This window comes from Nycticebus coucang, chromosome 6 (assembly GCF_027406575.1).
Source record: "Nycticebus coucang isolate mNycCou1 chromosome 6, mNycCou1.pri, whole genome shotgun sequence".
NCBI classification, from domain to species: Eukaryota; Metazoa; Chordata; class Mammalia; order Primates; family Lorisidae; genus Nycticebus; species Nycticebus coucang.
The window spans coordinates 29,764,514-29,824,311 of record NC_069785.1 but is presented as its reverse complement, the minus strand read 5'-3'; the positions used below and the strand labels follow the sequence as shown (position 1 = coordinate 29,824,311).

Below are 59,798 nucleotides of genomic sequence, written 5' to 3'. Positions count from 1 at the left end.
GAGTCTGCCTGCCAAGGAGCGAGGCTGTGTCTTCTGCCTACCCCCAACAGTGGGTCGCTCTCCTCCCGGGGTTTTGATGTATTTCTCCACCATGATCTCTATAAATTAAAGATACTCTTTGTTCAAAAAAATAATAATACTGTGAAAATGTTCACCTTATGTTATGGGGGGCAAAAGGCAGCCTGTGAAACATGTTAACAGTTATTTTCCTGACAGTGGTTCACTATCATTATTGTTTTCTTTACCATTTTTGTATTTTCCCAGTTTTCAACAGATCTATTTTATTTTGTAAAAATTCTTAGATGAGAATATTCTTAGACAAAATAAATAACGAAGGTGGGTTTTGCCACTCAGAGCATACTCCAGCCTAGTTCTACATTAGACACAGGCCTACAAAAGGGCACTGAGGTCCTTCTCTCCCATAGAGGGTGCTGTGCAGAGGGAACAGTCCTACCCCACCCCCGGGGGCTTTAAAATTGCTTTGATCAGCAGCAGTAGCCTGGGTGAGGGGCTGTCTGATTAGCCGCCCTCGCACTAAGGTGCTGAGTGGGCACAGACCTGCCAGTCGAGCTTCTCACAACCAGGGCAGCCACCAGAAATGCCATGTGCACCCCCAAGACAGACTGTGGCCCCACACTGCTTGGCATGGCATGGATTGACAGATGAACAGAACAGCATCTTCATTAAAAAACAGTTTATTAACACCTGTGTCCCCCAGCGCACGTGAAGACTGGCTATGTCCTCAGCAGTCCTGGCCTCCCATCTAGAGCTCTGTAGTTCTGCAGCTTTGCAGTGGCCTGTCTTGGGGCATTGTCCTTGCTCATCTGATTCCAGTCCCATTGCTCCTGGCCCAGAGTTAAGCTCCACCTCGAGATGCCATAGGGATGGCCTCCCCAGAGGGACTGCTTCCTCCTCCCGCATCTGAGAAGAAGCCTCCACCCCCACTGGCTGGGGCCACATCCACCTGGATGACACCGTGCACCTGGGAGAGCTGTGGGCTGTCCAAGCTGGCAATAAGCTGGCGGGGGCCTGGTCGCACAGGCACAAATGTCTGTCGCAGTGTCACTGTCTCGTTGCCCCCGATGTCCCTGTGGGCAGAGACAAGGTTATGGGTCCGGAGTAAGTGGTGGGGTTGTGGGGAGTAAGGACTGATCCAGGGCAGCCAGGAAGGAAGGAGCAGGAAGTGGAGCCATTCAGGCATTTCTAGGCTCACCCTGAATCTCCACATCCGAGGCCAGGGAAAGCCCAAGCCCGGGAGCCACCCGCCACCCACCCAGCTGCCTGAGCTAAAAACCTCATCGTCATGCGGACTCCTCCTGCCCCTCCCATCCCTCCCACATCCACCTGGAGGAAGACTGCTGCTATCACCCAAAGGCCTCTTACACAGACTCCCTTCTCTTCATCCCCACTTTTCCTGCCCTTACCAGGCATCTCCATCATACCTAGGGCTCTAACCCAAAAAAATGAATTGAGACTTTGGGACCCAACACAGTATTTCCAAATATTTTCAGTTCTGCCAAGAGCATAAGTTGACAAAAATTAATTATTCTTAGCCACAAGCATCATTCCGAAGGAGGAACATTTTAAAAAATGATAAGGATGTCACCTTGGGGATAAAAGGAAAGTCTTTCCCAAGAGCAGAGGCATTAAACTGACATACTCTTGTGTCCAAGTGTATGCGAGGGGTGGGCGGGGCGAAGCAGGGGCATAAACACACACACACATAATAGCGTCTTCCTTCCCTCCTTTCTTCACAGACGTCTCAAAACCAATTCGCAGACCTCCCTGACAATCATGATTTCACCAGTCTTTCAGCTTTCATCCTGTTCTGCTAACCACTCAGAGGTGAAGCAAATCTGGCTTCCCTGGAGCATGTGGGATGGATCCCAGCTTTCTCAGTTGACACACAGGCTCACTCTGACTCAGTCCCTGCATGGCCCCATCGCCCCCACCATTCCTTCTGCCAACCAGCCCCAGTGAGTGCTTTTCCCATCCCTAAACTCACCTCCATCCTCATGCTTTGCATTCTTTGCCTTGTGTAGAGTGAGCACCCAGCTCTGCCTCCCACTGTGATGGGCCCCGTGAAGCCTACTCTTCCTTCAAGGCCTGGTCACCCCAGCTCTTCAGTGAGAGCTCCCCTGAGTACCTCCTGCCCCTAGGAAAATGAATCTCACCCTTCTCTGAATTCTTCTAGCAACCTGCACCTTGCCTTTTACACAAAGAACATGACTGCATTTATATCATATCTGCTCATGCCTGCTAGAATCTGTCCTTCCAGCGTCTGCCTAAACCTTTACCTTCAGCCCCTATTAAGCCCAAGCCTAGCTTGAGGGCCCTCTCCAGAGCCAGATCCTGTAGAGTCACCACAGTCCTCCAAGGGAATGAGCCAGCATCTTTAAAGATGAATCCTCCTTAGAGAAAAGCATCTATCTTTTTTTTTGTAGAGACAGAGTTCCACTTTATTGCCCTCGGTAGAGTGCCATGACATCACACAGCTCACAGCAACCTCCAACTCTTGGGCTTGAGCCATTCTCTTGCCTCAGCCTCCCAAGTAGCTGGGACTACAGGTGCCTGCCACAATACCCGGCTATTTTTTTGTTGTTGTTGCAGTTTGGCCGGGGCCGGGTTTGAACCCGCCACCCTTGGTATATGGGGCCGGCACCCTACCGACTGAGCCACAGGTGCTGCCCAGAAAAGCATCTATCTTGTAGCCTGCTTCTGAGAGGCTTCCCTGGACCACTCTACTCCTTCTTCTATCATTTATTATCTGTGTGGTTTAGGACAAGGTACTTAAAATGGAAGTGACAGTAAAGGGGGTGGGGAGTGGGATCAGATGATCTTGAAAGTGTCTGTGAGCTCCATGAAGGAGGGAAGCAGGACATATAATACAGTATGAGAGAAAGTCCATAAATAAATTACGTTTATAACTTAACAGCTATGCTATATTCTGACTACTTACTATTTTCCATAGGTATGTGTAAGTTTAAAGCTTATTTGGCCTTGGAGTAGATTTCAAAAGTCTATTAACCCATATTATAATTAAACTGTAACATTTTATTTTATTATTATTATTATTTTTTTAAGACAGAGCCTCAAGCTGTCACCCTCGGAAGAGTGCCGTGGCATCACAGCTCACAGCAACCTCAAACTCCTGGGCTTAAGCAATTCTCCTGCCTCTGCCACCCAAGCAGCTGGGACCACAGGTGCCTGCCACAACGCCTAGCTCTTTTTTGGTTGCAGCCATTGTTGTTGTTTGGCGGGCCTGGGATTTGAACCCACCAGCTCAGGTATATGTAGCTGGTGCCTTAGCGGCTTGAGCCACAGGCACCAAGCCTTTATTTTATTTTATTTTATTTAGAGACAGAGTCTCACTTTATCGCCCTCGGTAGAGTGCCCTAGCATTACAGCTCATAGCAACCTCCAATTCCTGGGCTTAGGTGATTCTCTTGCCTCAGCCTCCCAAGTAGCTAGGACTACAGGCGCCTGCCACAACACTCAGCTACTTTTTTTGTTGCAGTTCGGCTGGGGCTGGGTTCAAACCCGCCATCGAACCCTTCACCCTGGGTATATGGGGCTGGTGCCCTACCTACTGAGTCACAGCCACAGCCTGAACTGTAACATTTTTTAAAGTAACCTTTATATTGCAACATCTAACACTATGTCCAAGAGAAACTGCTTTCCAGGTTCCATCTGGGAATGTCAAGATCTCTCCCTGCTCCAGTTTTAGTGTTAAGTGGGACCTTTGCCACACTCCTTTTGCAAGCTAGAGCTGAGTAGTAAACCTGGAATGTGCCTGTAACCAAGTGTAGATAATGAAGCCAACTTCGTGACCAGGACATCAGAACAGATGTGGAGATGGGCATTGTGCTTTAATTGTGCATTTGTTGCCAAGGCTTGAAACATTTTTAAAACCTCCTCTTGGACTCTGCTTAAGATCTGTTTAAACCATACACACACACATGCGCTCAGTCACATACACGCAGAAGTCAGCCTGTCCCTCCTTTACAGTGTGCCTCGTTTCTGATGGACTAGGCATTATTTCCCACCTTGTTCACTTATTAATTAGTCTTAGCTCTCAAGGACTTCAGGCTTTTTCCCAAAGTCAGGGACATGGGCCACTCTAAGGATATTCTAGATTAGAAAATATGATTCAGGATCTGGGGGAAGTTCCCAGGGAGGTTTGGAACAGACTTCCAGCCTCCCTGGTGACTACTTGGTGGTGACAGCAGTCCTCTGGAGGAGTAAGTTCTGGAATGTTTATGAAGTGGCCAGTCACCATGCCAGGTGGCACACCTTGTGGTATAATGGGGTTTCATACCACTGCCTTTGATGTGCAAATGAGTGGCAAAGTACACCCATCTTGGAATCTAATAAATCCGAGGCAATAGCCCAGAGACAACCCCCTCAGGCTCATAATTGTCCCAGTGGCCCTGGCCTGGGCTTGCACAGCCAAGGATCTACAGAATGTCCAAGAAGGAGCTGCCTTGAGAAACCACCATCCAGCCCTCTCATTTACTGTGGGAAGACTTGTGCAAGCCCACAGCTGAAGAGAGGGCCCAGGTCTCCCAACACTCGGGGCAGTAATCTTTTCCTTACTTTCAGGTATGGCTGATGAGGGGAGTCTAGCTCTGGGTGTCCTTCAGGACAGCAGGGACCTCCCTCCATCAGCACTTGGGTGTGGGGGAGAGATGCCTGTAGGACCAGACTAGCAGTGCATCTCAGCGCTACTCTCTGAGCCACCAGAGACCCCTGCAGTGTGACATGACAAAAGTGCTCCTTTGTGAAGTATCACTACATTCCCAGGGGCCCAGGAAAAGGAAAAGGCCTCTACTACGAGAGCTGCTGTAAGGAGGGGAAGGCAGGTGGGCAGGGGTTGTCTGCTTGGTGCCCCCACTGACCACTGTCTCTCTCCCTCAAGAGCCTCTGTCTAAAGAGGAATACATCAGCCCCACAGAGCTGGTATAAAAGGTCAGCCCCCAAGTACTGTCACTTCGTGCTTTTCCTGGGGAGGGATAAGGTAGCATGCGGGAGTCTGTGTCAGAGATGACAGCTACAGGCCTGTGAGTGCCCTCGCTGCGTTCAGAGCCTGACCCCACTCAGGATCAGCACTCTGTGGCTTTCTCCTCTACAATTGCTCTGGCCCTCATGGCACAAGGCAAGCAATAAGCTTGACAGCCTGTGTGTGGAGTGCGCCCCTTACAAGCTGTGACACCCTGTGAGACACAAGCACTAGCTTCCCCATCTGCAATGGGGGTGAAGATGGAAATAATAAAAATAACAACTACCGGGCGGCGCCTGTGGCTCAGCAGGTAGGGCGCCGGTCCCATATGCCAGAGGTGGCGGGTTCAAACCCAGCCCCGGCCAAAAAAAAAAAAAAAAACCACAAAAAAAAAAAAAAAAAGAAAAAAATAACAACTACCCACGGAGCACTGCACTAAACAACCCCAGGTCCAGTGCTACTGTTATCCTCACTTTACAGGTGAGAACCTGAGGCTTGGAGGAGGTAAGTCACTTGCCCAAGAGCACCTAGCCAGAAAATGGTCAAGCTAAGACTTGAACCCACATCTTTAGGGGTCTTAGATGTTTTGTTTTTAGCCACATGATAATCTCTAATGTACCTTGAAGGGTTTTGTGTTCTCCAAAAGAGATAACATTCCTCAAAGTTCCTGGTTAACTCTGCAGTGCTGAGCAGATGTTAGCAACGAGTTGCTAATGATTCCTATGTGGCACTCTAGCTCAGGGACACAGAGTGCAGCACTGGGCACCCAGCAAGTTCTTACATGCTGGTTGGGCTGAACTGAGTCAGGAGCTATACTGCTGGCTGGCTCCAAGGTGCTTTGTTGGGTCCTGATAGGACATACTTGTCCAGACAGCGTGAGGAAGCAAAGCTGGGGCCCAGAGGAAGGCTAGGACAGCAGGAAGGAGAGAAGAGGCCAGACTCACCCAACATTGAGGATCTTGGGTCTCTGTAACCCAGACCCCTCGAGCCGGAAGACGACATTGGTGAGGGTGACAGGCAGGGGGTTCTTGAAGACGATCTGTACTTCGCATTCCTGGCCAACCACGGCTGCTCCCAGTAACTGAGAGGAAAATAGGCCCATCCCCCTCGTCAGAGACCCTGGCAAACCTGTGGGAACTGTACACTGCACCAGAGAGGGAAAACTCCTTCATATCACCCCCCAAGTCCCACATTTGTGCTCCCAGGGCGGTGCCTGTGGCTCAAAGGAGTAGGGCACCGGCCCCATATACCAGAGGTGGAGGGTTCAAACCCAGCCCCAGCCAAAAAAAAAAAAAGAACAACATCACATTTGTGCTCCTGAAAAAAGGCCCCCTCCCCAAATTCAGAGAGGAAACCCCATTCTACTTCCCAATGAAGGACACCACAGAATCAGAGATATGAGATCCATTCTACAGACAAGGAAACTGAGGCCCCAGAGTCAGTCTTTGACTTTTTTCTCTGAGGCAGGCTCACCAGGCCAGCCTGCTCCTGGTATAGTGTCATCCTCTGATGGCCCTCAGCCATCGGCCACTGCTCCCTGGCCACCAGGGAGCCCCATGCCCAGTAAGATGTACTCACCGTGAGGGAGAGGTCAGGGGTGCGCAGACGGAAGGTATGCTGCTTGGCCAGCACCTGCCCGTTCTCCTTGACGTGGCCTGAGACATTGAGCAGCATGGCCCCCTGGTCCACCAGGTGGGGCCGGTATTCCTTGTAGGCCACGGGCATGGCCACGCGATCCGCTGGGGAGAAGAGGCACTGTGTCACTAAGGCCCGCTTCCCCTCACACACACCCCCAGGGTGCTCCTAGAGTTTCCAGGTCCGCAGCCCTGTGGTGCCTGGCTCTCCAGGTAGTGCTAGGTAAAAAGCACTTACAGGCTCCTGGTGCCAGCACCACTTCCTTCTTGGTCTCCTTGAAGATGGTCCCAGTGACTCCAGTGTAGAAGGTGACAGAGAGGTAGAGGTGCAGCTTCACAGTGCGGTGGCTGCTACTGTGATTGGTCAGTAGCACACAGACCGTCAGGTCCTGCCCCATCACAGCATCTGGTGCCTCCACCTGCATTGTCACATCCTCCGCCGAGTCCCGGTTGGCGTACAAGTTGGGTTTGCTGCCATGGGCAGCTGCAGTCTCTACTGCTTTCCTCTCTGCATCTGAGCCTGGGGGTTGAGGATCAAGGGTGAAGTTTCTGCTCCCATGGTGGTGGTGGTGGGGGAGTGCTTAGCAGATTAATGCTTGGCGTGGGGCCCCAAGCTGGAGAATGGTACCTTCTGGGTGCTTATAGATGTGGGTGACATCATCACGCATGTTGGAGCCAATGGCCTTCGTGACAATGAGTGTGCCTATGGCCTTCTCCTCCACGTATACAATCTTGAAGCTGCCATCGTCCTGCCGCTGCCAGTATACCTTGTCGCTATTCACCTGTTGGGGGAATGGAGGGTGAGCAGGAATGAGTAGACCAGGGAGGTTGAGGGTGGGCCTGACCCCAAGCTGCCTTCCCTGATCCCAAGAGCTGTGGAGCAGGGCTGGTTCCCAAGGGTGGGAACTTCCTAGCAGAGCCCAAATGGGAGACTTTCTAAGCTGAAACAGACAAGTCCAGAAAGCAGGGAAGAAGCTGATCTGGAGGCTCCTTGCGGCGCATTTGGGCATTAATAACAGTAATCCCTTCCACCTGTTCGCTGGCTTTATGACTTGTGAAGCAGTTTCATACCCATTATCTCTTTTGATCCTGAGTATAGGAAGCAAGGCAGGATCATTATCTCCTTTTTACAGCTGAAGAAACTAAGTCTTGCAGAATGAGTGACTTGCTCAAGGTCACAAAGCTGGCCAGTCAGCAGAGGACCCAGGACCCAAGCCAGTGCTCTGGTCACTCCAGACAGCCTAAGAAAGCACCTAGAGCGCATCCCTCACCTCGGCAAAAATGAAGGGTGTGTCGTACTTCATGTAGACCAGGCCATTCTTGATGGATTCCACAGAGCAGGGGCCACAGCAGAAGATGCCTGGGAATGATGCCAGAGGTAACATGAGCGATCTGGGCAGGCCCACAGTGACCCTCAGGCCGTAGGAGAGGCCCACACAGGGGCCATCCACTCCCAGTGCCCACTCAGAGTTGCCAACAGTCAGTCCAATCCATAGTGGATTTGGGGGACCTCTCACTGAATGTTTTTTTGTTGTTTGTTGTTTTTTTTTTTTTTTTTTTGAGACAGAGTCTTAGCATGTCACCCTCGGTAGAGCGCTGTGGCATCACAGCTCACAGCAACCTCAAACTCTTGGGTTCAAGCGATTCTCTTGCCTCAGCCTCCTGAGCAGCTGGGACTACCTGCCACAACGCCTGGCTATATTTTTTGTTTGTTTAGCAGGCCTGGGCTGGGGTCGAACCTATCAGCCCGGTGTATGTGGCAGGCACCCTAACCACTAAGCTATGGGTGTCAAGCTGAATACTCATAAATGTTTTGACTTTTGAACCTCTCGTGTATACTAACCATAATAAATAAATAAAATTTAGGCAAATAGATAGTTATGTAGAAAGGTGAAACTAAACTAACAGCTACATGGCAGTTCAGTTAATAAGTCTGTTTAAGAAGCTGAGGGATTATACTGTGGACTTAGTCACCCAGCTAGGGGAGACGGCAGGGGCCCTGGGTCCAGGGGCAAGGGGCCCATCTCACCGCTGCTGGTCTCTTGGGGTGTAGCGTCCACAACCTGCCACCCATCAAAGCCTGAGGGTAGGTCTGGCCTCTTCATCCAGCAATCATTCCAAACATGGAAGTTCCTAGGTGGGTACCAAGGAGGAGGGTTGGGCTGAGCCTCCTGTCCAGGGCCTCCCCAGCTCCCACCTGCCTATCCTCCACACCCAAGCCTTGAGCCACTATTGCTCTGCAGGGATGGGCAGTCCAGCCCAGCTCACCAAACAGAATCATGGTTCAAGTGCTCAAGTGGCTTCATGTTCTCATCAAAGTAGATGTCCATGGTGAGGGATGTGTCTGTGTCGTGTGCAGAGTTGAAGTTGGTGACAGTACGGGTGGCCAGGCCCAGGCAGCGTAGCACTGTGGAGGAGTCAGGGGTTGGGTTTCAGGGCAAGGGCCAGGGGCAGATGAGGCATCAGGTGAGGAATATCGGGGGGAAAAGGGCAAGTGGGACTGCTAAACTGGGTAGAGACTACCAGGGGACTTGGGGTTAAGGAATGCTAGGTCACCCACCTGGCTCGGTTCCTGCCTATCCCTTCTCCTTCCTCTCCTGGACTCCTCTCTCTGTTTTTTTTTTTTTTTTTTTTTTGTAGAGACACAGTCTCACTGTACCACCCTCGGGTAGAGTGCCGTGGCATCACACGGCTTGGCAACCTCTAACTCTTGGGCTTACGCGATTCTCTTGCCTCAGCTTCCTGAGCAGCTGGGACTACAGGCGCCCATCACAACACCCAGCTATTTTTTTGTTGCAGTTTGGCCGGGGCTGGGTTTGAACCCACCACCCTCGGCATATGGGGCTGGCGCCCTACTCACTGAGCCACAGGCACCTCCCATCCTCTCTCTGTTGTTAACACTGATTAATGATAATTAAGGCCAGCCTGTTGTCCACCACTGCCTGCACTCCGCACAGCTGGGCCAGGCTGGATGAGGGTGGAGCCTGACTTTCCTTCTCCCAGGGCCCAGACCACTCCAGTCCCAGGCTCTCCACTACCTGTGGTGGTCACACCAGCAAAGACCCAGCACTGGCCATAGGGCACAGAATAGCCAGTGCGTAGGTAGCTGAGCAGGATCTCCACGCTGCCCACCCATGCTGAAGGGTTGGTGCCTCGGGAGTAATCACCAGACCAGTTGCCAATCAGGACTCCATTGTCATCCAGGGAGTTCACCTGCCCAGGACAAGACGGGGTGAAGCCGAGCTGGGGGGTGAGCTCAGGAACTGCCATGTGGTCCTCAGTCCAGTCCCTGACCCAGCCCAGCCCTGCCCCCCATCACCCCTAAATGTCTCGGAAATCTAGACATCAGCCTGAGCCCCACCCACCTCTGCTGAGCCATCTGCCCTCCCACCCCAGGTCTGACACAGGAATGTGAATCCTGGGTGTGCCAAGTTTTGGGGTTGGCCCTACATTCCACAGGAGCTGCGATAGGAGCTAGGAAGGGTGGGGTGACATAGGGGGCAGGCGAGGGAAAGAAGAGAAGTGAGACCCCTTCCGGAAATACCCTTTTTGCAGGGCTAGAGCTTGCTTCAGGATCCTGGAATCCAGAAAGGGCAGGACGTGGGGCCAAGGGCAGGAGACACAGCAGGTAGACACGCATCAGGGTTGAGATATGAGGGTGCTCACCATGGCAGAGATGACCCGGGAGACACTGACTGGGTCCCCACGGCCTCCGTATGGCATCCCTCGCCGGTCCAGGATGTACAGGCAGGCATCCAGCACTCCATGGTCAAACTGGAAGCAGGGACAGAGGGCAGAGGTGACTGTGGGCTGCAGCCACTTCTGTCCTCTGCAGCTGAGCTCATACCCTTCAGAGTTCCTCAAACTTTTTAAACAGGGGGCCAGTTCACTGCCCCTCAGACCATTGGAGGGCCGGACTATAGTTTACAAAAAAACTATGAACAAATTCCTATGCACACTGCACATAAGTAAAAAAACAAAATGGGAACAAATACAATCACGCCACTGCATGTGGCCCACGGGCAGTAGTTTGAGGACCCCTGGCTAGACCATCACCTTGCCCTGCCCCCACCCCCTGCTCCCAAGTGCCTGCGACCCTGGCCAGCCTTACCTGGCCATAGTTCCAGGTCCGCTCGCCAATCTGTGCCTCAGTCCCGTAGTAAATTCTCCCTGACTCATTAAGCACATACTCCTGCCGCCAGTCCTCATGGTCCACAAACACGATGTCCTCTGTATCCCCAGAACACACACTGGGTTGCCTCCAGCTCTCTCCCTGGGCCCCACCTGTCCCTTGCCAGTTTGGCAGAGTTCATGTCCGCAGAGGAAAACTGACTTTAACCTGACCAGCCTGCTCTCAGGAAGGATGGAGGGAGCATGGCAGGGATGCTGGAAGAAGGGCCATAGCCAGGGATCGTCACCAGGAGAGGTGAGACTAGCTGTGTGACCTTGAGCTGGTCACCATTCTATACTGGGCCCAGGTCACTGTACCTGACCAAGGGGATGCTGGTTTCTCCTAGGGCCAGCCCCTGGGCACCAGCTGGGCCTTGGGGAAGGAAGCCCTGTCCTACCCTCCTGCCCACCCTCTGCTCCCGACTCTGCTTCTCACCTGGGCACCAGGGGTTGAAGAGGATGTAGATCTCATTGTGGGGGTCAAAGGGCAATTGGAACTCCCCAGCATCTGTGTGTGTGTGGACTGTGAACTGGAACTTGCCGATGATGGCGTTGGGGGAGGTGTGGACTCGCAGATTCAGGTTCTGCCCACTGGCCTTGATCACCTGGGCCTTCCAGCCCCCACTGCCCCCTTTGCCCACAGGGATGATCACACGAGTGCCCTTGCCCACCTCTGGGTTGTTTCCTAGAGTGGGGAAATAGGCAATAAGCTGGCAAGGCCTCCCTGAGGGGAGGAGATGAAGCTTTGGCTTTCTCCTAACCCCACCCAAAGTGTGTGTAAGCCCTGTGTGTGTGTCCCTGAGTTGGACTATTGCCTTATTCTGTGACAGTCTCCCTAAGAGCAGGTCTGACCCCACCCAAAGTTTGCCCACATGCCAGGGCAGGGCCCCAATCCAACATCCCAAACCTGTTCCCCTGATACTGAACACAGAAGGGAGGAAAGACCAGGGCTACTGTCACATGCAACCTGCCTGACTGTCCCAGTGTCTCACTGGAGGAGCAGAGCCATCTGCCCCATATGTAAGGGCAATCCAGATCCTGAAGGCCCACCCTGCCTTCTCCCTGCAGCTGCAGCTTCCAGAGCCCAGAGCATTTCTAGCGGAGGTGGTGGGGATACCAGGGAAATTAGAGGCTCAGGTGGGCAAGGTCAGGCCCTAATCAAAGGGTAAGAGGAGTCAGCCGCCCCCGGCAGCAGCATAATCACCAGCTTGGGAAGTCAGTGGCCACCAGACAACAAGGTGAGGGAGGCACCCGCCCTTGGCCACGGGGACAGAGATACACAGACAGAGAAAGACGGAGTTCATGCAGGGTGGGGTGGCGGGGAGAGAGTGGGAGAGAGGGAAGAAATCCAGTCATGTCTTAAGGAAAGAGAGCAGACTCAGAAAGGTCACACAGTGAAGCAGCAATGCTGAAGGGAACTTGGGCACAGGCCCCGAAGAGGAAGGGCTCTGAAACCAATGCCCCTGGAGGCTGGAGGAGGGTGAGGGTGGAAAAAACTGCAACACCAAGACTGAGATACACCCCTGGGCACATCACGCACTTGCACCTGCCTTATCTGGCAGAGGTGAGAAGTAGGGCAGGGGAGGAGCCCAAAGACCTCTCTGACCCTACTGCCAGCTTCTTCCCCCCAAACCTTTGTCCTTCCCAATACAGGTCCCACTGACCAATGAGCAGCTCAAGGGTGATGCGATCAGAGGACTCATAGGGCCGGGACAGGATGAGGACCATGCAGAAGGGCTGCCCTCGGCGCACAATCAGCTCTTCATACTCAAACTCGTCTGTGTGGTGCTCTCGGCGGTTCTGGCCTGATCGGGAGCTCAGCAAATCCACATCGGTCACCACCAGCATGCCCTCTGCAAGGCCACAGCTCTGGGTCAGAGAAGTCCCCGAGGGGAACCCCAGGCCTCATCATCAGCCTCCCAGCCCCCAGAGAGGCAGGATGAGTCTCAGGTCCTATTAAGGCCTTTCCTCTCTCAGTTGAGGTAGACAGGTTGCCCTCACCTCGAATGATGCCATCTCCTGCTGCATTTACAGCGCTGCCCCGGGAGCCAGGGCGGCGGGTGTCTGAGCCCCGGGAGTCAGATCTTCCACCCCTAGTGCTGGACCCTCGACCCCTGGAGCCAGAGGGTTCAGGCCCCCAGTCATCATCTGCCCCACTTCGGCATGAGCAGCAGCCACAGCAGCGAGCCCAGAAGGAACGGCCACTTCTGCGAGAACGTCTGTCTGGCTCTGGCTCTGGAGATGGCGTGGTAGGAGGCGGAAAGGGGCTCCCACCCCAGCGGCCCACATCTGAACGAAGCCCATCCATCATCCCTGTGGAGAAGAGGCAGGGAAGCTCTTTACCCAGACCCAGCCAGCCCCCTTAGAAACCCTAACCTAGAGGCTCTGTGCCTGTAACTCAGCAGCTAGGGCGCCAGCCACATATGCCGGAGCTGGTGGGTTCGAACCCAGCCCGGGCCTGCCAAACAACACTGACAACTACAGCCAAAAAAAAGCATTGTGGCAGGTGCCTGTAGTCCCAGCTACTTGGGAGGCTGAGGCAATAGAATTGCTTAAGCCCAAAAGTTTGAGGTTGCTGTGAGCTGTGACGCTATGGCACTCTACCGAGGGCAACATAGTAAGAGTCTGTCTCAAAAAAAGAAAGAAAGAAAGAAATCCTAACCTAGACAATCTGACCTTGACCCAGAAATTCTGTGCCCCCACCCCTGATCCAGAGACCCTTTCCAAAGAGTCCATTTGGATTCATTCCGGAGAAGCTTCCCACACTGTAAAGAAAAGCTTCCCCCTACTCCCATGTAGACAGCTTCCAATTCACATTAAAAAAACCCAGATGCCCAGTGGAGAACCCACTCACGGATCCTTTGCAGGAAATGCACATAGCAGGCGCAGACACTTGTCACAGGCTCAAGACCTATTGGCACAGATCAGTGTTCCAGCATCTCTCCACCTGCTAGCTCCTCAGTCTAGAGGTCCTCAATACTGACCAGCTCTAGCACTCACTTCCTAGCAGAGATCCCCCACTCAAGGCTCCCTAAAGGATGGGCAAGTGGTCCCTGGCATCCACACATGAGGCAAACCCCATGTGGGGCTGCTGGCAGGGGCGGGGTGCGGCAGGTGCCAGGAGCCCATGCTTGGCCAGGGAAAGCAGAGTCTCCGAGGAGGTGTCAGACCAGCAGCGACAGGTAGGCAGGCCCCAACTGCACCTTGCTGGGCCTGGACCTCAGTGCACGACCGCCCCGGGGGCTCGGTACCATGGTGCCTGTAGGAGCACCTCACCTGGCAGTAGTTGGCGACGGCAGCGCTGAGTCCCGGCCTAGGTGGAACAGGTCGGGACTGATGGGAAGGACAGACGGGCTGGACGCCGCCGCCCGAGTGGAAGGTGTGGGGCGGGCCGGCTAAGTGGTTTATGAGGGGAGAAGGGCGGGACCCAGTTTGTTCCATCCTCTCAGAAGTAGGGGCTGTCTCTGAAATGGGGCGGGATGGCACCAGCCCCACCCGCTTTCCCCTTTCTAGGAACTGAGCTGACGCTAGGGAGTCAGCAGAGATGGGATCTCCCAGAACTGAGGTTGGGAGAAAATGGAAGGCTTTGGTGTGATCCACCAGTGTGAAGGACCCCACACCAGGCTGATTCTAGCCAGACCTGGTGTGAGGAGACCCTTCTCCCAGATGAGGTAGCCCCCAAAACAGTGGAGAAGGGAGCCCCTTCCACACACAATCCTGTCTGGCCCACCTTCTGGTCCCAGGCTCAGGCTACCTACCTCCTCTGTAGCCCAGGCCAGGGTCGGTCTGGGCTTGGAACTTATCCTGCCAGAAGATCCCTGGATCCCAGATTACAGACTGGTGACATCAGCAGCCTGGCCCTCAGACTGGCTCCACCAGCCAGTCCCTGACCTGCTGGCTCTTCAAGTATCTTCTGACCCCCACCCCTTTCTATCCCTGCTTCCTTCAGCCGGGAAGGAAGTGAGTGAACTACTCACACCCCACCCCTGCCCCAGCTTCTGTGTCTCTGGAGTTTGGGATTAGAGGGAATCAGAGTGGAGCAATCTCCTGGGTGTGGGGACACCCCCAGTCTGGAGCTATGGGGGAGGCTTAGGCAAGAACTGATGCTCCCTCTTAGGGCTGCAGAGTATCTCCTCTCAATGATACTGGTCAGCTGGAGTCAAGGATCCCCCCCTCTTCTCCACCCTGAAATTCTTCCTGGGAATCCACATCAACCGGCTGGAGGCACCTGCTCAATGTGTCTCCTAACTCCACCCGACACTGGAAGAAATGCCAGAGGTGCCACCAAGACAACCCCAAAGCAGAGGAGGCTAGACATCTTCCTGGAGGTGCTTTGTGAGTCCTGTTCTTAGGCTCATCAGCAAGGGTGTTCCATCCCTTCCATCCCACTGTGTTCCAGCTCTGCCTACAGGCCACCAAACGGAAGAGAGTGAGAACAGTGTTAGCAAGGAAGGCACAAGGAAGCAGACGCCAGGAGAGGCTGTTTGGTGATGCAGACAGAGCAGTGCCTCCAAGAGTGAGGTCAAAGGCTCCAGGACCTGGCAGGGAACCCTCCACAGCCACATTTTCTTGTCTAGCTCCAAGCCTCAGAATCTCAGGAGGGGGTGTCCTGCCCCACCTCCAACACCTTCAGTAGATACCATGAGAAATCAAATTCCAGCAAGTATGAAGCAGGTCAGCCAAAGGGCTTCATTGAAGGGTTGGGTGTTTGTACATCACTTAGATACGAGCAGGGGCAGGGCCCTGACTGGATGTGTGTGAGCACAGGTGGGCCCAGGCAGATCCCAGGAAGGCAGAAAAATGCCTTTGTCACACTCTCTCCGTTTTAATCTTTCTCCCCACCCAGCCAGGTTTGACTCAGTGTCCTAACCCCTAAGCCACTCCCCTTTTCTCCCTCCAAGAGGCCCAGTGCCTCAGGACTTGCAGTTAGGACAAGGTGTGTTCCTGGGGGGTTGGGGTGGGAGTGCCATGGGAGTAGATGTCCAGCTAGGTACTTCAGGGAAACTAGGCCCCTATTGACAGGCCACCCTTTCCCTATGAATACAGAAGCAAGAACATGTCTTGAGTCCTAGACAAAGGCTAGATTTGGCTTTGGTTCCAGCACTTAAGAGCTCAGTAACCTTGGACAAGTCTTTTTTGGTTGCAGCCATCGTTGTTGTTTGGCAGGCCCGGGTTGTATTTGAACCCACCAGCTCAGGTGTATGTGGCTGGAGCCTTAGCCACTTGAGCCACAGGTGCAGAGCCTACCTTGGACAAGTCTTAAGGGCAGTTTCCTGATCAGTACAATGGGCCAAATCATCTCATGCCGGACAGCCTGTGAGGATCAAATGGGATCAACTAATTTCAAGGGCTCTTCAAGTGCAGAATGCTATTCAAGGGCTGTGGTTATAACAGGGTGGGGCAAGGGTGCCTTGGCCCAGTCTCCCTGGGAACACAGAGCACCTGAGCCTTCTCAGCAGTGGTGACTGAGGGCCAGGGCAGAGAGGACATCAGGGTCATGGGAAAAACTATTTTTTTTTTTTTGAGACAGAGTGTCACTTTGTTGCCCTTGGTAGAGTGCCGTGGCATCATGGCTCACAGCAACCTCAAACTCTTGGATTCAAGCAATTCTTGTGCTTCAACCTCCCTAGAAGGGAGAGACTGGGACTACAGCTGGGACTGTAGGCGCCCGCCACAGTGCCCGGCTATTTTTTTTTTTTTCCAGTTTCTGGCCAGTGCTGGGTTTGAACTCATCACCTCCAGCATATGGGGCCAGCACCCTACCCCTTTGAGCCACAGGCGCCGCCCATCACCTGGCTATTTTTTAGAGATGGGGTCTTACTCTTGCTCAAGCTGGTCTCAAACCTGTGAGCTCAGGCAATCCACCTGCCACAGCCTCCCAAAGTGCTAGGATTAAGGCATGAGCCACCGCGCCCTGGCTGGAAAAACTTTTATGATCCTTCCAGCTGGACAGACTTACAGCAGCTTTGTAGCTCAGCTTGTACCAGAACTTGATCCCAATCCCTACCCCAACTTGGAACATGAACCTAGCCCCAGTGCTAGCCCCAAACCAGAAGATAATCTCAAATCCAGCTCCTGCACTGATTTCTTCCCTGGATGCACAGGCTCTGCCTCTCCATGACAGGGAACAGCAGGATGGAGAGCATCAAAGGAAAGCAGAGAGGGTGAGATAGCACTCACCAAGTCTCTTCCCCTTCTTTCCCCAAAACACATGGCAGCAGTGATGGGTTTAGGGGATAGTAGTACAGTGGTAGCGGTGACAATAGCTTGGCCCTGGGGGCCCTCTCCATCCTTTATTCAGTCCCAATAAGTTAAAGGGTAAGGGTGGGGGCAGGGCCTCTTAGGTGAGGATGCTGCTAACTGAAGGTAGAAGTTCAGCCAGGTGCTCCATGATGTCCCCTGCCTGGCACAGTGGGTTGCCCTGCAGGTTGAGTAGGACCAGCCTGGAGCAGGAGGCAAGAGGCTGGAGTGCTGCAGGCTGCTGAAGGCCTTGGGGAATGTGTTAAGGAAAGCTTGTGGGCATCCCCCCACCTGTCTGTCTGCCCCTATGCATCCTCAGGAATGGGCACTGCTGCCTGAAAGTCTGTTTCATGGGCATGCTGTACACTTCCTTGAAGGGAGTAGAGCTCCAGGCAGCACCTGCAGGCATCTGCCCACAGGGGCCAAGCAGGAAGTACATGAACAGGTTGGGTGCGGTACAAGAGGAGTGGTGGAGACTGTGGCAAAGTGGAAACCTAGCTTGGTCCAAGGAGGCATTTAGCAGTGACCAAGGGCTGCCAGGTGGAAATCTTTTGCCAAGAGGCGAAAGATTGTTCTAACTTCCAATTTTTAAAAGAAGCATCAGAATTCTAGAATTTTTAAAAATATGAAACTTTCTGATTTTTAAAGTAGTACATGGGCCCCAAGAACATCTATAGGCTGCCCATTTACGAACTCTGGCTTGAGGAAGTCACATTCTGCAAGACTCCACCAGTGTAAGCCAATGACAGCCTTGTATAGCTCCCACTGCCAGAGCCCCTCTCTCCAGCCCAGCCTGCCTCAGGTGGTACCCACCAGGCTTACTGTCTTTCTCCAGGGTGGCCCCTCACCCTACCCGCTATCTGAAAGGCACCCCAAAGAAGGATACGGTTGTTGCACAGCAGCAGCTCCTGCAGCCGGGGCAGGTTGGTGACTCCATCCAGGGACTCTATGATATTATCATTGGCCTGCAGCACCTGGGGAGCAGGTGGCTTCAGCCTGGACTGGTATAGCAACTGAGGAGCCCAGGTTGATCAGCTTATGGTGCACAGAGGGGCTCATGGGTCAGGCTGGATGATGTTGGCGGGAAGTCAAGTGATCCTCCTGGACATCTCTGTGTAGGGTGGGCACACTTTGGAAGAAGGGGAAGAGGACCACCAAGGACAATAATGAAGGAATGAGTGCTTTACCTCAAGGCAGCGCAGGGCAGCCAGGGCAGGTGGCAGGGCTCGAAGACGATTATGTGACAAGTCAAGATGAGTGACCAAGAGCAGCTGTTCCAGGTGGCAGAGAACTGTCAGATCCTAAAAAACAGAAGGGTAATAGGCTGCCCAGTGAAACCTGGGAGAGGTTCCTCAGCACCATTTATTAAGTACCTGCTCTCTGTCCCTGCACAGGCCCTTGGGACCCCCAGCTGAGGACAGAACAGGCACAGTGGAAAGCTTACCTTATAGCCCATGGTGCTACCTGCTACATGTTACGGGAAAGTTAGCAAGTGGTGGAGGTGGGATGGGCAGTGGGGTGGTGTGAAGGGGTGGCCTGGAGTGTGGTAAGTGCAGCGGATATTGGAGAGCAAAGATACTAGTAGAAGCAGACCAGCTAAGTGTGTGGATGGGTTTGATGGGAGCAGAGGTGGGCTGTGGTGACGTCATAAAACTGGGAAGGACTAGAGACAGAAGAAAAGTGGAGCCTGGACTGCTTATCAGAAATCTCTACTCTATTTGGCCTTTAAGTGTTGGTGCCCACCCCAGGGTGAGAAGCATGGGAATGGGGGGTGAGGCAATGGGCGAGGGGTCACTTTGTAGGAAAAATTTATCTGTGACTGGTCTTGGGGAAGGGGCACCATCAGGGGCCCTAGTGATTGAGGATTTGACACTGAATGACAAGGAAAATGATGGGCCAAGTGACAGAAAGCAAGGCCAGGAAGAGGAGCAGGCTGCAAGGATGGAGTAGAATCCATCTGGATTATAAAGAAAGGTCTAGGAAGTCACCTGAGACTAAAGGCAAAGCCCAAAGCAGGAGAGGCTGGCAGTGAGCAGGCCCAGGGGACGGTGTGCCGCCCCTACCTTGTGAGCCAGGTACAGCACGCGCACCTCGGCGTACTCCATCTTGAGCACACTGTTCTCCAGCAAGAATTTGCTGCGCAGGTCATCCAGATATGCTGTCCGCATGGGGTCCACGGCCTGGAGGGGAGGGGGCAGGCCAGGCATGCATGTCAGCTGCCTCCCTCCTGCCCACTCCTCCCGCCCTGTTCCCAGAGGCCGCTTGCCTTGAGGGTCTGGAAGTACTGCAGTGTCTCCTTCTCATACAGTAGAGGGTCTAGGGCCCGCATCAGCAGGATGATGGTGAGTAGGCACCCTAGGGAGAGGGCAGGGAGGAAGAGGCTTTCTCCAGGATCCTCCTCTGCCTCCATCCTCTAGAGACCCTTCCTGCTCTCTCCAAGGGGCCACTCTGGAAAAAGGTCTTCTTAGTGGGGCTCTAGGGGCAGGCTCTCCGGGAGTACAGACTCACATTTATTTTCAGGTTCCAGCTCCTGCAGCTCCTTACAGGATTCAAGCTCAGACTGTAGCACCGTGGATTTCTCTACTGACAGCTCGTACCTAGGGATGGATGGGCAGGATGGGGAGGTGATGAGGCTAACAGCCTGAAGTACTGGCTGTTCCCAGTACCTAGACTAGGATCGTGTCCACAAAGCCCAGGCCACCTGCCCCAGTTGCCTGATGCCCCTCTTCTTGTTGATACCCTTCCCTGTCATCACCTGAATAGCTCCTCATCTGTGGTGGAGTCACGGCACCAGCATTCCTGGCGGCCTGAGGACAAGAGGCAGTGTTTATTGGAGGGGGCACCATGAGAAGAAGAGAGGGATGGGGGCTGCTGCAAAGGATCAAGGCTGCAGGCTGCCTCACCTTGAAATAGCACACATTCTTTCTGGGCATCGCCTGCTGTCCAAATGACACGAAAGCTGTGTTGGGGCAACTGGTCATTGAGGGAGGCAGCGGGCAGGTCGCAGAGCTGGGAGCACTGGGTCAAGGAAATGCCCCAGCCTCACCACTTTTCTGACTGTCCCACCCAGCCCAGGCTCCCATTTCTGTTCTACCAATCCTGGGATACCCAGACATGGCTGGGCCGGTTCCTGCCATCTGGGGTCCTCCACTCCACAATCAGGGGTGACTCATCAACCATGAGTAGCAAGGTCTCCATCCTGGAGCCCACCTGGCATGGGGACAAACAGAGACTGTCAGTCCCACCAGTACCACAATTCTATGATGCTCTCCAGCAAAAGCTGCAGCACTCACTAGAAGGGGCCGAGAGAAGGAGACGGTCAGACAGGCCTCGTCCCGGCTCACATGCAGGCAGCGCAGCGCATCCTGGGGGTCAGCTGCGGGGAGACACAGCCTCAGGTCTCCTTAAATCCTCTTCTACTCCTAAGCCCCAAACGCTCAGCCTCTGCCCTCTCTGCTTACCTCGGCCCAGAAGCCAGCGGTGATAGAACCAGGCACTCTGATCATTGGGGTCAGTGAAGAAAGCATTCTGCACCAGCTCCAGCTCTGCCGGGCATGGGGCCATGGTCAGGATATTGGTGGCTGCCCTGTCCTTGGAAGGTCTCCACCCGTCAGTCCCACTGATATGCTGGGCTTGCACAGGGGCTGCATATGTCAGTATTATCTTCCCCATCAGTAGATGGAGCTCCCTGAAGCCAAGGAATGAGTCTCACGTACCCACAGTGCCAGGTACAAAGTAGGAGCTCTAAACCCCAGTGAGCAGCTCAGGAGCAAGGCCAGTCATCAGGGCAGGGAGATGCAGCCACAGAGTCCTCCCCAGCACTGTGACCCTGCTTACCTTTGAGAAGCACATCCTCAGGGAGGCGCCCCTGTGGTCCAGAGTCTGGCTGAGGGTGCAGCTGGGGCAAGAGGCAGGAGCGGTAATGCCAAGAGGAATAGTTGGAGAAGTTTCGGGTGATGAGGCTATCAGTAAAGGCTAGCTCTTCTGCAGGGGGCACAGCTGCCTGTGCAGCCAGAAACCGCCGATAGTCCCAGCAATGAACTGAAGGGATGAGGTGACAACTTGTCTTAGAAGCAGAGGAAGAGGAGCTACCTGGCTGGTGCTCCACAGCGTTCCCTTGGAGACACCCTAGAAACACCTTAATGCACTCAGTGGAGCATGCATTTGGCTCTATCATCCCTTTAAGCACCAGCTCAGTGGGCCCATCCTGGCTATTACTCCCCACTCTCGGCCTTAGTGAGGTCCCAGTGTTAGGATGTAGGGCAGATGAGGGCAGTGGAGACAGAATCTGAAGGCACGTACAGTTACGCTCATCAACTTCCAGGAAGCGGGCGCACAGCTCTAGCTCCCGGGTCCAATTGGGCTCAGGCAGTCGTCCCAGCAGCCAGTAACGGTGGTGCCAGGTACCATAGGACTTAGGATTCACCCTCAGGCAGCTCTCCAGGAAGCTCAGTTCAGCCTTCACCAGAGTGGCCAACTCTTCAGGGGACCTGCACCCACAGGGCAAGGGGAGTCAGGGCCCTGCTACATCCAATCTCAGCTCATCCTAAATTTCTGCACCCAGCCCTCCACTGCCCCCTGGCGGCCCTATTTCTCTTCCACCATTGGACCCAGGCAGGGTGGGGCGGGCGGGGCGGGGCGGAGCAGGGCCGGGCAGGGGCAGGGCTAGGGCAGTCTTACCGGACCTCGAACTCCTACATACTTTTGGGTCTCCAGCTGCAGGAGAACCTCTCGTCGGCAGTTCCAAAGGGTGGCAAAATCAGGGTTGGCTCCCAGAATCTGGCTTGTCAGTTCCAGTACTGACTCATCCAGCTCACCAGCCTGGCGCTGAGAAGATAGGTGGCAGGGTCAGAGATCATATAATTCCCCTACCATTGAGCTAAATAACATAAATGTAGAATCATGCAACACTCTGTGAATCCCATACTATACAACGGGTACAATTAATCGTGCTTTACAGCTTTACAGGTGTTCTCTCATTTAACCTTCACAGTAGTCGTATGCAGTAGGTGCAATTATTAGCCCCATTTTACAGGTGAGCAAACTGAGGCCCAAAGAGATTCAGTAATTTGCCCAAGGTCACACAGCTAGTGACAGAACCCAGACTTGGATCCAGGCAGTCTGACCCTAGGGCTCTGCTCTTAGCCTCTGAGCAATACTAAGGGGGCTGCCTGAGGTGGGAGCTATCTCTGAGGGCCCCACCTTCTGGAAGACGGCCTGGGTGGCTGACTGGTATAGCTTCAGCTTTTGCTCCCGCTCTAGCCTTTTGGCTTCCGCCTGCTCTTCTGATGTCTTCACCTTCAGGCGCCCGTGCTACAAGGATGAGCGAGTTGGAAGAGTGCAGGTCACCTTGCAGGGGCAGACCTGCAAAACCCCCGACTGAGGAGTCACAGGTTCACATTGGGCAAGCGAAGTATGGCCACTCGGGACGAGGGCCTGGGCATGCAGAGGTGAGGGGCTGGGCTCAGGGTTCTCACCATGGTGCCGGCTCAGGGTTCAGGACAGGGGAAGGGTCCGGTGGCAGCTTGTGAAGTCTAGGGAGAGAAGTGTCAATCATGGAGCCCCGTCCCTGATAGCTCCGCCCACAGCTGAGCCCAGGAAGCCGCACGTGTGCCCTGGGCGGAGACCCCTGGAGTGTAAAGGGGTCCAGGAAGAGGAACCCCCAAGTCCAGGCGGAGGCGACCACCCGGATTGGGATGTCCACCCGCTTAGCCCTTCCATCAATCCGTCGGGCCAGAGCCCGATTTGGGAAATCTGGACGATGCGGACCACTCCGCGCCCAGGAGGCTGCCGCTACTCGCCCGCCGCGCGGCTTCCAGGGACCCCCACCCCCTGCGGGCGGACCCACCTGCACTGGGAGGAGGCGCAGGGAAAGCGGAGCCGCGTCCGCCACCGAGCCCGGGCGCTGGCTAGAGCGGCGGAAGCGCAGCGCCCTCTGCAGGCCTGGGGAGGGGCCCGCGGCAGAGTAGGCCAGCTCAGGAGGCGCGGCGCCGTGAACCTGGTAGTCTGCTGATGAGTGCAAGTGCGCACGCGCAACTGTGGTGTGCGCGTGAAATGAGCTGGCACCGTTCTAGTCCGCCGCTCAAACTGCTAGCTAGCTGAGTGGGCGTCTCCGACGACCGGAAACCCACACCCTCACTGCTCCACTGACTTCGTTCTAGCCTCACCCGGCCACCCACTGGTTGTCAATTCTAATGGAGTTTCCTGTCCTTGTCTTCCCTGGCCTCTGCAGCATTTGTTTGCTCCTGACATCTTCATACTTCATCCTGGCTCCCCTTCCTGCCCCTCTGCCTCTCTCTTCTCGTGATGCTTCAACCTCCAAATGTTGGTGACCTCTGGGACTCTTTCCTCACTGCCTTTCACTTCACACACTTTTCCTGGGAAAACGTTTAAAAATCTAATCCTTCAGCTACTTAGAGTTGGAGGTCCCTAGACTCTGTTTTGGGTCCTCAAGTCTTCTGGTACCACACTCTCTCTGGGTGACTTCATCTACACTCACGGTTTTAATTACTACCTGTAAGTTGATCACACCCACATTTATATCTCCAGCCAAGATGTCTTGCAAGAGTAAATAATAATAAATAATGTACATGCACGCACATACCCAAAATCCTATTGGCTATGAGTGTCCCAGAGACCTGTCAACTCCAAAAGTCAAAAGGCATCATTGTCTCCCATCCTGTCTAAACACTGGCCTTTATGTTTCCTATTGTAGTAAATGGCATTATTTCTTCCCCCACTTTTTTTTTTTTTTTTTGAGACAGAGTTTTACTCTGTCGCCCTCCTTAGAGTGCTGTGGCTCCAACTCCCCGGCTTAGGCGATTCTCTTGCCTCAGCCTCCCGAGTAGCTGGGACCACAAACGCCTGCCCGGATATTTTTTGTTGAAGTTTGCCAGGGCTGGGTTCGAACCCGCCACCCTCCGTGTATGGGGCCAGCGCCCTACCCAATGAGCCACAGGCGCGGCCCACTTCTCCCACTTATTAATTTCTCTTAAATACTGTCTTCATTCCCATTGTGACTAAGAGTTCAAGCTCCTCATTTCTTCCCTGGGTCATTGAACATCTTTTCAATGTTCTCTATCTCTCCTCTCTTCCCCTTTGTTATCAGTTCACCCTCTTTGCTGCTCATTCTCTCTAAAATGCAGATTTGATGTTATGTTTTTGCCTAAAAGCTCTGAGTGGCTCCCTTTCAGGGGAGAGTTTGATTCTCTCTGCTTAGCACATTAGGCCTTTGGCAATTGGGTCCTGCCCACCATCTGGCCATATGTCCTGCTTGGCCCTGTTAAAACTTTTTCATTACAGCTTATAGAGCTTCTTGCCTTTTCCTAAACATATTACCTGTTTCCTCTTCCTGACTCTCCTTCCTCCATACCTCTCCTTGCCACAGTAACCCTGTTTATCTATAAGATTTAACTCAAGTGTCACTTCCTGGAAATTCTTTTTTTTATTTTTTTTTTATTTTTGGCCGGGGCTGGGTTTGAACCCGCCACCTCTGGCATATGGGACCAGCGCCCTACTCCTTGAGCCACAGGCACCACCCACTTCCTGGAAATTCTCAAAATGCCCCAGTCTGATTCGACAGACCTTCATGTGTGCTGTCAAGGATAGCTTCTTTCCCTGTAGCTACTGTAGCTCTGGGTTTGTGTGCCAGCATCTCCTATCAGATTGAAAGTTCCTGGAGGGTAGGAACCATGGTTTTTTGACCTTGTATCTCTAATACCTTGTCCTGGTTCTCAGTGGCTATTCAGTAGTACTTTGAAGGACTGAACCAGAAGCCACAAAGTGAGGGCTGGCTTGAATGTACGTAACAGTGAGTGCTGTTGGCATTCAGGGATGGAAGAGATCCATGTGGCTCAGAAAGGTTTCCTAGTGGAACCTTCATGAGTTCAAGGTGGGATCTGTGCGTGTGTATGTGTGTGTGTGTTTGAGAGAGAGAGACAAAGACAGAAAGACAGATCTTTTTGACTAATGTGTGTCCTGGAGGCATGTGTGTGTTTGTAACTTACTCCTAGGTAAGAACACATTGCTTTAAATATTTGTATATCCTGGGTGCGCCTGTGGCTCAAAGGAGTAGGCCGCCGGCCCCATATGTCGGAGGTGGCAGGTTCAAACCCAACTCCGGCCCGAACCGCAAAATAAATAAATAAATATTTGTATATCCTTCACACATTTCCTAGCCTCTGGAACTATGTGTTAATTACCCACCATATACTCTGTCCTTTCTTAGGTTCTGTAAGAAGTTATAAAGGAAAAGAGACACTTTTCTTGGGCTTGTGTACTTACAGTCCCAGTGAGGAAAAAGTTACACTCCTTATTGGTTATCTTTAGGTCAGGCACTATGATGGGAGTTTTGCATATATGAGGTATGTGCACACACACAAGATCACACATGGAGGCAGTAGTTGGAATGATTAAGAACACAGACTCTGGGTCCCGGCTGTCTGGATACAAATCCCAATTTTGCCACTTACTGGCGGTGGCAAGTTATTCAACCACTGTGTTGAGTTTCCCCTGTGTCTCAATTTCTTCAGCAGCATCATAGGAAAAATAATATTACCTAGCTACTAGGATCGAAGTTAAGATTAAATAAAAGAATCTATATGATGTGCTTAGCACAGTGCCAGTACTGAGTAAGGTCTCAGTAAATAGTAATAGAAGACATAATAATAATTATTATTTCTAATCCTTTTGACAAACATACAAGGAAAATGAGGCTCAGAAAGACTAAGTAACTTGCTAACGGCCACCTGTGTCATAAGGGTGATCAAATGAATCCAGCCCTCCCACCTTACTGTAAGCTTTTTTGCATTATTTTTGGCTACCACCTGCTGTTGTTTCATGCACCATGCATACTCACCTGTACAACCAGATACCTGAGAACACAGATGCCCACAGGTGCAGACTTGCTAGATACAATCTGACATCATAGTCACAAAGGGAGGAGTAAAGGGGGTGGATGAAGGCTGAGACAGGAATGAAATAGTTTTTAGTGATTAGCAATCTTGAAACTGGTAAGTTTGAGTCAAGAAGGCTTAAGAGAGGAAGTGAGTCTCATGAAAAAATCTACATCTGGGAAGGCAGGGCCTCGGCAGGAAGGGCATTTCAGGCATGTAATATGATGTGAAGGTAGGGGAGAGAAAGCCAAACAAACCTTAGATGGCTGGCAGAGGGAAGCTGAGCCAGGTGTCTTTGGAGATAAGAGCAGTGGAACTGATGACAGACCTCTTGCTTGAAGGCAAAAGGAGCTGTCAGGAGTTAGTTTGGCCTCTGCTGTGAGATAAGAACCATGCAGGTGTCTGAGAACTGCAATCTGAATAATGTTTGAAGAAGGTTTTTTTTTTTTTTTGAGGCAGAGCTTCAAGCTATCGCCCTGGATAGAGTGCTATGGTGTCACAGCTCACAGCAACCTCGAACTCCTGGGCTTAAGCAATTCTCTTGCCTCAGCTCCCAAGTAGCTGGGACTATAGGCACCCACCACAACGCCCAGCTATGTTTTGGTTGTATTTGTCATTGTTTGGCAGGCCCGGGCCGGATTTGAACCCGCCAGCTCTGGTGGATGTGGCTGGCGCCTTAGCTGCTTGAGCTATAGGCACCACCCTGAAGAAGAGTTTTTACTGCCCTCTATGTAGACAAAGGAATAAGCAATAACAGTATTGGTAGCATCCCACACATCTTAATTAATGCACTCACTACCTATGAGAAGTAGGTATTATTGTCTATACTTTACAGTAAAGTAACAAGCATCTAATGGGTTCACAGAGGTTAAGTATCTCGCCTAAAGTCACACAGCTGGGAGGAAACAGCCCAAAATTCAAATCAGAGCCTGGATGCCTGTCTGCTGCATAGATGGGAGCAGCCATTGCCAGAGGCCTGAACTTGACCTTCTTGAAGGCCTGGTGTCTTCACTGTGCCAATCCATTTTCTGCTCTTGCTCCCAACACACACACACACACACACACACACACACACACACACGCTTGTTGGGGTCCCATCCCCGGGGCAGGGTCCACGGAGACTTGTGGAACTGGTGCGACCAACTGAAGAAATATAAAGTTAGGAATGACAATAAAGAAAGAGACATGAGGCTTGGTGCCTGTAGCACAGTGGTTATGGCACCGGCCACATGCACTGAGGGTAGCGGGTTCAAACCCCTCCCAGGCCAGCTAAACAAGGATGATAACTGCCACAAAAAAATAGCTGGACATTGTGGTGGGCGCCTGTAGTCCCAGCTACTTGGGAGTCTGAGGCAAGAGAATCACTTAAGCCCAAGAGTTGGAGGTTGCTGTGAGCTGTGACACCATAGCACTCTACTGAGGGCGACATAGTGAAACTCCGTCTCAAAAAAAAAAAAAAAAAAGAAAAGAAAAGAAAGAGACAGGACAGGAGACACAGAATAAAATTTTTAAAGTGGGAATTCAGGAGATCATCGCCCATTTGTGGGCTCTGGCACTCAGCTTTTATTCAAATCTCTTTGCCCAGGTGGTAAACTGAGGTAGGGAACAAAGACACCAGCAGTTTCTCCGAGTGAGCATATCAGCTCCTATTGTTATTAACTTTAAGGATTTGAGCAGTTTTGAGAAATCTGAAACTTGAGCCTTGTTGGGGGGGTGGGGGGCAGCCTCCTATCTAGAGTCACATACACAGATTCCTAGGGAGGTGGTAAACTCGGCTAGTTCACTGTGGAGTAACACACCACTGGCTTTAATCTCCTCTGAGGAATGGGTGGGAGCGAGGCATTTTCCTCTCATCACAACCACAGAAGATTTTCCTCTGCGATAAGGGATATAAGCCCTCCAGCCCATATCTCAGGGCTCCAGCTGTTCCCTTGGTCTCTGCCTCAGGCAAATATAAATCTCCACAGTGGATATCTGCTTTGTCTGTTTAATGGGCAGGAAATGACCTAGATGATGTATCTTTTCTAGGACTTGCACAGCCTCTTCTATGGCCATTGTTTTCCCTCAGAGTGTTCACAGACTCAGCAGGGGTATTTGTGTAAGCTGTATTCCCAATAGGCCAGAGATTCAGGAAGAGCTGAACTTCCTGAAACTTGCTCAGATAAGAAATTTAGCAATGGGACAGCACCTGTGGCTCAGTGGGTAGGCTGCAGACCCCATGGGTGGCAGGTTCGACCAGGCCCTGGCCAAACTGCAACAAAAAATAGCTAGGCATTGTGGCAGGCGGCTGTAGTCCCAGGTACTCAGTAGGCTGAGGCAAGAGAATCACCTAAGCCCAGGAGTTGGAGGTTGCTATTGAAGGAAAGTACTACCATAAGAATGTGACCACCTCTCGCCCCCTACCATGAGAATGTGACCTTTTGTAACTGTTCCAGGAGATAGCCCCGAGCTGAAGCAGATAAAAGGGCTAAGCAAATGTTTAACTGTTAATCTTGTCTTAAGACAGCTGAGTAATGAACCAGAGTTCTTCTTATCTAGAAAGCCCCTGCTATGTCTGCTACCCCTCCCTACTTTGTGGTTAAAGCCCCTGCTATGTCTGCTACCCCTCCCTACTTTGTGGTTTTTGCCTTTATAAGCTTGTAAAACCTGCTGTTCGGGGCTTAACTCCTCTGCTCCTGAGAGAGTTACGAGCTAAGCCCCAGCATGCTGGAATAAAACCCTCTTGCTAATTGCATCAAGTGCCGTCTCTTGCAGTTGATTGGGGTCGTTGCGGTCCAGGACAGAGTGGGGGTCTTGTCCCAAGTCTTTCAGCTATGAGCTGTGATGCCACAGCACTCTAGCAAGGGTTACAAAGTGAGACTCTGTCTCTAAAAAAAGAAAAGAAAAGAAATTTATTGATGGCTGGCTTAAAGGTAAACTAGCTGACTTTTCTTATTTTGACCCCTTCATCTTACTTTTTATTTATTTTTTTCTGGACATATTTTTGTTTATTATTATTAAAAACAAATTATAGGCTGGGCATGGTGGCTCATGCCTGTAATCCCAGCACCCTGGGAGGCTCAGGCAGGAGGATCGCTTGAGCTCAGGAGTTTGAGAGCCTGAGCAAGAGCAAGACCCTGCCTCTACTAAAAATAGAAAAATTAGCCATAGTGGATGCCTGTAGTTTCAGCCACTCAGGAGGCTCTTGGGACAGGACGATCACTTGAGTCCACGAGCTTGAGGTTTCTGTGAGGTAGGCTGGGCAACAGAGCAAGACTGATCTCTAGGAGGCCAGGCAGTCTTATGTCTACACTGGAAAACAAAGGTAGATATGCAGGAATTCATAGCCCTCAGCCTGCCCCATGCTCCTTCCTGCCATGGCGTCACAGCTCACAGCAACCTCCAGCTCTTGGGCAAGCGATTCTCTTGCCTCAGCCTCCCAAGTAGCTGGGACTACAGGCACCCGCCACAACACCCTGCTATCTTTTTGTTGCAGTTTTCATTGTTTAGGTGGTCCAGGGTGGGTTCTAACCCACCACCCTTGGTGTATGTGGCTAGCGCTATAACCTCTGTGCTACAGGTGCCGAGCCCAGCTTACTTTTTAATTTTCCCTTTTCCTTGGGGTGCCCTCCCCTGCCAAGGACGGGGTCTTCATTCCCCATTCTGCCTGCACACACTCACGCTCACAGTGCCTCTGGTCACAGCCCAGAGGTGGTTTGGAGGAAGGAACATGATTATGAGCCCCGGGGCCGGCCTCTAGTCAGAGCTTGGCCAGAACCCATGGTCTGGAGGCAGAGGTGTAAGCAGGCAGCAGGCACCAGAGCTATCACTGGGTCGTGTGTAGCGTGTGGCAGTGTGTGTGTTCATGCAATCACTTGATAGTTAGCATCAGAGCCAGGCCTAGAGTATTCTGGGAACCAGGTATCCAGGGCTGGGCCAGAAAGACAGGTCTCTGCCTCTGGACCTTACAATACTGTCCAATAGCACTTTCTGTTCCAATAGGATGTACAGTTGCCATTGCCCCATGCGGCTAGTGTGACTGAGGAACTGAATTTTTAATATTGTTTAAGTGAAATTAATTTAAAATTAAATAGCTACATGCTACTAGAGGCTAGTATCAGACAGAACAGGTCTCCTGGGTGAGACAGGCAAGCTGGAGTAGGGCAGGAGCCCCTGGTGGTCCACAGAAGGGGCACTTCACCCAGAATCAAGTTCGGAGGAGATCGTTCTGGATCTGGTGATGTGTAGTGCCTTACATTTTTTTTCCCTCTTAACTCTTGGTGGTGCTTCTTTGATCCTTCTGTAAAAGTTGTCAATGAAGCATAACATATGGACTAAACGTGGGCAAATGCTAAGCACAGAGCCCTAATGAGGCACAGGGATGGGAGAGAGGTTTAGTTGGGGAACTGGAAACACGATGTGTGGAGGTCAGTGTGGGCAGGGGTTGGAAGGCTCCTCCTCAGGACTATTCTGACAGAACGTGGAATCTAGATCCATGTTCCTGAGGGCTGGGGTGGGGCGGGATCGAGGTGGGGAGGACAAGGGCGATTTCTGAGGAATATTAGGCAGGATTTGGTAGCAGGTAGGACTGAGATGCAGGGACAAAGGCAACTCCAGGGTAGACTTGCAGGTTATAAAGCCAAAAGACTTGACAGTTTGTGCTGTGCACTGAGGTCTTGGGATGTGGGTGGGGCAGGGACGGTTGTGTGAGAAGAGAAGGCACTGCTTCTGACACATTCAGTTTGATTTGGAGATGTCCTGAGGCAGCAGGAAATACTAGCCTGCAGAGAGGCTTGAGAGGTCAAAGCAGAAGAGGCCAGGGCTGCAGGTGGAGATTACCACACAGCAGGGAATCGTTGCTTCAGGAGCATGGGGGTAGAGGGGAGGTGAGAGAACCCACAAAGAAGCTTTAGTAGAGCATGGTGAGGGTAGGGCTGAGAGAGGAAGTGGGGGAAAGGAAGAAATGGAAACAGAAAGAAGAGAACGTCTTCTTTTGAAGCCATTATTAATGAGAAAGAATTATGACTAACTGCTTTATAGGCATGATGACATGAAACTGGGACTCTGCCCAAGCACACAGCTCAGAAGCAGTAAAGCTGGATTCAGGCTGGCTGATTTCAGACGACACACTCTTCCTCACTTTCTCTCCAGTCTCACCTTGCCCACCGTGCTCTGCTGAAGCTGGCCATGGCAGGGAATGTGGAGCAGCGTAGAAGGAGGCCCCCCAGAGCTCTCTGGGAAGTTGGGGTGGAGGGTCCAGCTGCTGGCCTCATGGGAAGGGGCCAGCAAGCACAGCCAACTTGGGCTTGAAGTTCTGGATCTCCTTGGGGCCTTAGCTCAACAGGCTATCAAGTGATCAGTGCTCAGATATTGGATGGGGGACACAGGGAAGTCAAATGTGGGGGAGCTGGGGCTCAGCATGAGTGTGGTCAAGGAAATGAAAAGGGAAGAGCAGAGCAGGTCACTGCTGCTGAAGCTTCCCCACAGCACAGAGGGAAGTGTCCAAATCTTGTCTCTTGCAACAGGGACCCTGCTCTGACCCCAGCTTCCTGATTCTTTCTAAACCTGACCACCAGAGCAGGACATCAGAGCAAAGGAGGGCTCAATGGATCCCCAGTGACCCAGAGATACTCTGAATCATGCACAGAGGTGGGGCCAGGGCTGAGAACCAGATTTCTGAATGACTATTTCGGTGCTTTTGCACCCATCAACCCTATCTCAGGATATGTTGAGCAACTAAATGGTGAACTGTGAATAGGATGATAACAGTATAGTTACAACTGGTAGGACATCCATCCCCAAATACTATGTAGTAATAATTAATGTGTCTTTGTCGACCTGGAGGGAAGTCCCTAGTGATGACATTTTTTTCAGTGACATGTTGGATGAACACAAAGGTGCCACTCTCATAACTGAAGATTGTGGACATATAGTTGGGAGGAACACTAAGTGATGGAATCTGGCCTGATTTGGTGGCTAGCTTTGACCAGATGGTATTGAATGGGAATAGAGTTAGGGTTTGTTTTTCTGGTCCTCAAGTAATCAGCTGCTTGAGAGCAAGATGTGTAGGAGGTGAACAACAACAAAGTGTGAAGACAGAGGGATTCCAGTTGGCACAGGGTTGGTAATAGCCAACCTGTGACTTGTTTGCCAAAGGCATTCGAATGAAATGGGGCTTATAGGCCCCAGACTCTGAGATCATTTGACTCTAGTGGGAGTGTGTGGTCCATTTTCAGAGTCCTGAGGGAGAAATTAGGAGAGCCCATGATTGGAGGAGGACAGGGAGATGTTGAACTGGGAGAGAAGACTCAAGGGACAGATGTTATAATGAGACCAGTGAGTTAGCCAGGCATGGAGGTGCACAGCTGTCATCCCAGCTACTGGGGGGCTGAAGCAGGAGGATCGCTTGAGCCCAGGGATTTGACATTGCAGTGAGCTATGGTAACACCACTGCACTCTAGTCTGCGTGATGGAGCAAGACTCTGTCTTAAAAAAAAATGGCCAATGATTGGCGGCGCCTGTGGCTCAGTCGGTAAGGCACCGGCCCCATATGCCGAGGGTGGCGGGTTCAAACCCGGCCCCGGCCAAACTGCAAACCAAAGAATAGCTGGGCGTTGTGGTGGGCGCCTGTAGTCCCAGCTACTCGGGAGGCTGAGGCAAGAGAATCGCTTAAGCCCAGGAGTTGGAGGTTGCTGTGAGCTGTGTGAGGCCACGGCACTCTACTGAGGGCCATAAAGTGAGACTCTGTCTCTACAAAAAAACAAAAATGGCCAATGAGTGGAGTGAATGAAGACTCATTATGAGGAAGGACATTTCTTCTTTTCTCTCTCTTCTTTCCTCCCTCCCTCCATTCTTTTTCTTCTTTCTCACTCTCTATTTTCCTCCTTCCGTCCCTCTTTCCCTCCTTCCTTACTTTCTTAATTTTTTTCTCTTTCTGACTCTTCTAGAACAAAAAGGATTTCCTAATATTTCAGCTGCCGAAAGGTGGAATGGGCCTCAATGAGACATGGTAAGTTCACCATTGTGAGAAGGAATCAAACACGAGTTGGTCAACCACTTTGTGAGAATATTGTAGAGGACATTCAAGGACCCGAGTCTCTTCACCCTGAAGTTCTGAAAAATTTTGATCCCTGGGATGGGCCAGGGTAGTAGAGTGACTCAGAGCCCAAGAAGGTCCTCCACACTGCCCATTCTCCCAGGGTCCTGGGGTTCCTTGACCAGTTGGTCTGAGTGCTTGGATTCTTTCCTCCTGGCTCCCCACTTCCTTCTGAGTCAGGCTGGAGAAATTCCTTGATAGTGGACTACTGTATACCCACAACATACTTACTGGCTGGGGCAGAGGAGGGAACAGGGTGGCTGATGAGAGTAGAGGGCAGGGCTCAGGGCTGGGCCTAGAAGACAGAAGGGCCTCAGAGGGAAAGTCCCTTCCATACAGGATCCTATTTCACCCGGGGTGTGGTAGATGCTGACTCAGGTTGGCATCCCTGGGAGAAGAGTTGAAGGAAAAGCAACCAGGAAATGGGACTGAAAAGCTGGAAAAACTTCTTGGGCAGCTAGACTGGAGCCTCTATTATAGAAGCCAGGCACTGCATGGTGGCTTAAAAATTGCCCCGAGTCGGTGACTCACACCTATAATCTTAGCACTCTGGGAGGCCGAGGCAGGCAGATTGCTTGAGGTCAGGAGTTCCAGACCAGCCTGAGCATGAGCAAGAGCAAGACCCTGCCTCTACTAAAAACAAAAAAAAAATCATCCAGGTGTTGTGGCAGGTGTGTCTAGTCCCAGCTACTCAGGAGGCTGAGGTAGGACGATTCCTGGATTCCAAACTTGAATCCAGAAGTTTGAGGTTACTGTGAGCTAGGCTGACACCCTGGCACTCTCAAAAAAAAACAAACAAAACATTACCCAGAGCTCTGGTGTGGCTGGGAATGTAGCCAAGAAGCTTGCAGCCTGGCAGGGCCACTGCATACCTCCAGGGGGAACCATTACATATATAATGTGATTGGTGCCAGGAGGCAACAGCCCTGAAGTTCTACATCAAGTTGGAAATAACAGCCATGGAACGAGGTGAGACTGGGGTCCTGGGGAAGGATGAGAAGCTCCTGCTATAGATAAGAAAAGTAAATAACTGATCTCAGTAAGAGGAGCTGCTCCTTTTGGGGAGGACTCAGCCCTCACTTTTTCCTTGTCCCACCGATCCATTCAACAATAGTGACCAAGAGCCTTCTGTGCTGGACACCATGCTAAGATGGGGGCTGTGGCAGTGAGCCAGACAAAGATACAGTCCCTTTCCTCATGAAGTTCACAGCCTAGTGTGGGACTGTCCAACAGAACTTTCTGGGTGATAGAAATAATCACATAAGCAACTGCAAACTTATAACCCTGCCAACTGCTCTGCCTTTATAGAGAGGCATGTGTGCTGGGTAAGGACCTAACTGGTCGGTTGCCTTATCTGGGGCTGGGGACAGGTTTCCTGGAGGACATAAGCCCAGAGTGGGCTGGAGGTGAGCAGGAACCCTGGAGTGCCTCTCAGTGCCAGGGTTTCTGGTGCCAGTTAGAGCTGATCATGGGGTGCAGCACCCCCTTCCACTCTTGCTGTGCATGATTCAAGGAGATTCATTTGACTACATTTTCCCTCACCTAGCAAGGCATCATGGTGGTTGCACAACAAACATGTAATTCAGCCAGTCATCAACCAACAATCATTGAGTACCAGTACAGCTCAATATACAGCAGTGACGGAGACAGACAAGGTCCCTGCTGTCGTGGAGCGTATATTCTAGTTTGGGAGATAGATCCTGTAGGAAAAAATACAGACAAAAGGTGATTTCAGGGAATCATAAGTGCCATGGGGAAGTTAAGCAGGGTCTTAAGGTACTAGGACAAAGGGGAGGGAGGCTGGGAAAAAATGAATGAGGGAATGAAGAAATGGGGAGCTATGGAGGCCAGCACAGCCTTGTAGGCTGCACCTCACAAAGCTGGTTGGAAGATTAGGAGAGGAGTCATGGAGCTTAGCTTCCCAGGGTGGAGAGCATGGGTAGGGCAGGAGGTCAGGGGTGGCTGCACTCCAGACCTCATGGCCAGGCCTCAGGGCACCAGGAGGGAGTAGATGGGGAGTCGTGCTCAGAATTCAGGGTAAAGAAGGTTGGAATTGCTGACAGAAGCAATGCTGTGTCCCCATGTCATAAGTCAGGCTTAAGCTTTGAGGCAAAAGACACACTGAGGGAGGTGGGAGTGGGGAGGACCTGGAGTAGCCTCCCTAGGTACCCTATCCTTGACCCCGGGGCCCAAGCAGGAGGCACTAAGGCTGAGGTATGCCTTGGGAGCCAAGGCCAAGGACCTGTGGATATCAGAGAGCAGTGACTCCTCTAGGGGTCAGTCCTGGGACACAGATACTGCCATAGCCTGGCCCAGCCTACCTGTCTCCAGGGAGGGGCGGTGGGGCCCTCACCAATGGGTCCCACTCAGCCTGTGAGCTCAGCCCCAGGGCTCCAAAGCTGTTCAGTTCTTTGCTGAAGGTTTCAAAGGTTCTGTGTGTGGGAAAGGGGACAGGGAGGGTCCAAGACCCAGCTTCTGATGTCACTGTAATCCAGGAAATGGATGAGGACAGCCATGGCTCTAATGCTCGTAAAGAGCCAAGTGAACATCATAGGAGGAGGTTCCCCAGAATGGGGCAAGAGCAAGGGCAGAAGAAACCAGGGCAGCTTCTAGGAGGTGGAGATGGGCCTGGTGATATAACTTCTTGCAGGCAGCAATGGGGTTGGGACCTGGGTAGGAGAGGAATGCACCGTGCTCCAAAGCTCGAACAGCTTGAGCAGAGGTGCAGAGGAAGGGAAGTGTAATCAAGTTTAGCAAAGGGCAAGACTGCAAGACTGCAAGACTGAACTTGGCCAGGTCTTTCAGGCTGAGTGAACTTGGAAATGCTTTCTCCATTCTGCCCAGCCCCTAGCCCTCTTGTTGCCAAAAATTAAAGGCCTTCAAAGTCACAGCCAGAGTATAAGGCAGCAGAGATGCAGCAGTGTGCGGCAGGAGAAAGATCTTGCCCTCCAGATTTGTACAGATTTATTTGAGTTCAGACTCCTTTGCTATGGAGGCTTGTGAGCTGGACAAGTTACTCAACTTTTTCGAGCCTCAGTTCCCTCAGCTGTAACAGAGTACTTACCTTATAGGGCAGATGGAAAAAGTAAGGTCACCCTAGGTGGAGTGTTCAGAACCGAAGAAACCTGAATTCCCTGAGCATCTATAGTAACATGGGTCTCAGCTGTGTTAAAGTGACAGTGAAAGGCTGAGTCCTTTGCTGCCTCTTGTACAAACTTCTCTAGGGACACTCAGGTTGTATCTATTCTGGCTTTGCTCGTTTCTTCTGGAGCCACCTCTCCAACCAGGGAAGAGCCAAGACCTCATCACCCTCTGCTGGGGGTGTATGTGTTGGTATTTGCTAACAGAAATTGCACAAAACTGACCCCACTTCCTCCCTCCGTCTCTTTCTCAGCATTCCTTGTGGGCTCCCACACTTCCAAAGGCTAAGACAGGGTCCCCATCTCTTTCAGATTTCCCATTATCAAGTTAAGGACAGGCAGCTTCCACATCTTCTCCACTCCTGGCACTCAAGTTCAGGCAGGCTGGTACCCTTTGATGAGCCTGTGCTGGGCCCTGGCTGGGGAAACGGTTCATCCCCACAGCTGGCCCACCGCTGAGTCCCCTGGTGCTCTGGAGTGGAGGGCCACTGCCAGTGGCATTGCACAGAGAGCTGCAGAACTCTCAACTCATGAAAACTCCATCCCAACCTCAAAAGAAAAGGCTTGACCAAACTCTAGCACAGCTTCTAGCTGCAGAAGGCTGTGTCTCTAGGATGACCTCAGCCCCTTTTAAAGTGCCTGCTTGAGAAAGCTCAGTGCTGCCAGGAAAATTGTCCTAGCCTATGCCTGATGACAGGTCCCTAACCTGCTTTACCTAGAGCACTCACTGAAAGGGGCTTACATTGTCTTTCTCTTATGGCTCACAAGCATCTCTCTCAGGACCAGAGAGTTCTTCCTCTGAAATAGTCATCAAGAAGGGCAAGGCCCCTGTCTTCCATTTTCTGTGGGAGGACAGAACCCTAACTTATTTCTTCAGAATATTAGGGGGTAATATTTCTTTACATACTTTGCTTATATACTGTTTTTGTACAGATTGAGTCAAAGTTATAAGCATGCCCTTCATCCAGATGTATGCACTGTACCCAATAGATGTGAATTCACCCATCCCTCCTCCCCCAGAACCCTAAATACCTGCTGAAACACACAGCTGCTTCATCCCATCTGCTCCAGTTCTACTGACTCGCCCTCCTCCCTTCTAAAGGCCCAGTCACCTCTGTACAAATAAGGGGGAGCTCAGCTTTCCCCCTACTGTCAGTAACTGAATAAACTCTATTCTCATTGCTTTAGCTAACAGCCAGCTGTGAATCTTTGGTACCACCCAGCAGAAGATTCAGCCTATGCCCTTCTTAGCCCTGCTCAGACCTGGACAAATCTGCCCCTCTGCTGCTCAACATGGGGCTGGGGCAGCCTGATCAACCTGGAGGCCATGAGACTCTGAGGCTGACCCCTGGGCAGGAGCACCCCAGCATGTGTGTGTCAGGGGGCTGGCAGAGGGGTGTCAGGTAGGAAGTCAGCACAGATGGGCATGGGCAAGCACCTCTTTGGTTGCCTCAGACAGGAGAGAAAAGCAGGGATAAAAACTTTGCAACACCCCCAAGAAGGTGAAACCTGAAAGGAACAAGAGTTGTCTAGGCTGGCGAGGAGCCTGGTTGTGGTGACCCCTCCCGCTCCTGTGAGTTTCCACCCTGGGTCTCACCATGGTTGGCTAATTGTTTTATGATAACTAGAAGCACTTGGAGAAATGGGCCTTTCTCTTATTAGGCTTGCCTGTACCCGTCTTCCTGCCCTGCCCGGGCCTGGGCATGGAGGAGGCTACAGCAAACACCAGCTGTCTCGGGGATGAAGGGTTAGAGAGAGGATTCAGTTGGAGGTACCAGTGGGGGAAGGCAGGCGAGGGGGTGAGCAGTGGAAAGTTGGGAAGCACAAAAGGCATGGCAGTAAGGCCAGGGAGGAGAGCACGGTGGAGGTGCCAGACCAACATAGAGGGCCAGGACAGGGGGCTAGAGGTGATGGGGGGCTGCAGCAAGGACTTCTGAGGTTGTGGTTGGGGTTCTACCCATGGATGGGGAGGCCAAGAGTTTAAGGATCCAGGTGCCTGATGGAACGTTTCAAAGACAGTGTCAAGGCCTTTGGGCCTTGAGGGTTGGTAGGAGCTGGAATGAGGAAGAAAAAGGGGAGCTCTGGGCTCAGCTATCTTGCCTTGGTTTGTCTGCTGGGCTTGGACACTGTGGGGCCCTCGTGTGTGCTCCTCGTTCCCTGTGCCTGAATCCCCACCCCACCATCACTCACGTCACCTGACCATTTCCCTTGCCTGCCAAGGACCTCCCTCCTACCCCTTCAGGAACTGGTGGAAACTCCCTAAAGCTCAATCTCATCTCTCTCTCGGTCCAGTCCAGCATCTGTCGCCTGCCTGTTGAGTGTAGGCCTCTTGGTCAGAGCTCACATCCATGAGAATACCTTGGGGACAGAGGCTCCATAGTCTGCCTCATTTTGACACCTCTAACCCTTGGGCAGTTGCTCTAGAAAAAGGAATCTCACATTTAGTGTGACATGCACGTCTCAGCTGTATTGTGAATCCACTTCTGTGGAGACCAGGGCTGGGCTTACCAGCCAGGCTGGTCTCTTCTGCACACACACACTGCTCCTCCAAGGCCATTATTCTCTATTTTTTAAGCCATTACACTCTCTTTTACACCTCTACAGGAAGTTTGGGGGAAAATTCTGGTGGTGGCGGCAGCTGTGTAAGGACCTGGGCAGGGGTGGGTGCTCTGGGCTAGCTGCCTACAAGTTTGGGGCACTGGGCCAGGGACACTGACCTGGCCTCAGGGATAGATATCACAACCCTTCAGCTGGAGAAAGAGGTCTAGATTTGCACACAATCAAATCTCTGCTCTCTGAATATGCTTAGACGCATGCTTGTATAGGCACAAGCTCTCTCTGTGGCTACTGAGAATATGGAAGCGCTGGCTGCCCTTGGGGTGCAGTGGGGCGGGACAGGAGGGAGACTTGTCACTGTACACCCTTTTGCACCTTTTAGAGTCTGAGCCTTGTGAATGTGTTACTTCTTTTTTTTTTTTTTTGTAGAGACAGAGTCTCACTTTATGGCCCTTGGTAAAGTGCCATGGCATCACACAGCTCACAGCAACCTCCAACTCCTGGGCTTCAGCGATTCTCTTGCCTCAGCCTCCCGAGTAGCTGAGACTACAGGCGCCCACTCCTTTTTCCATTTTTACACATGACACCCTCCTCTGTGCTTTCAAGGCTGACACCTGCATCCCTTGGCCTCCTTGGTTCCACTTGGAGCTGCTCTGATCTGGGTGGCAATAACCAGTCACCGAGCCATGTATGGGTGGTAGTGGTAGGGGCAGCAAAAGCCTGGCTCCGGTGGCCCAGGCAGGGACTGCTCTGAGGCCTTACACTCCACAGCTGAGAGGATGCTCTTGTTGGCTTCATACCCCTCCCTGGTCACCCCTGGGAACAATTAATAAATCACTCAGGGTGTAAGGTAAATCTCTCAGTGGAAACCTGAGAGCCCATAATTTCAATCTTAGCCATAAGTCTTTACTTTTTTCTGTTAATTTATCCCACATCAGGTCTACATTTAAGCCATACTAAACTTCTAGTTATTTTGCCATTTTTGTGTCTTAGTAGTTGCCGTTTTTCTTTTTTTTTTTTTTGTAGAGACAGGGTTTATGGCCCTCAGTAGAGTGCCGTGGCCTCACACAGCTCACAGCAACCTCCAACTCCTGGGCTTAAGCGATTCTCTTGCCTCAGCCTCCCGAGGAGCTGGGACTACAGGCGCCGTTTTTCTTTTTAATTAAATTTCCCTTTGCCCTCCATCCTTTAAGTCTTTGGTCAGTGTCCCTCCCTTAGTTCTCCAACAATGCTACTTCCCTCTTGTATTCTCAGGACACTCTGGGTGAGCCTCACTATAGCACCCATCTCAGCAAATTTAACTAGTTTTACTTGGGGTCTAGCATGGTGCTAGACAGAGAGTAGGTGTAAAATAAAAATGACTTTAAATAAATATTAGTTCCCCAAAATGCTATGACTCTAGGCTTTTCAGACACTGAATTTCTTCCATCTTCAATCAAAAGGGGCTGTCACGTTTCCTTCCCCCGGAGCTCTGTATTCTGTTGTTGATGTTTCTCAGATTACTGAAACCTTGTCAGAGTGAAGCAGGGTGGTGTGTTGTAAAGGACAGTATCTTCTGAACAAGCAAGGCAGACCTAAAAGACTTATACAATCAGTTCTGCAGAAAGCAATTTAGATGGTGTCACTGAGAGAGAAAGGATGACAGTGTGTTGGTGCAACAGCTACTCCTGAGGCTCAAGCTGCGCCTGTGGCTCAAGCGGCTAAGGCGCCAGCCACATACACCTGAGCTGGTGGGTTCGAATCCAGCCCTGGCCGGCCAAACAACAATGACGGCTGCAACCAAAAAAATAGCCTGGCATTGGGGTGGGCTCCTGTAATCCCAGCTACTTGGGAGGCAGAGGCAGGAGAATTGCTTGAGCCCGGGAGTTGGAGGTTGCTGTGCGCTGTGATGCCACAGCACTCTACCCAGGGTGACAGCTTGAGGCTCTGTCTCAAAAAACAAAACAAAACAGCTACTCTTGAGTCCCTTGCTTGGATTCAGGCAGTAGCTTTGCCCCAAATTCCAGGAAATCGTAAACAAGGAGTCTTCCCTTGCTGGATTGGTCCTCATTCAGAGATCAGGCCTGACTGGAAGGTAGCAGGCGGCCCTAAAGAGATGATAGAATGAGGAGTGGGAAAGGAGTTAGAGGGTGGGTGCCTGCTTTGGTTGTGGAGCGACCCTGCTCCCCAGTTGGGGCACAGGAAACAGACTTTGCAGGGAAGAGTAGAAACAGGTCTAGAGGAAAAGAGCCTTATTCTGGGGCAAAGGCCCTTTTGAACCTATCCATTTATAGACATCTTTGAGTTTTTCTCTCAAGTATTTTGCACTTTGTTAAGCACAGAAATCTGCTCTCATAAACATGCTGAAGGCCCAGTATTGTGCTCACACCTGTAACCCTGGCATTCTAGGAGGTTGAGGTGGGAGGATTCCTTGAGGCCAGGAGTTGAGATCAGTCTGAGCAAAGGCAAGGCCCTGTGTTGACAAAAAAAAAAAAAAAAAGAAAGAAAGAAAGAGAGAGAGAGAGAGAGAAAGGAAAGAGGGAGGGAGAGAGAGAGAAAAGGGAAAAAGAAAAATTAGCCAAGTGTTGTGGCATATGCCTGCAGTTTCAGCTACTCAGGAGGCTGAGTCAGGAGGATTGGTTGAGCCCAAGAGTTTAAGGTTGCTGTAAAACTATGACAATGCCACTGTACTCTATACTCTAGCCTGGGCAACAGACTGAGACTCTGTCTCGGGAAAAAAAAACATACTAAAGGATAAATGAAACCTTTATTAGCCCCCAGAACATTTTCCAATACTGAAACAAAAAGTAAAATGTAGGGATGAGGAAAACCAAGGCACAGAGAGGACCTACAAGTGCCCCAGAACTCACCATGGACACACAGCAGAGGTCTTCTCTTCATATCAAGGATATGGATAGGTGAGAAAGGCTGCTTTATTCCACCGAAATAAAGAGATAGGCCTAACCACCACAGCCCAAATGAAAAGATAAGCATAGTTGTGACATCAGGCCAGGACAGTTAGAACTTGCTAGTATAGAGGGTGATAATCCACTTGGGCACACGGAGGAAGCCAGGTAAATAGGAGGCCAGCCAGCCTAGGCTGGAGACATTTGAGACAACAGAGCTCAAAGACAAATAGTCTTGGACAGGACGGCCTGGGGACAAGAGGAAGAAGAGGATTAGACCCTCATTTCCCACTCCTCAGACACTCCAGCCTCGGCTTAGAGACCAAGGGAGGAGTTAGTGGGGAACAGAAGGCATAGCAGTCAAGGCTGGCTGCCACGCAGAACTCTTACCATCCACATCCCGAAGGCCATATCGTCGAGCTAGGTCACAGGATGGCAGCACCTTACCACTCAGGCTCAGGATATTGGGGTCTGTGGGCACACAGAGAGCTGGAGATGGCAGGCATAGGAGTGTGTAGTCACAAAATTTGGGCCCAACTGGACATGGTGCCACTGAGACAGACTCAGAAGCCCTGGAGAACTGTTTCTTTTTGTTCTTAGGAAGGTTCTTAAGCCTTTAGCTCTTCGTCACAACTTCAGGAGCCAATTCTTAAGGCTTCCAGACCTCAAACTGGGAATCCTGACTCTTCGGGCCCATGAAAGCCAGTGAAAATAAGGGTGTATTCCTTAACCACCCCCGGAACGAGATCTAGGCTCTGCCTGCCACCGCCCTCCGATCCTATGTGCACTTCTGATTACTAGCCTCCCCTAACCTCTTTACCTGTTGCCAAAGCCACCACACATTTGCCACTCATTTCTGTGGTTTCTGCTGATGAGAAATGTGATCTGAACTAAAACACAGAGATGGAGAAATAGAGGATTAATTTCTAAGAGCACTGCCCAAATCTCTTCTCTCCCTTCCAGCTTAGTCCCCATTTCCTCCAGGAGGGATGGGCAGGGGACGAAAGAGGGTGGTGAGGGTGGGACTTAATTTCTGTTCCAGGAGAAAGAGGCCAAAGACCTTGCACAGGGCCTGTAGGGCTCAATGTCTTGGAATGCATCAGAGTCACTCCAAGCAAGCCCTGTACCCTGGCACCAGGCCCTGCTGCCTTTCCTAATTGGAAGGATCTGGTAAGGACCTGCCACTAGTCTCTATACCTTCTAGGTTACTTAAGTGCAAGGGTCAAGTGCATGGGATCTTAGTAAGTAAGGGTATGTCCTTTCCACTTATGACATATGTGACCCTGAACAGGTTTTAAAGTCCCTCCAGGCTCCAGGTTTGCCACCTGTAAAATGGAGATAGTATCTCCCTTATAAGATTAAAGGAAATAATGTATGTATGATGCTCAGCCTTGCACCTGCAACAGTGAGCACCAGTGAGTGGGAGTATTTACTCTTGTTACTGTCTTGTCATGAGGATGGAGAGGCTGATTCCCCTGCATTCTCTGCTTCCCTCCTTCTCCCCTTCTTAACCTGCTTAGTCAGTGGATCCTGTTGGGCCTCCTCCTTTGCCATATGCTCCTTCACCAGTTCTGTCTGCACCAACCCTGGCCACAGAGACACGTAGCTGACCCCGTGGCGTCGCAGCTCATGGGCACAGTCAGCAGCCAGCTTGTCGCACTGTGAAGAGATGGAAGGTAGGTTGAGAGCCAAGGCATTTGGTCCTGTCACCTTCCTCCCCTGCCCTGTCTGCTCCCACTGGGGATGCCCCATCTGTCTGCCCTTCGTAGCGACGGCCTCTGAGGTCTCAGCTGCCCACCTTTCCCAGTGCAATGCCTATTCTGGCTGACCAAGGGGAGCCCAAGCAAAAGAACCATCCCTTGATGAGGCAGAGCGGGAGGTGAGAGCAGCCAGCCTTATCATTCTGACCAGCGGCGATGGTACCTCTTGAGCTATAGGTACCATCACTGTCTTATACCTTCCTCGCTCCTATGCCACTGAGTCCTCACCGCAGCTTTGCCCACACCGTAGGGGACGTTGAACATATACTGCAGGCCCCCGGGGGAGGAGATGACCACAATGAGTCCCCGGCCAGCTGGTACCATCAGTCGTGCCCCATACACCGAGCACAAGTAGTGGCCTCTGGAAGGTGGGGCAGAAAAGAAAGAATGAACTGTGTTAGTGCTGGCCAGGGGGCCACAGCCTCTGTCCTCTCCTAGTCATAGTCGGCTGGGGGAAGGTTGCTTAGAGAAGTTAGGGGCCCGAGGCCACATTCTGAGAGGAAAACCAGTCACATTAACACTGACAGATGAGAAACGGCAACCTCAGAAGATATAATGGAAGAAAAGAGCTCTGTCAAGATAGCAATTACAAACAAAACAGTTCAGGGAGAAAAACTTTAATAAATGTATAGAGTCTACATGGAAAAACTATAAAATGTAAAAGGACAAGTGTAGATAAAATTGTTTAAAGAAAAACTGACATGTAAAATATCATTCTATGTAAATTTTGTTTCATTGGCTTATCTGTTGTTATTCCTGTACTGCGTTCTTTTAACTACTATGTCATTGTACATTTTAATATGGTCACTGGCAAGGATTAGGGAAGCCAATTCTCCTCCCTCCCAGGACATTACTCTTCTTTATTCAGAATTTTCCTGGCTATTCTCATGTGTTTATTCTTCTCATTGAACTTTAGGTTGTCAATTTTGCCAAAGAGTCTTATTGAGCTATAATTTAAATTGACCGAATCTACGGATTACATGGTATCCCCAAAATGGAAAAATGGGAAACTACAGTTAAATGTACCTTTGTTTACAAAATATTATTAAAAACTTTTACAGAATATTTACACACACCCCCCCCCCCCAAAAAAAGTCTTTTTTCTAACTCATGGTGAATGTGTTCCAAGATATCTCTCATTATCCGTGATTCCTATGTTAACTTTCAGAACACCCTGCAGCTTACATAGAAATAATGTTTCACACATCAATTTTTCTATTTTCTTTGAAGGGCCATGGATGTGGGCACTGGCCAATCTCCAGCTTTTAGAGTTTTCCTTTCTTGTCTTTGGACTGACCATGCCCCTCTGTCCTCACAATCTTTCTTCCACTTTGGAAATCACAATTGCAGTCTAATCCTGCTTCTCTGGGATTGTGCCTAGAGTACCAAAATCAGAGGGGCACGTGTTCTCACATGTTCTTGTCACAGATTTGCAGATACTCTCTTGGTACCTCTTATAGATCACATCCCTCAAGTGTAGTTTAATTACACAAGAGGGTAGCGTCGTTCCAACATACCAAACACAACTGCTGCGTATTATGCTGGGCAAATTCGAAGTGCTGTGTTTCATCTCACCCCTATGACAGATGTATGTGTGACCCCATGACACCCCTGCCCTCCTACTTCTGACCTGGGAGTGCCTTCACTGTGGGTCTGGAGTGAGGACGTGGAGGCTACAGACAGCTGGTGCTCACTCTTTCTTATTAAAGTTCTTTTAAACAAAACAATTTCTCCATCTAACAATTTTTGAAAATGTAGACTACTGGCAGGGTCTGCGGCTCAGTCCACTTTCCTCTGTGGCAGGAGGGCCTGTCTGTGCCGGCCCCATATACGAGGATGGCAGGTTTGAACCCAGCCCCAGCCAAACTGCAACAAAAAAATAGCCGGGCGTTGTGGCGGGCACCTGTAGTCCCAACTACTCGGGAGGCTGAGGCAAGAGAATCAACTAAGCCCAGGAGTTGGAGGTTGCTGTGACCTGTGTGTCACCATGGCATTCTACCGAGGGCGATAGAGTGAGACTCTGTCTCTACCAAAAAAAAAAAAAAGGAAATGTAGACTACTGGTTGTGTGCATTACTGAAAGAAGGAAGCTCCCTTTTGGGTTTTGCATCTGGATGGACAGAGACAAAGGCCAGAGAGAGGCCAAGGGCTTGTTCAGATGAAAATAACTGAGAGAAATAAGGCAGAAGTTGACATTTCCAGGTACAGACTTACCTGGATGGAACTTCTCCAGAGATAAGCTGGACAAATGGACAGAAAGTAGGAGAAAGTGATGGGGGAGGCCAGAGGGGAAAGGAGAAGGAATGCAGGGAAAGGTCTGGCCATTGAGCTGACTGAGTGATGGGAGACTGGCCCCTGACAGTGGCACAAGAGGAGCACCCACCTGAGTCCAACATTGTTGATATCATCCCACATGGAGGCAGGGTTTTCCCAGAATGCCTTGTTCCTGTTGTTCAGGATTGTCTGGAAGCACCAGGAGGGTGATCAATTGGATGATTTGAAAGCACGAAGGTATGCAAGGCTGGGCAATGGAAGGGATGAACAGGGACACGGACTTGGGTCAGAAGGGGAGGTCAGGAGCGTGGAGCTAGGATCAAAGTTCAAAGGGTACCTGGACCCCAGCATAAGCATTGTTGACCAGCACATCTAGACGCCCCTGCTGTTCCTGATCCACTTGCTCAAACAGGCTTCGCACTTCACTCTCCTGGCTTGAATCACACACCACAGGCACACACCGGCCCCCAAGTGATTGAGCCTGGAGAGAGATAGGGGACCTGAGCTCACAGTTGCATACATGTGGTGATTCATAATAATTTCAACTAAAGTGGACTTGAGATCTCAGTAGGCAATCACAGGAAAGCCAGCACTGAGGCAACATGGCAGGCCACACTGCCCTCTGGTGTCTGTTTGAAGAGTTTTCAGGAAGGACAGGCCCTCCTGCCACAGAGTAAAGTGGACTGAAATCTCAGGTTTAATAATCTACATTTACTGAGACCTATTATGCGCAAGGCATGATACTATGCAAGTGGAGGGTAAGGGCAAGTAAGTCATAGAGACTGCTCTTGAGAAATGAGTATCTCCTTGTTAGTATAGTGGTGAATTAAAAAAAGAGAGAAAAGAGTAATTATCGTTTTCCACATCCTTGGTCATTTCCATCTCTCATGCCCTTAGTGCCCACCCTTCACCACTTACCTGGAACCCCTACTCAATCCCAGCCCTCTTACCCTCACTCCACCAATGCCCCTACTCAGTAACTGAAAAAACAAAATCAAAGCTATTAGGCATGAACTAGTTCTACTTCCTGTTCTATGTCACTCTCTACAAATGTGGCCCTATTCTCCAACTTCAGAGGAAGAAGAGCACCTTAGTCAAGAACAATCCTGCTATTCTCCAAATCCATGCTCTGGGTCCCTGTTATCCCAGTCCCCATCGCCAGAACCATTGCAAAGCTTTCTTTTTTTTGAAATAGGGTCTTGCTCTGTCATCTAGTCACCCAGGCTGGAGTACAGTGGCTCAGTCATAGCTCACTGCAACCTCAAACTCCTGACCTCAAGGGATCTTCTTGCCTTAGCCTCCTAAGTAGCTGAGATATAGGCATGCAACATCATGCCTGGCTAATTTTTAATTTTTTTGTAGCATTTGGGGTCTCAGTATGTTGCCCAGGCTGATCTCAGACTCCTGGGTTCAAGACATCCTCCCACCTTGGCTTTGCAAAGTGCTAGGATTACTGGCGTGAGCCACTGCCTCCAGCCTGCAATACCTACTAACTACTTAACCTCCAGTCTTTCTGCCTTAAATTAATTCTTCATAATTTAGTCAGTACAAACTATCTAAAACACAAATCTGTTCAAAATCTCCTAATTGAATCACTATATCTTAACGGATAATGCTTAAATTCTCTACTAGGATCTTCCAAGATCCACTCTTTCCTCTCTAACCTCTCACCCACTACTCCTTCCTTGCATTATTTCACAACACCCACACTCTTTCACCATAGGCTCTCTGATTTAGTAATTCCTCTGCTAGAATGATTTCCCTAATTTCCTTTACGTAACTCTTACCTTTCAAGACTCAGTTCAAAAACTACCTCCTCCAGAATTCTTCCCCAAGCAACTCCCCTTGTACTATCTCCATACCTCTACAGCATTCTGTATATAATCTCCCTCTTATAACTTACCATATTCATATTACTTTGAAATGATTGGTTTCTGCATCTGACTTTTTTTTTTTTTGTAGAGACAGAGTCTCACTTTATGGCCCTGGGTAGAGTGCCATGGCATCACACAGCTCACAGCAACCTCCAACTCCTGGGCTTAAGCGATTGCTTGCCTCAGCCTCCCGAGTAGCTGGGACTACAGGCGCCCGCCACAACGCCCAGCTATTTTTTGGTTGCAGTTCAGCTGGGGCCGGGTTTGAACCCGCCACCCTCGGTATATGGGGCTGGCGCCTTACCAACTGAGCCACAGGCGCCACCCTGCATCTGATTTCTTGTTGGACTCTATTTTTTTTTTTTTTGTAGAGACAGAGTCTCACTTTATGGCCCTCGGCAGAGTGCCGTGGCCTCACACAGCTCACAGCAACCTCCAACTCCTGGGCTTAAGCGATTCTCTTGCCTCAGCCTCCCGAGTAGCTGGGACTACAGGCGCCCGCCACAACGCCCAGCCATTTTTTGGTTGCAGTTTGGCCGGGGCTGGGCTTGAACCCGCCACCCTCGGCACATGGGGCCGGCGCCCTACCAACTGAGCCACAGGCGCCACCCTGGACTCTATTTTTTAAGAGCAAAAATATCAGTTTTGGTAACCCCAGTGCTTTACCCAATGACTAGCAATTCATGGATGCTCAATTATTTAACTGAAATCCAACAGAAGTCAAGTGAAAATGTACAGTTCAATAAATTCTTGCCTAAAATAAAGGAAAGCACAGGTCTACAACTTTTTAGTTGCAATTCCAAAATCCCTGACACTCTCAAACACAAAGTTTTTCCATAAAACTTTGGAAAAAGTGGCAAATTCGACCATACCTAAAGTTATTTATGGGGCTTATTTATTCCACTTTGAGTCTTGTTGAGTATATTAAGGTTTCAGGTAAGTGATCAGGAAAGGGAGTGGTTAAGTAGAAGGCATTTCTCAGGTAGTTTCTGCAATTGTGGTCCAGGAGGAAGTACTCACCTCCTGAGCAGTGACCTGAAGGGTGTCCAGATGACGGCCAGTGATATAAACTGTGGCGCCTGCTTGGCAGAGCTGCAAGGCGATGCCACGGCCAATACCCCTGGAGGCACCAGTCACCACACACACTTGGCCTTTCATGGGAGACACCATAACTCACAGGCAAAGGCGAGAAGTCTGTGGAAACAAAGACTTGCTCTGTGGGAAGACTGCAGATTGTGTGTGGAGGGGCTAAGAGAGGGAGCCAATATCGGAATTCTTTCGGGGCAGAGAAGTTTCAGCGGAGGACAACAGAGTGCGAATCCTAGGGCAAAGCTAACCCGCTTTTGCGAGGCCCAGGGAGTATGGAAGATGCTGGGTGGGGCTGTCCAGGGCTGGAACCTATTGCGACCCTCTCAGTGGGGCTGTCTGGGGGCATAAGGGGAGATGTGTCGCTATAGCTTCAGGGTGAATCCACGCCAGCCCTGGGCTATCTGGAGCTCTGGCACCTGGTCGGGCCTAGTCAGGAGAGCGGCTTCCATGTCCGGCATGAGCGCGAAGCCTGAAGACCCAGAGACCTAACTGGGAGGAGCTCGCGCCCCTTACCTGCTACCTGTGCTGCTTCTAGGGTTCTCGCGTTGTCTAGTTCTCCATACCTGCAGTTCGAGAACTTTAATTCCGACCGCAGTGGCGGGACGAGGTGATTACGGCTGGAGTGGAAGTTCGTATTCTAGCCCAGGTTGAGCTGACGACGTGGAAGCGAGGTTCAAGGATCGCTTGGTAGCAACTGGGTCGATTACTTTCTGGAGCCGAGGGGGCGGAGTCCTGACCGTGGTTTGGGACTGGCAAATGCGGGCGGACCTATGTGGGACACACCCTTCCCGGTTCGCGTCCGTCGCGGAACTATGACGTGTACGGAGCGCGCCAGGGATTCTGAACTAGGTGGAGACTAGGCTCACAGCCCGCGGCGTTGAGAATTAGGTCTGCGGCCAACGAAGCTTTTGCGGCCGGAGAGCTTCCGAGGCACGCATGGGGCTAGGTCTACGCTCTCCCCGCAGGGTGGGGTGCCGGTTCCCAGCTGGTTGCAAACGGGGGCGTGGGGGCAAGGGGTCGGCACGTTCCTCACCAGGCCGCGAGCGGCAACCCCGGCCACCTCCAGATGGGCGCTCGGATTCGCACCCTCACCTGAGTCCCGAAGCTCTTGGGTATTTCCGTCGGGCGCTGTCCGCGCTGAAGGAGTCTCCCAAGACTGGGGAAGAACGAGGTAGGGAACAACTTCGAGGTTTAGACCAAGAGTCTGAAATCCAGGACAGACAAGGAAACTCTGGGGCTGGCCAAGGCATGAGGACTTAATTCCTCAGGACCTCTTCCTCGGTCTCCGCCCCTTAGTTAGTGATGCATTATAATCACATTGTCTATTCAGTTTCTTTAAGATATTTCTTTCATATCTTTACAGAACTGATGGTGCACAATATTTTGAAGGAAGTGGAGGCTCATGCCTTAGCCTTGACCACGAACAGGACTGGTAGTGAGATGCTGCAGGAACTGTTGGGGTTCAGTCCATTGAAACCATTCTGTCGAGTATGGGCTGCTTTGCGTTCGGACTTGCGCTTTGTGGCCTGTCACCGGTGTGGGGTCCATGTATTGCAAAGTGCTTTGCTACAGCTGCCTCGATTGCTGGGGAATCCGAAGGAGGAGGAGGAGGAGGAGAAAGAGGATGGGAAGGATGGTCCCATGGAGACCCTGGAGGAGCTTGTTCTGGGACTAGCTGCTGAGGTGTGTGATGATTTTCTTTTCTACTGTGGAGACACACATGGCAGCTTCATGGTCAGAACTCTGCTGCAGGTGTTAGGCGGGACTATCTTGGAGTCTGAGAGAGCCAGGACCCGTGGCTCCCAATCACCTGGTAAGTATTACAAGAAACAGAAGTGAACCTAGAGTGAAGGAAAGTTTAGAAGGAGACATAAGCAGAAGAGGAAGTCTTCACAGGGAGCTTGACCTTGAAAAATTAGCAGAGAGGGCGGCGCCTGTGGCTCAGTCGGTAAGGCGCCGGCCCCATATACTGAGGGTGACGGGTTCAAACCTGGCCCCGGCCAAACTGCAACCAAAAAATAGCCGGGCGTTGTGGCGGGCACCTGTAGTCCCAGCTACTCGGGAGGCTGAGGCAAGAGAATCGCTTAAGCCCAGGAGTCGGAGGTTGCTGTGAGCTGTGTGAGGCCACAGCACTCTACCAAGGGCCATAAAGTGAGACTCTGTCTCTAAAAAAAAAAAGAAAAAAGAAAAATTAGCAGAGAAATTAGAGGAGTACTTGGAAGGCCAAAAATCAGTGTGTGCAGAGGCCCAGAGGTAAGGAGGTACAGTTGAGGGGACCGCTATTAGGTTAGGGGCAGGAGGATAAGGTAAGTCAGAGCTACAAATTTCAAGCTTTTTTTTTTTTTTTTACCACAACTCAAGGTAAGAATTTTTTTAAACATGGCACTAGTATAAATACACATCCTGGACTTAAGCAAAAGTTCAGGGAACAATACCTTTGCTACATGCAACCCACTCTGTTATTTACCCCCCTTTTTTCCTTATTCTGCTCCATTCATTTACAAAAAAATGTTGGTTGGGACCTCTAAATTGATTTCAGGGTACATTCACAGGCTGTGATCTACATTTTGAAAAACTCAGAGAAATAAGTTTAGAGAATTAAAATGAGGCCTGATTTTGATGGGGTTGAATACCTGGCTAAGGAATTTGAACTATTTCCTAGAGGACATGAGGGAGCTGGTTGAAGTTTCTTAGAGAAATGACAACAGAAATGCAGTCTCAGTTTAATCATCCAGAAGAGACATGCAGTTGTATCACATTTGTTCTGCATCTCCAAACTGAATCCTTGTTCATCTGTGCAATTCTTTTTCCTCCTCCTGGGTGGCAGTTTGTGATCTCACTGCTGCACATATTCTTGATCTTTTTTCAGAAGCACGAAGGGTCCCAGCTCGGGATTGTAAGCCAACTGATTTTGAGGTCCCTGAAACCTTCTTGAATTGCCTTCAGGACCTGAGTTCCTGCTTTTTGAAGGACATTGCTGGTAAGGAAGGAAGTAAGAAAAGGGTCTAGGATCTACTTTTCTGGAGTTGATTACCACCAAGCAATGCCTTTAGGTCAGGCTATTCATTCCTTTTCAAATCTGGTCTGTTTTGATTTTGCAAAGCACTGTATATGGACACTTTGTGTCTCTTATATCTTGTTGCTTCAGGTTTGAGATTGTGTGGTTTATCTGGTTTTGGGGAAAGCTGCTTTATTTCGGCCCTTTCCCCACAGTGTTTATCACCGACAAGATCTCCAGTTTCTGCCTTCAAGTGGCCCTACAGATTTTATACCGCAAACAGCCTCAGTTCTGTGCCCATCTCTGCAATGCTGTGATTGACTACCTGAGAACTCGTAATTCCTCAGCAGATGGCAGGTATGATCAGGGCCACGGGATTGACCAGGTGGGAAAAAAAAATTTGCTGTGTGAAACAAATGAGGTGATGTGGTGCAACTTAATTTTAGATGAAGTGACATTAAGACTGTCTGATCCACTTCTTGTCTCCAGTCCCCTACTGGTATTTCTGCGGGATCAGACGAGCTCCAGACTCCTAGAGCAGGTGCTGCTGGTGTTGGAGCCCTCAAGGCTCCAGAGTCTCTTTGAGAATCACTTCCAGGGGCAGTTGCAGACACTGGCTGCACATCCCATTGCCAACTTCCCTTTGCAACGTTTACTGGATGCAATTACTACCCCTGAGTTGGTGAGTTGGAAACTTGGGATGGGTCTCTTTCTGCTAATTTTTTTTTTTTTAATAAGCGTCTCAAGCTGTCACCCTGGGTAGAGTGCCATGATGTCATAGTTCACAGCAACATCCAACTTGGGCTCAAGCGATCCTCTTGCCTCAGTTTTTCTATTTTTAGTAGAGATAGAGTCTTGATTTTGCTCAGGCTGGTCTTGAACTCATGAGCTCAAACAATCCACCCACCTGGGTGGAATGCTAGCACTCCCAGAGTGCTAGGATTACATGTGTATGCCAACGTGCCCGGCCTCTTTCTGCTAATTCTTGATCACTGGGCCTTATTTCATTGTGTAGCTGTCTCTATATATGTTAGACAATGGGCTGGTCATGCCCTTGAAAAAATAATCCTCAGGGTTTTCCAGAGCTTAGGGTGAAGGTACCCTCCTGTCAGAGAGGATTTGTTTTGGTTTTTCTAAGGTATGAGTACAAATGGGAAACTGGCTTAATTCAAGTTTGCACCTGGAGGTTCCATGGCCCACTCAGACTCTGGGTAGTTGGCTACAAGTCCAAGTGTTTGCTGGGGCTGTTGCCATAGCTTCTCTTTTCTTTTGCTACTTAGCACCAAGGTAGGCTTCCCTGTGGTCTCATGGGTTGGGAGTTAAGAGTGGCGGAGCAAATTTAATTCTAGTGTTCCCTTGCCCCTAGTTCTGCCTTACACATACAGAGGACACACTGAAAGTCCCTTTCCTATGTGAGTCAGCACCTCTAGGACTGACCCCTGTCCTGAATATTATCCAGTCAAACAAAAATTCTGATATTGAGAATGCTGTTTATTTTTATTTAGCATTTTTAATTGTTTTCAGTAGGAAGATTTCTCTGAATAACTTATCTAACCATTACCAGAATGCCAAAGTTTCTTCACCTCATGTTTCCCCTCAGCTGTCTCCTGTGTTTGAGGAGCTGAGCCCTGCCCTGGAAGCTATCCTGGCCCAGGGCCATCCAGGGGTAGTCGTTGCCCTGGTAGGGGCTTGTTGCAGAGTGGGGGCCCACCAAGCCCAGATCCTCCGGCTGTTGTTGGAGGTGAGTGGGTGTTACCCAGAATCCGTTTATACTATTGGTTCAAATTCTACCTGTTAGGACTTATCTAATCTTAAGTCATTGTACCTCTGGACTCAAGAGGTCTAATGCTCAGGGAGTTCACAGATAAAGGGAAAAATGAGGCCAAAGCCATTTCACAGCTTTGGAATGAAAATTATCTTCCAGAACTAAGAGAGAAGTTTATTTAAGGGATAAATGTTAATTCAACTCATGTGTATAGAGTATAGGGGTACAGCAAGGCAGGTGAGATTCTGTCCTCATGGAACTTACATTCCTTAGAGTTAGGCTTTGTTACCTTTTTTGAACATTTTCCCTGTCTAGAAAGTCAAGGTTAGGGATGGGGAAGTTCTTAGGATCATCATGTTGTCTTCCCATACAGGCATTCCACTGTGCAGAGCCCTCATCCCGGCAAGTGGCCTGTGTGCCTCTTTTTGCCTCTTTGATGACTTATGAGGTGTACTATGGACTGATGGAGGAGGAGGGGGCAGTGCCTGTGGAGCACCAGGTGAGGTGGGGAGAGGCTATGCCAGTGACTAATTGGGGGCCAGGCCTTGCAAGTCTTAAGAAATCTCTCCTGAGGTGAGGGTGGTGAGATGTCTGACTTCATCTAGGTGGAGGTGGCTTTATCCTAGGGAGGAACTCATCTACCTGGCTTGTTCGCTGCCTCCTAATTTCTTATCTCTGTGCTCCTAGGTGGAAATGGCTGCAGCCAGGGCCTTAGGGGAAGTGACAGTCCTTGGGTCTGTATTGCTCCAGCATCTATTGCACTTCTCCACGCCTGGTCTTATACTTCAAAGTCTGGGTGCCTTGACGGGACCACAACTTCTGGCTCTGGCCCAAAGTCCTACTGGCTCCTATGTGCTTGATACCATCTTGACCAGCCCCTCTGTAACACGAAAGCAACGCCGCCGTGTGCTGCAGACCCTAAAGGTTAGACTTCTGGCTTCTTCCTTGATTCCCCACCATCCATTTAGAGTATATGAACTTCCCCCAGATGTGTACCTTCAGAGTCAACGAGAGGATATATAGTTCCCAGACTGTTTTGACTTAGCCTCTAAAATCTTCAGAAACTTCACTCCCTCCCTCCCCCCCAAACATACTTTCATGGACTTCTCTAGAGGGATCTATCTTGCTTGTCTTAATGCAGGGACAGTATGTGGCTCTAGCCTGTAGTCGCCATGGCAGTCGTGTGCTAGATGCTATCTGGAATGGAGCAGCCTTGGGAGCCCGGAAGGAAATTGCTACTGAGTTGGGTGAGTACTAGCACCTGTCTTTGATATTTCCAAAATTTCCTTTTTTCCCCTCCAGATAGCTGAGTAGCTGGGTAGTAGACTTAAATTCAGCAGAGACTTCAGTTCCAAAGAGTGGTCTTGCTCATGGCTTCTTAGTGGTCTGCTTTTTTCCTTCCCTCTGCAAACTGATTGTGCAGTCTCATGCTTCCATACTTTTTCTTGGCTTCTGTTCTTTGGAGAATGTTCAGTATGTCCCCACGACAGGCCCAGGGTCTAAGGAAAATGGTGGGACTTTCACTCCAAGTAGAATCTCTCTTTGAGCATGGGTGGTACTAAATATGAGTGGTTTCCTTTATAGGGGAGCAGAACCAGGAGCTGATAAGAGACCCTTTTGGCCACCATGTGGCCCGAAATGTGGCACTGACAACCTTCCTGAAGCGACGAGAGGCTTGGGAACAGCAGCAAGGTGCAGTGGCCAAGCGGAGGAAGGCACTGAACTCCATACTTGAAGGCTGAGGCCTTTGGATCTGGAACTGGGTGTTGGTGGGGGAAGGTGAAAGGGAGTATCCATCCCATATCTTTCCTGGTTTAAATTGGATTCAAAAGTCTTATTGGTAAACATTTTTATATTTTTATTGAAATGTTTTTATTTTAGGGGGGAAAGATCCAGAAACAGAGATTCCAAGGTAAGGATAGAGAGGATCTGTCCATCAATGTGTTGGGGAGCTTAGGTACAGAAGGAGTTGGTAAGGGATCTAGGTATAGCAGCATTCGGGTTTGGATTAAGATGCCTGGGGACAGGCTTATGGCCTTTCAGGCTAAATGAAAGGCTGGAAATGTGGGTAGGAAGGGACAACATTCTTCAAGTAAGGATATAGGCTTGGGGTATAAAGCATTATGGTGATAAGTTCTGTCATGATGGGGTCAGAGGATCGTGGGGAAATTGAGTTTTCTGGCCTGCACTGTCTACAGATCCTGACACCTGATGCTGTCACAGTCCTCACAGTGTGCCTCTTGAAACGAGTCTGGGGGCAGAAGTGCAGAGCCTTTTCTCAGTAGGAATGGAGGCGACCCTGCCGCTGCCACTGCTCAGCTCCCTCCACTATGTGGCGAAGAGTGGAAGAAATTCCCAGCAGCATATGGCCCAGGCCTTGCAGCAGTGTGGAGATCCAGCGAAGGAGCTCCCTGAAGGGCAGAGACAGAGGAAATCAGATGATAAGGGAAACCCGGAGGAGGCCAGCAAACTAGGGGCTGAGGTTTTTATAAAAACCAGGGGTGCCAGAGGAGGAATTATGGGCACAGTCCAACTGTTGGGGATGGGGAAGTAAGACAGTTTGATTTCTGACCTGAGTACTTTTTTGGGGCCAAGTCCTTGAAAATCACAACTCATGGAGTATAGCCCGTAGAATGTGGCTTTGACGTTCAGGCTGCCAAAGAGGTCTCGAGGGTTTTGCTTGTATACATCAAAGGTGATGCGGGCTATGTCCTTGCTATGCTTGGGCTTCTCACGGCCCAGGCCATAGGACAGCATTCCACTCTGCAGGACACCCTCATCAGTGCAATGGACCTTACTCCCTGGTGCCCACCCCTAATTTCCATCAGCACTTGAGTAGACCCACCCTTGCCTGAACTGTGTGTGTACTTGTGTTCTTGACAACTCCACAGCTCTACCAGCGCCTCTGCCCCCAATATCAGGATTAGGTTAGGGAAGAAGCTTGGGAGAGCTATAAAGGATTGGTGGCCTAAGCAGCTCTTGTCTGGGCCTCTCACCCTGGTAGGGCTCCAGCTCTGCCCACACTCTAGCACCATCAGGCATGTATCATCCTCCAACAGCTGGAAGAAGTCCTCACTCTCCACTGTAGTCCCATCCTCCTCTAGCACCAGGGTTAGCACTCCACTCAGCAGCAAGATCTCCAGTGCCTGCCCAGTGACAAGAAGCAGGAAGGAAGGGACCAATCTTATCACATAACCTGGTTAGCTTATCACATAATCCATTGGTTGGCTCTAGACACTGGTTGACACAGCTTTACTTCCCAGCTCTTTGCCATCCCTTCTAATGGCTGCAGCTCTCAGATGTTTTTCCCTCTTTGCTACTGCCATGTCACTGTCAACTCCCTCTGCTCCCCTCCAAGCCTCTTGTACTGGTTTGGAATTGAAAAACTAGGCAGGCTCTCTTCAAGTCCATCCTTTTGTCTTATTTACAATGTCCCATCATCCTCACATTCTCCAGAACTCTGTGGAGTAGTAGTGTTTAACCTTTTTGAGTTGCTATGTGCACTTTACGTATGTTGTCCTCTTTTACTCCTTTCAACAACTCTAGGAGGTGATGATTTACTGATTTCTTTTTGTAGATGAAGAAAGTGAGGTTTTGATGGGTTGAATAACTTCCCAAGGTTTGACAGAAAGTGGCAGAATCAGGATTTGAACTTGATTTGTCATACAAATCACCATTCTATACTGACCTCCAACCCTCCCTCCCTCCCTCCCTACTGCTTCTCCTCCCAGAGAGGTGCTCACTATGTGCAAAATAAACCAGTTGACCTAAATGCAGCAGAAGTCATTGGCCTTACCCCTGTTTTTAGCCTGCAGGGGCACTGTGTGGCCTGAGCCCTTTCCGCTCCATCATCCCAAATTTTTACTATTCTCAGCGCCATGGTTGCTCCTGTTTTGGAAACCCAAATACTTGGCTTACCTTGTCTAGCAGTTCCTGGCGGGTTGCAGCTGTCAGACCTTTCCTGGTGGTCCGCTTGTGATCACAGACACGGAAAGGTCGCTGGGGTGGTGGAGCTGAGGTCCAGACCCTACGTCCAAACTCGGAGCTTATATTAGATACTGACCTAGTAGTTGGGATGTAAGGTCAAGAAGGGGCACCAGAGGAACTTGGTGAGTACAGTTGGGATGATGGGAGTGAGGTAGCTGCAGGGCTAGGGAGGGAGGGATCTAGGTTTGCAGATTAGGATAGCAGACTAGAGGGTGAAACCGGTGGAGTTGAGGTGGGGGCTGATGCTTCAGGAGCTGGGCAAACCCACAGTGGAGTGAGGGGTGGGACAGAAAACGGTACAGGTGAGTCTCCTAGAGCTGTATGGAGTTTTGTGGCCTGCGCATATCCCTACAGTTGGAGGGTAGAGAGTAGGGTTACAAATCACCTGAGCAGGTCGCTGGGTTTGAGGGCTGAGAGGTACTCCATGGTAGAGATGAGAGTTGCCTCCCCGGTGGCTTCTGGGCTAGGTGGTTCTTTGCTGTGCTGAGGCTGAAGTGGTTTTCTGTTACAAAGCTATGATCTCAGCCTTAGATGAGGTGGGGAATGAGTCGAGCTTGGACTCTGGCCCTCCTGCCTGGCCGGTAAGGGGCAAAGTCCAAGGGGTGGGAGGGAGGAGGGGATAGATGGGGGCGTAGAGGTAGAATTGCCCAGCAAATGCCACGGGAGCTTGTACGTGTGTCTCTGGTGAGGGCATACCTTGTGAGGGTAAATGGGGAATTTGTAAAAGGATGGAATGTGACGTCTGGTCACATTTTATGCTTGTGGACGGAATTTTTAGAGACCGTTTCTGGCTGCCCTTCTGAGAAGCTGCATGTGAGCTGCGCTGTATGTGCTGCCACCTACTGGAAAAGCCGTAAGCTGCAGCTTTAGGAAAAGGAAGGTGGGGCTGAGGGTGAGGAAACAGGTGGGAGGCATGGACTGCTCTTGGGGAAAATGAGAGGCTTATCAGTGTGCCCGAGAGGAGTATGAGGAGAAAATGTATCCTGATCAAGGGTCACCAGAGTTCTGTCTGGGACCCTGGCCTTCCTCACCTGCTTCTGCCTCCCTGGTGGAGGGAAGGGGCTTGGTCATCATTGCTCTGGCTTCATTCCGCAGGACTATCTGCTTCAGCCATACTTAAGTAGTGAGCTCTCTCACCTTTTTCCTTTGCTAATTAAAGGGCATGAAGGAGATATGAATGGGGCAGGAGATGTCCTTTGATGGCATTAGAACTTTAGCTGTTGGTACAAGAGGTTACCTTGTACCATCTCTGATTTCTGTTGCAACTATGATGGACAGATGCATGGAAGCTCAGACTCTGACATTAAACCCCTCAAATGAGCACAAGCTCTGCTTTCCAGCCCATGAGACTTGAAGGGTCTCCCAGTTTCTTCACTTTCTCTGTGTTCTGACTGAGAAACAGAGCTCCTTGTTTGCGCTGTGCCTGGCCAACTGCATTCCTTGTGTAGGCTTGAGCTTAAGCCAAGGCCATAACCATTCCCAGGTACTGACGAGATGTTCAGGGTTCAGGTTGTTGCCCAAAACACAGAAAGAAACTGGCTCTAACTCTGAGACAAATTCCTTAAACCCTCATATATAAACTCTATACATTGACTGCCTTTTTGTGGACATACCTAGGTAAAACGTTTCTCACTGTCATGAGGGTTCACTGCAGCCCCTTTTGTAAGTTTCCCTAATAAATACTTTGGACTGATCACATAGTGAGCTTCTTTCTTTGTGTTTAGTGCTTTCTTTGGAATCCCAACAGACCACTGTACCTGTTCCTTCACAGTTTGTGTGTGAACGCCCGACTTTTGGGGCAACTTCAGGTGAGGCAGAACAAGCATTGTCAGCTCTGGCAGCTTACTCAGCCCCCTGACAAGTACAGGCGACAAGGACAATCCTCAAATAATGGGGCATGCTCTAGTCCTCTGTTTTAGGCATTCTGTACACTTCTCAGAGGTTCTCAGTGCCTCCTGAAGGGACTCAATAACACACTGGCTTTCCTTTTTCCTATCTTCCCTGCTCCCTCACTCTGGCTTCCCGAGCTGACCTCCCAAATACAGCATTACTTGTGCCCATGCCCTTAACTCAGGTTCTGCTTCGGAGGAACCCAAACTCAGATAATGCTCCTGGTGTCTTGGTTCCCAAGGAACCCTCAGTTCTGGCTACTGACTTGTCCAACTTCTCTATTTACTTTCTCCAGCTCTGTTCTATCCAGGCCTCCCCTCAAATCTCTTCATTTCCAAGCTTTGCCTGACCTCTCCAAGAAGAGAGAGTTGGGCTCAGTGCCTGTAGCACAGTGCTTACAGGTCCAGCCACATACACTGAGGGTGGCGGGTTCGAACCTGGTCCTGGCCAACTAAACAACTGCAACCAAAAAAATAGCTGGGCGTTGTGGTGGCCACCTGTAGTCCCAGCTATTTGGGAGGCTGAGGCAACAGAATCGCTTAAGCCCAAGAGCTGGAGGTTGCTGTGAG

At 50.8% G+C, this 59,798-nt stretch overlaps 5 protein-coding genes across 9 annotated transcripts; 1 reads left to right on the top strand and 4 right to left on the bottom strand.

Annotated features, from left to right (window-relative positions):
- Positions 1-679: 679 nt before the first annotated feature.
- On the bottom strand, positions 680-14,208 carry TGM1 (transglutaminase 1). Of its 2 annotated transcripts, none has more exons than XM_053593436.1 (15): positions 14,080-14,208; positions 12,805-13,116; positions 12,468-12,656; positions 11,240-11,488; positions 10,745-10,863; positions 10,300-10,407; positions 9,672-9,846; positions 8,902-9,040; positions 8,663-8,766; positions 7,905-7,993; positions 7,262-7,415; positions 6,872-7,153; positions 6,578-6,738; positions 5,944-6,080; positions 680-1,088 (listed from the first exon to the last, which is right to left on the bottom strand). In XM_053593436.1, exons 2-15 carry the CDS (start codon positions 13,112-13,114, stop codon positions 857-859), a joined length of 2,448 nt encoding a protein of 815 aa, XP_053449411.1. In that variant the 5' UTR covers positions 13,115-13,116; positions 14,080-14,208; the 3' UTR covers positions 680-856. The 2 variants fall into 2 exon arrangements, with proteins under 2 accessions (XP_053449411.1, XP_053449410.1); XM_053593435.1 differs by lacking the exon at positions 14,080-14,208 and adding an exon at positions 14,007-14,022.
- A 2,867-nt stretch (positions 14,209-17,075) lies between these two features.
- On the bottom strand, positions 17,076-23,008 carry RABGGTA (Rab geranylgeranyltransferase subunit alpha). Of its 3 annotated transcripts, XM_053593431.1 has the most exons (17): positions 22,892-22,996; positions 22,521-22,577; positions 22,246-22,356; positions 21,746-21,870; positions 21,346-21,533; positions 20,881-21,084; positions 20,505-20,588; positions 20,337-20,419; positions 20,152-20,253; positions 19,947-20,052; positions 19,799-19,850; positions 19,552-19,640; positions 19,310-19,398; positions 19,107-19,223; positions 18,231-18,344; positions 17,930-18,017; positions 17,076-17,292 (listed from the first exon to the last, which is right to left on the bottom strand). In XM_053593431.1, exons 2-17 carry the CDS (start codon positions 22,521-22,523, stop codon positions 17,144-17,146), a joined length of 1,704 nt encoding a protein of 567 aa, XP_053449406.1. In that variant the 5' UTR covers positions 22,524-22,577; positions 22,892-22,996; the 3' UTR covers positions 17,076-17,143. The 3 variants fall into 3 exon arrangements, with proteins under 3 accessions (XP_053449406.1, XP_053449407.1, XP_053449408.1); XM_053593432.1 differs by having other exon boundaries at positions 22,521-23,008; XM_053593433.1 differs by lacking the exons at positions 17,076-17,292; positions 22,892-22,996 and having other exon boundaries at positions 18,017-18,154; positions 22,521-22,874.
- Positions 23,009-41,437: 18,429 nt separating this feature from the next.
- Positions 41,438-49,331, bottom strand: DHRS1 (dehydrogenase/reductase 1). 2 transcript variants are annotated; one of them, XM_053593544.1, is made up of 9 exons: positions 49,103-49,331; positions 48,521-48,694; positions 45,964-46,107; positions 45,736-45,815; positions 43,582-43,714; positions 43,106-43,252; positions 42,414-42,483; positions 41,984-42,064; positions 41,438-41,842 (listed from the first exon to the last, which is right to left on the bottom strand). In XM_053593544.1, exons 2-9 carry the CDS (start codon positions 48,668-48,670, stop codon positions 41,706-41,708), a joined length of 942 nt encoding a protein of 313 aa, XP_053449519.1. In that variant the 5' UTR covers positions 48,671-48,694; positions 49,103-49,331; the 3' UTR covers positions 41,438-41,705. The 2 variants fall into 2 exon arrangements, with proteins under 2 accessions (XP_053449519.1, XP_053449518.1); XM_053593543.1 differs by having other exon boundaries at positions 49,153-49,331.
- A 79-nt stretch (positions 49,332-49,410) lies between these two features.
- Positions 49,411-55,213, top strand: NOP9 (NOP9 nucleolar protein). Its single transcript, XM_053593542.1, has 10 exons — positions 49,411-49,760; positions 49,953-50,402; positions 51,459-51,569; positions 51,803-51,944; positions 52,077-52,269; positions 53,188-53,328; positions 53,726-53,851; positions 54,040-54,276; positions 54,494-54,599; positions 54,937-55,213. Exons 1-10 carry the CDS (start codon positions 49,526-49,528, stop codon positions 55,092-55,094), a joined length of 1,899 nt encoding a protein of 632 aa, XP_053449517.1. The 5' UTR covers positions 49,411-49,525; the 3' UTR covers positions 55,095-55,213.
- Positions 55,187-57,899, bottom strand: CIDEB (cell death inducing DFFA like effector b). The gene is made up of 5 exons (XM_053593545.1): positions 57,725-57,899; positions 57,271-57,415; positions 56,349-56,498; positions 55,925-56,115; positions 55,187-55,763 (listed from the first exon to the last, which is right to left on the bottom strand). Exons 1-5 carry the CDS (start codon positions 57,763-57,765, stop codon positions 55,631-55,633), a joined length of 660 nt encoding a protein of 219 aa, XP_053449520.1. The 5' UTR covers positions 57,766-57,899; the 3' UTR covers positions 55,187-55,630.
- Between the last annotated feature and the right edge of the window lie 1,899 nt (positions 57,900-59,798).

Bases quoted from the DNA above. Each gene is read 5' to 3' on its own strand.
- TGM1 (XM_053593436.1), bottom strand. From the start codon at position 13,114: ATGATGGATGGGCTTCGTTCAGATGTGGGCCGCTGGGGTGGGAGCCCC. The intron at 9,847-10,299 runs GTGAGCACCCTC...TGTCCTGGGCAG, and splicing joins CCCGGGTCATCTCTGCCATG to GTGAACTCCCTGGATGACAA. The intron at 7,416-7,904 runs GTGAGGGATGCG...TTCCCCCAACAG, and splicing joins CACCCTTCATTTTTGCCGAG to GTGAATAGCGACAAGGTATA.
- RABGGTA (XM_053593432.1), bottom strand. The intron at 20,589-20,880 runs GTAAGCAGGGTC...CATGCCCGGCAG, and splicing joins TGAGGATGTGCTTCTCAAAG to AGCTGGAGCTGGTGCAGAAT. The intron at 19,224-19,309 runs GCAAGCGGCCTC...CCTCCCCTCCAG, and splicing joins AGTACTTCCAGACCCTCAAG to GCCGTGGACCCCATGCGGAC.
- DHRS1 (XM_053593544.1), bottom strand. From the start codon at position 48,670: ATGGTGTCTCCCATGAAAGGCCAAGTGTGTGTGGTGACTGGTGCCTCC. The intron at 42,484-43,105 runs GTTAAGAAGGGG...TCTGTGTTTTAG, and splicing joins AGGATCCACTGACTAAGCAG to TTCAGATCACATTTCTCATC. The intron at 41,843-41,983 runs GTAAGAGTTCTG...TCTTGTCCCCAG, and splicing joins TGGCCTTCGGGATGTGGATG to GCCGTCCTGTCCAAGACTAT.
- NOP9 (XM_053593542.1), top strand. From the start codon at position 49,526: ATGGGGCTAGGTCTACGCTCTCCCCGCAGGGTGGGGTGCCGGTTCCCA. The intron at 54,277-54,493 runs GTTAGACTTCTG...GTCTTAATGCAG, and splicing joins GTGTGCTGCAGACCCTAAAG to GGACAGTATGTGGCTCTAGC. The intron at 54,600-54,936 runs GTGAGTACTAGC...TTTCCTTTATAG, and splicing joins GGAAATTGCTACTGAGTTGG to GGGAGCAGAACCAGGAGCTG.
- CIDEB (XM_053593545.1), bottom strand. From the start codon at position 57,765: ATGGAGTACCTCTCAGCCCTCAAACCCAGCGACCTGCTCAG. The intron at 57,416-57,724 runs GTGATTTGTAAC...CCCAACTACTAG, and splicing joins AAACCCAGCGACCTGCTCAG to GTCAGTATCTAATATAAGCT. The intron at 56,499-57,270 runs GTAAGCCAAGTA...GTCACTGGGCAG, and splicing joins GCCAGGAACTGCTAGACAAG to GCACTGGAGATCTTGCTGCT.